The 72089-nt window shown below is 39.9% G+C and overlaps 3 protein-coding genes across 9 annotated transcripts in view; 1 reads left to right on the top strand and 2 right to left on the bottom strand.

Annotated features, from left to right (window-relative positions):
* Positions 1–14018: 14018 nt before the first annotated feature.
* On the bottom strand, positions 14019–47711 carry LOC123760263 (HUWE1-associated protein modifying stress responses). 2 transcript variants are annotated; one of them, XM_045745776.2, is made up of 5 exons: positions 47513–47711; positions 40397–40471; positions 37536–37704; positions 33129–33265; positions 14019–17274 (listed from the first exon to the last, which is right to left on the bottom strand). In XM_045745776.2, the coding sequence occupies exons 1-5, from the start codon at positions 47709–47711 to the stop codon at positions 17072–17074; spliced, it is 783 nt and encodes a 260-aa protein (XP_045601732.1). In that variant the 3' UTR covers positions 14019–17071. The 2 variants fall into 2 exon arrangements, with proteins under 2 accessions (XP_045601732.1, XP_045601733.1); XM_045745777.2 differs by lacking the exon at positions 14019–17274 and adding an exon at positions 17286–21811.
* MESR6 (misexpression suppressor of ras 6) lies at positions 47666–55743 on the top strand. 6 transcript variants are annotated; one of them, XM_045745775.2, is made up of 3 exons: positions 48050–48067; positions 51053–51155; positions 53969–55743. In XM_045745775.2, the coding sequence occupies exon 3, from the start codon at positions 54084–54086 to the stop codon at positions 55227–55229; it is 1146 nt and encodes a 381-aa protein (XP_045601731.2). In that variant the 5' UTR covers positions 48050–48067; positions 51053–51155; positions 53969–54083; the 3' UTR covers positions 55230–55743. The 6 variants fall into 6 exon arrangements, with proteins under 6 accessions (XP_069194505.1, XP_045601728.2, XP_045601731.2 ...); XM_069338404.1 differs by lacking the exons at positions 48050–48067; positions 51053–51155 and adding an exon at positions 47666–47805; XM_045745772.2 differs by lacking the exon at positions 51053–51155 and having other exon boundaries at positions 47935–48067.
* Positions 55744–71438: 15695 nt separating this feature from the next.
* Positions 71439–72089, bottom strand: part of LOC123760427 (zinc finger protein 70-like) — a 762-nt gene continuing 111 nt past the window's right edge. Inside the window, exon 1 of the mRNA XM_045746112.2 lies at positions 71439–72089. This exon is cut by the window's right edge and continues 111 nt beyond it. Within this exon, the coding sequence (XP_045602068.2) occupies positions 71439–72089 (651 nt within the window).

Consider the following 72089-nt stretch of genomic DNA (forward strand, 5'->3'; position numbering starts at 1 on the left):
ATTATATAGTAGTTAAGGCTTTATTTGGCATGAAAAATAAAATTCATCCTTTAGAAATCCTTTAATCACAGAATGAGAAAGATAAAAGATACAGGAGGGTCAGGAAAAAGCAAACTTATTTGACTACAAAACTACATTAGCAGAATATTGCCATAACTTTTAACAAGGACAAACATGCCACAAATAGAGGCTAATATTAAAATATAACATTGGAACAACAGCATAACAAATTGTATGGATAACCAAATAATTTAAATTTGTATGATGAACACATTGCAAAATATTTTGAGATTACAAAATAGTCTAGAATTCTAATTTGTTTCAAGAATATTAACCATTACATTACAAAAACTGTTAACTGTCTTTCTTTTTTTGTTTTTTGTTGTTGTTTTGTTTTACAAACTCCTGTACATTTTTAATACTGACAAGCATTTCAACAAAAATGATAACACAAAATTATCACTAACTGGATGACCTGCTTTTTGCGTTACAAAATTAGGACGAACATTCAAATTTAATAGCAGGCATCATGGCACAAGTTTATGCAGTGCTGAGGGGAAAAAATTAGAGTACATAAAAATAAAACCTATATACATATAAACTGAATATATTACAATATGATGCGCTTGCAAATAACTGTAAAAAGACTAAGTACTGTGATCATATTTGGTTGTATAAAAGTGATGCAGACACTGTTCTGTTCTGGGAGTGATGTTGGTTAATTTGTTGTTATATTGGGTGGTCAGAGACTGGGCCATGACAAGTGATGATCCCTGCAACCACTATTGTAAATTTGTAAATTATACTCGAATGAAATGTGTGGAAAATATAATACTGCTCATTGGAGAATATACAGATAATGACATGCACTGCCAACCACCATTTCAATGTTACTCATATGTACCAGTATTTACAATTATTTAATTGGGCTACACTTGTGATACAGCATTTTATGATTAAATTCAGTTCTAAGTAACAAATGCTGTTGGAATTATTTCCCTCTATATATATACAGTATGTAATTTTTAATTACCATTTCCTCTCGTGCCCCTCTTCTGATTCAACTTTGACTTGTGCTTGCCTACATATCCCTTTATATTTTATGTTTTAGCAGCAAACAAGTAAATTATGTGCTAGTTAACAATAACTTCCACGTGGAAAATTAGTGATAACATTTTAGTGAGTCTTGACCTATTCTCCAAATGTCTCGTCTTAATAATGGCCCAAGACAGACCAAACATCTCCGCAGGTGGGTTAGTGTGTATTTGTGTCAGTCAAGATATGGGTTACTTCTATTTGTGGAGAATTCATTACCAAATGTTCCAGGCTTTCCATAAAGGTTATGATACTTGTTATCAGGTTTCTAGCAGGAATTTACATGAAGTTATGCCATGGAGTAATGGAAGTTTTATGAGTTAGCAAGAAATCAAACTAATCTATTTATACCAGCATTAAGACAATTGCCAAACTAATATATTTTACATACATGCCAAATTTCCTTCACTACTGTATTTAATTTTAAAATTTTTTAACATGGACCGAGAAATGTTTAATCAACTTTATTTGCAAAATTTACACTTGAACCAAATGTGGCTATTATTCCTTAACTTATTCATATACAGTACAGTATATGTCAAATCTTAAACTTAAAGCAATCCAAGATTTCTTGTGTATTATGTTACCAGTAATTTGTTTCGTAAATCAAGAACCCTATTTTCAAGCCAATATTTATCCAAGACTTTTCTGATGTTCTATTTTGTGCATATGTTTAAGACTTTATTAATGTCCCTCTTTCCCTTTCATCCATCTGCATACTTAATCCCTTAACTGTGTAGATTATATTACTGCATCATCTGTCATGTGCAGTAAAAAATATTATGAAAAAATAATTCTTCTGACATTCTTAATTAGCATCCAGTAAGTATGAAAATCCATGTAAAAAGTCTCTGCCTATCATGGTTTAGCTGTAGTGGGCTACAAAAAGTGTGTGGATTGAGACGAGGTGCCACACCGAGAATAACTTGGTCCTTGGAACCAACACAAGGTAACATGTTGTATTGATGTGTCAGTAGTGGTATTTATTATGTATAACTTTGGAAATATATGTATGTACAAACATATATGTACACCATGTATTTATTCATACCAAATAAATATATATATATATATATATATATATATATATATATATATATGTCGTACCTAGTAGCCAGAATGCAGTTCTCAGCCTACTATGCAAGGCCCGATTTGCCTAATAAGCCAAGTTTTCATGAATAAATTGTTTTTCGACTACCTAACCTACCTAACCTAACCTAACTTTTTCGGCAACCTAACCTAACCTAACCTAACCTATAAAGATAGGTTAGGTTAGGTTAGGTAGGGTTGGTTAGGTTCGGTCATATATCTACGTTAATTTTAACTGCAATAAAAAAAAATTGACCTCATACATAATGAAATGGGTAGCTTTATCATTTCATAAGAAAAAAATTAGAGAAAATATAGTAATTCAGCAAAACTTGGCTTATTAGGCAAATTGGGCCTTGCATAGTAGGCTGAAAAGTGCGTTCTGGCTACTAGGTACGACATATACATACATACATACATACATACATACATACATACTATATATATATATATATATATATATATATATATATATATATATATATATATATATATATATATATATATATATTACAGTATGCATATAAGCCCATATCTTATAATTGCACACATTTTTCATGCAAATGTATACATGGATACCATCGATTTGCTTTTACATATTACTGAAATCCAAAAGTTCAATGAATCATAGCATGGCTATCCATGTGTTCAGTCAAAAGGTTCATACACGACTCGGAACTGATGACATTCGAACACTTCTCGAACAGTGCTTTGTTGATGACTTTTGTCTGAAGCCAAAAGCTGTAAATGCTTCACCCACGTACTACAAATACAAATAATCGCCAACAGAACCTTAACGCCTAACCTAACTTAACCAATGCCTAAATATGCACAGTATGGTAATATAACAATATTAATTTATATTTGAGAAAATTCTAATTTTGACCATCGTGTTAACATTTATGAATGCATCACTGGGGTCGACTGCTGGATGGAATGAACATAGACTGAGGATGGGTCGAGTCAGATATGGTGCACATCTTTCTACTAAAGCCTTGGAAGGAAACTATGGTTTGCTTTTTCAAGAATGGCAAATAATCATCAAGGTCTCTGGTGTCAAATGATGCATCTAGATTCAAAAGCCCCCTAGAATGTGCGGGGCTTTTGAATCAAATGGGGCACCCTAAATCATCTCGAGGCAATTGGAGCAGTATAAGGGTTAACTAATGTCACCCCTTATTCATCACCTTTCTAGAAAATGTAAATTAAGCTTACTTAATTTCTCTTCTCATGGAAGATTCCTAAGAATTATTATACCAAAGTCAATATGACCATTCTATAAGATAGTTCCTAAAAAATTAAATGGATAATAAAATGAGGCCTAATAAGATTAATATAAAGCTGAATAATAAATAACATTCATTAGATGTTTAGTTTGATGTTGGGCTAAAGACCTATCAAGGCCACCACCATAACTTGTGACCAACCAGCAAGTATATATTTAGCTCTAAAACCACAAAAAAAAAATCACAAAAAAAATCTAAAACCATAAAACTCTTAAAAATGACACGTCAATTCTCAGAGTATATACACAACAACATAGGACACACACACACCTCTGCATATATTCCTGATTAGATGTTTTATTGCTAATATTTCTAGAAACAATTGCAGTATCATATCTACCTGAACATCCCTACATTTTTACATTGATTTTGTTTGTTTTTGTGCTGGCATGCTTATACGAGGGTAGAAATAGCCTTAGCTACTCCATTCTTTTGAGATGTTTTATCATCTTGATAAACTTACTTGAACTTGGATCCCTAATAATCATGATAGATTTATTTTTTGCAACTTCTACATTCTCCATCTAATATCTGGTAACACATTATTACCTAGGCTTGGAACCCTACATTTTTTAGCAATAAATTGCATCTTCCAATCTTTTAATCTTTTGACCATTTTAGCTTATCTAGATCATTTTGAAACAATTGAGTTTATTTCTCATCTTATTTTGTGCAATATATAAAAATTTGCAAATAATGATGATTAATCATGTGTAAATTGGTTATACGGTATACATAGTATACAGAGCCTTGGGGCACTCCACTTAAAACTGTTTTCCACTTGGACATAACTCTATTTATAGTAAGTAATTAACAGTCTCCCTGGCTTGGTGCCTTATTATGTGGCACCATCAGGGTTGCAGGATATTCAAAAGGTGCTGAATATCAGAGGATGCCAATACATAAACAAAAGCACATAAGATGATTTCAAAGATATCAGATTCATTGAGGATTTTGAGGGACAAATAACCATGAGGGACATTTGGGAAGCAATACACACAAACGTCCTGAAAATTTGGACATTCTTCGAGGATGTGCATGACTGGAAGAGGGACAAGGTAGTTCAGACAAAGAGTATGGTGGTATTCCATTAAGTGCCCATGTGCTAAGTGTGTATGGCCACTATATAACCAAGCCAGAACCACTTCCCACCGCCAATTACGGTGGTAGGAAGGCCAAGGGGTACAAGAGTACACAGTTTGTTACCTTTAACACAAGACCAAAGACCCTGCCAACTATCTCGGATTGATGAATGACTGGGTAGAAACCTGAATAAGGAATACCTTGTTGGGAAATAAGCAAAGTGCTGGTACCCTCCTCCTTAGGGGCAGCATCCACACACACTAATTTAATGTAATACAAATATGGTAATAAATATTTGTATTAAGGTAATAAATAAGATTATTACCAGTAAAACTCAACTCTGTTAAATTTACTAGAAATAAGAAACAGCCAAATATTGGATTTTGGCTACCACAAGATGCATAGGATTAAATGACTCAAGCTATAAGAGCACTTTGAGAGTCGACCACAATGACAAAGGAGTGCCGACGTTGGAAAAGCAGTTGATGAAGAGTATACAAAATCGCATATAGTTCAGCCGTGAAGATGCTAGCTGGGTGTGGGCAGCACATATAGGTTTGCTCTGGAAGGACTATGAAGTAGCCAACACCACCAGCAAAATTAAACTCATGTGTGAATAGGGCAACAGAATGAAAGCAAAGAAAAATGTTCAAGAAAAAGAGATTTCATAGCAATAGTGGTCCACATGGTCTTGGCCATGTGGGTATCTTGAGATGATTTCGGGGCTTAAGTGTTTCCTCGACCAGGCCTCCACCCCCAGGAAGCAGCCCGTGACAGCTGACTAACTCCCGGGTACCTATTTACTGCTAGGTAACAAAGGCATCAGGGTGAAAGAAACTCTGCCTATTGTTTCTCGCCGGCGCCCAGGATCGAACCCGGGACCACAGGATCACATGTCCAGTGTTCTGTCCGCTCAGCCACCGACTCCAATGTGGATCAGTCTTGCAAAACTTTGCAAATAGGACCCTACAACGGCAAAGATTGAATGACACAAGTTGAGACTTGCTAACACAAACCAAAGGGAGGCATGAAAGTGAGACATCCATATAGAAAAAGAAAGGGGGTTGAAAGGGAACAGGGCCTACCGGAGAGCCAACAGCCAAAGCTTGGCAAAAGCAAGAATGAGATGTTGCAAAGATCGTGTGAGGTAGCAAAGGCAGTAACAGTCCTGACCTTCCTGTAGCGACAAGATGCCAGTTTCAACGTATAAACTCTGGGTAGGGGACAATCAAAAGGCACCAGAGCAGAGGCACAACACAGCATGATGCAGAGCATCAAGACGAAGAAGTGTCGGAGGAGTTGGCAGGGTAGCCATAATCCAGTTTAGACAGTACAACAGAAGAGTTCAGATAGATGAATGTGTGTATCAGCTCCCCAGAAATAAAGTGATAAGACTTAAATTATAGGAACATAAAAATAAAGGTAACTGCAGAAGGTCTATTGCCTCATACGAGGCGGCTCCTATTTATATCCACTCAATTTCAATCATATATACTGTATGTCCAACCTATGCTTGAAACAATCAAGAGTCCCCACTTCCATTATGTTATGCGGCAATTGGTTCCACAAATAAACAACCCTATTACTGAACCAGTATTTACCCAAGTCTTCCCTAAGTCTAAACTTATCCAATTTATGCCCATTGTTCCGTGTTCTGCTTTCTGTTGATACTCTTAATACCCTATTAATATCCCCTTTGTTATATGTACATTCATCCACATGTACACCTCTAACATGTGACCCCTAACTCTTCACATGTCCAACGAATGCAATTTAAGCTTTGTCAATCTTTCTTCATATGACATGTTTCTAATATGGGAACTTAACTTTGGTACCCTACACTGGACGCTTTCTAGTGAATTTATGTCCATTCTATAGTACTGCGATCAAAACTGAATTGCATAACCTAAATGGGGCTTAACCAGAGCAAGATATAACTGAAGAACACCACCAGGTGTCTTATTACTAACGCTTCGATAAATAAATCCCAGTGTTCTATTTGCCTTATAACCAACATCTATGCATTGATTTATTATATTTTAAATTCTTACTAAACATAACTCCTGGATCCCTTTCACAGTATCAACACTATCTAGCTCTTATCTTGTAACTATCATCATTACCTAGCCTCAAAACTATGTATTTGTCAGCATTAAACTGCATCTGCCAATCTTTTGACCATTTCAAAACCCTATTTAGATCATCTTGAAGTGATAGCGAGTCTGTTTCTGTGTATATTTCCCTCCCGATTTTTGTATCATTGGCAAATTTGCAAATAATGCTGCTCAAACACAGAGGTCCCAGGACAGAGCCTTAAGGCACTCCACTTACAACATTTTCCCACTCTGACTTAACCCCATTTATACCAACTCTCTGTTTCCTCTGGTATGGCCATGCCGTAGTCCAACTTAATATAGCACCCCCAATAATGTGAGTCTCTATCTTTTTAATCAGTCTTTCCTGTGGCACTATCAAAAGCTTTGCTAAAGTCAAAGTACACAACATCACAAACCTTACCACTATCAACTGCCTCAACTATGCTGGAATAAAATGATAGCAAGTTTGTTAAACATGAACGGCCATTTGTAAAGCCATGTTGTTAATCATTTATTAATTTGTTTTTCAAGATGACAATTGGTACTTGCAATTACAGATTCAAATAACTTTCCCACAACAGACGTTAAGCTAATTGGCCAATAGTTTGACACAAGTGATCTATTTCCTTTCTTGAAAATTGGTACCACATTAGCAACCTTCCATGACTGGCACTCTGCCTGACTAATGATTTATTAGAGTATTGTAAGGGTCTTAGAGCATTCGACTTGGAGGTAAAAGATATGGGGTAACCAAGACAAACTAGTGTCAAAGATCAACCCCAAAACTTTAGCAGAATCTTTATACAGAAATAGACTACCATATATCAACAAAGGGGGGTTATCTTGAGATGATTTCGGGGCTTTAGTGTCCCCGCGGCCCGGTCCTCGACCAGGCCTCCACCCCCAGAAAGCAGCCCGTGACAGCTGACTAACACCCAGGTACCTATTTACTGCTAGGTAACAGGGGCATTCAGGGTGAAAGAAACTTTGCCCATTTGTTTCTGCCTCGTGCGGGAATCGAACCCGCGGGTGGGTACAAAGAATGTCCTATTCTCAAGTAATAGTCATAGCACAAGTCTTCGATATAGAGAACTTGAAACCATGATTGGTAGGCCGGAATGACTCGGCATCGATTGCAAGTTGGAGCTGCTGGCATTGTCGAAAAGGGGAGTCGTCCTCACTACAGCAGAGTGAGATCAACAACATAAAGGGCAGAGAAAATGCCAGAGGGAAGGGAGACCTGTAAGACCATTAAGGGCAATGAAGAAAATTAGTAGTCCTCAGAACACTACCCCGGGAAACACCTTCGAATTGGTGGAAAGAGGTAGGTGGCACCAAGTCTCACTTTAAAGGAACAACGAGAGATTGCCATGAAGACCAAAATAATGAAGTTGAGACAAAATATTGTACCTCTAGGTGGTGTCATTAGCCATTTCCAAGTTAAAAAGAGCAGCAACTATGGAGGTCTATGCAGCAAAAGCAGAACAAATATAGACCTCAGGTCTACTAAAACATCAGTCATGCTGCAATACTTGCAAAAGCCAAACTGAGAGGGGTAGAGGTAGCAATAGTGCTCTAAGAACTATATAAGATGGACAATGACCATGCATGCACAATGCTTGCAAACAACTCGTCAGGGCAATGGGACAATAATCTTTGAGGAAGGTCTCTTAGAGTACCAGGTTTTCAAATAGGAACCACCACCACCACCTCAAGACAGTCAGGACTGACGCTGTCTCCCAAATATGATTATAAATGTTCAGTAAATACTGAAAGGCACCCTGAAGGAGATGGCAAAGCATCTCATAATGAATGCCAATTGAACCTTTCACTGTAGAACCACAAAGGGGCTGGGCAGACCAGAGTTTCATTAGAAGAGATCTTTATAGGGAAGATGGAGGCAAATACAAAAGATCAAGGGACACGACTCAAGGAGAGGCCACGACAGAACCATGGCGACGAATGACAGGCAATATGTCTAAAATCAATTTACCAGCAATCTTACAGATTTTTTCCAGATCTGATGGAGAGGGATATCAACCGTAATGATGGAGACATAAGATCTCCAACTCTCGCATTTAGCTGTATGGATGGACCCGTAACAAAACACTTGCTTTCTGAAACAAAATAAAAGATTCAATAGTCTGTCGGTGTCTTTTTCAAGGCTGCACACATACAGCATGAGCGCAGTCCGAATTCCACCAGAGAATGCACTTCCTGGCGCCAATGGGGCACAGCGAGGAATGGAGAGGGCAGCATCCAATAAGGTATCATGAAAAAATAGGAGGATTCGAGAGAGAGAAGCAGATTGGAAAGAGGAGCATAAACGGTGAAAAAGATTCCAGTGTGACTTTATCAGACCATTACTGAGGGAACAAGAGGGGAGGGTGGAAAACAAATGAGGGTTATGATGATGGGGAAATGGTCACTGTTTTGAAGGTCACTGAGGGCCTTCCATGACAGGCTATATAAATGGTGGACAAACAGAGGGAAAAATCAATTCAGGAAAAGGCTTGAGTGCATGATACAACATGAGTTCAGAACTCAGAAGACACAATGAAGAGAAGAGTTCCGAAAGGTTCCAGAAGATGGCCTCAGGTAGTCATCAAAACATAACCCCAGAGGGAATGCCAACTGTTAAAAATCACCCAATAGGAGCACAGGCTCTGGTAATGAGTCTATGGGGTAACTAAAATTGGGAAGAGAAAGAAGAATGTGCGGGGAAAGAAACGGAATGATAGGGTACCTTTACCTAAAAAGATACAAGTGACAGAGGAATGAACTTTTGACTGAAAAAAAGAGAGGGACAAAGGGATCATCATTTCAGATCAAGACAGCAGTAGAATTAGGAGTTCTAGCTGGAGGAGAGGAGAGGAGAGGAGAGGAGAGGAGAGGAAGGAAATGATCAAATCCACAAGGGCTGTGACGAGGATTCGAACCTGCGTCCGAGAGCATCCCAGATGCTGTCTTAATTGACTGAGCTACGACATCGTCCCTGGTGGATTTGTTCATTTGATGCATCATGCAATTGTAATTTCTGTGTGTAAGGAAATGATCAGAATGAGTGCCAAGCATCAGATCCTGGAGAATAGGCACAAAATTGTGAAAATTAACATCTATCAGAAGTTGAGGAAATTTCACAATGAAATTGTGAATATTCCACTGAAGAACAGAAATATAAAGAACAAAGGTCAAGAAAAATCAAAATCAAGGAGAAAACTGAGGCAAAGGACAGAGGAGACTAGGGAGAATCAGTAGAAGGTTACAGTAAAATTAAGTGAGGAATGGTTTGCAGAGGTAAATCCAGCAAAAATGGTGGAGTTGGAAGGAACAGAGGCAAACTGATGGGGTAAGGTGACAGAGCGAGGTGGTGCCGGAGAAGGACGGTCAAGGGAAGGTGGGCGAATAATCAAAGAAACGGCAGTGAGCACTTCATCTGCAAGTGGTACGAAAGGGTTGATGACAATGACCGTGAGGGGGTACTAGTGATGGCGTCAATCTGGAAGATAGAAAAGCCTTGGGCCTTATGTAATTTCTTATGTAATTAATCATCCTCATGGCAGTCTTTGAGGTCCTTTTCTCCAGTTGCAACATGGTGTAGAACAACAGCGCCAATGCCGGAATTCAACAGGGTATTTTTAGACACCTAAACTGGGGTCTCACTAGTGCAGGCAGCAATTTCTCAAGAATTGGCCACAATTATGTGTGTCCCAGTCCGAGTGGGGTTAAATGTAACCTGGAGATCTAGTCAACTAAGAGCTTATGGATATGCACATCATCAGGCAGCAGGGTACATTCACTAGGGCAAAGATGGGTTTGGCCATGTAGTGGTTATCTTGAGGTTATCTTGAGATGATTTCGGGGCTTTAGTGTCCCCGTGGCCCAGTCCTCGACCAGGCCTCCACCCCAGGAAGCAGCCCATGACAGCTGACTAACACCCAGGTTTTACTTTACTGCTAGGTAACAGGGGCATAGGGTGAAAGAAACTCTGCCCATTGTTTCTCCCCGGCACCTGGGACCACAGGATCACAAGTCCAGCGTGCTGTCCACTCGGCCGACCGGCTCCTGGGAGGGAGGGGGGGGGAGAGGCCAAGTGGGGGACAAACAAATCCTGGAACATAAGTGGTAGCGGGAAACAAACGCCTGCAAGTGCAGTGAGGGAGCCGTGAACCCCCATGAAGGAAGGGATAAACAACGCAGTTGTCACAATGGAAGATGAAGCCACACCTGGGGATGAGGTAATCACCACTAAAGCTTTGGGCTCAATCCAGTCATAGAAGCGAAAGAGAATGGAGAAAGTCAGTAGGGGCAGTCAAGAGACGGAGCCTGGTCTGGGCTCGATGTAGCCCATCCTTCCGTCATTATCCAACTCGCAGGGAGGGTATAAAATAGCCTGGTCATCCACCCCCACTAGTCTGAGGAGAAATAAGATCAAAAGTTAATAAAGTAACTTTGCTGTCCAGCTCCCCCCACCCACCACGGGGTCACAACTGCTAGGTAGACTCAACTCCCAGACGAAGGAACATATGGGCATTCATGGGACACCATACACAACCAACATACTTGCCTGTGCACCACCACAGCAAGCAGGAGAGTGGAGCAGGAGGTACCTCCCTCCTACCTGCGGGCAGTACACAAGCGCCTCCTCACTATGTCAAGGCACCATCCATTGATAAGAGAAGCCATTTAAGGGCATTTTCTCATGTACAGAAAAGCCCATAGACTTCTGTCTAGATTATACTGAAGTTTTCTTCCACAATCATGCTCAAATTATCCATGTATTTTATTATAAACAAAACAATTTATAAAAAAAGGAGGCATTACTTGTTTACATGCCAGTATTAATATTTATGCTGATACAGTTCATGTAAGCAATGTTGATTCACTCCAATTACTGAATTTACTCACATTTCCCACAGTGGCTATTTTACTTAATTACTATCAAATATACTTTAGATTACAATTCATGTGAAATACAAATATAAGAAAAACCATGATACTGTAAATGTAGTGTAAGATAAGGAAATATAATTAAGACAAATTACATTTAACCTAAATAAATATTCATATCTGGAATGTAATTAAATACACTACTATACCCAGCCAAACTTAAATATACGATAATTAAAAAAGTTGTGCACACGCGGTTTCATGTAATACTGCACATGGATAATGCATTAAGTAACTGGGATATATTGTATGTCATGTGTCATATTGTATTATTACAATCATGTGCATGATTGTAATAATACAATATTGTACTAAGGCATAAGTGTGATGAAGGATTACTATAATCAAGCTTAGTATATAGGAAGATAAATAGTATGACAAGATGCATATCAGTCCAAAAAAAAAAAAATGCAGTAAAATGAATGGATTAGAAATGAGTTAATTATCAAGGTAAACCGCTGTATCAATATGACTACATCATAGCACTTCAATGTTCAAATTGATCTAAGGATATGAAAGTATCCAAAGTGGCAACGAGACCACAAAATGACCCAACGTTAACTACACAAAAGTTGTAGTCACGGAGCTGCGTAAGTGACAACTGTTGTAATGGAATGATGCAGTTTGACAAGTGATGGCAACAAAATATATCAAGGTAAACAAAAATTTTTTTTAGAGTTCATGTAACACTTGGAAATTATGCTGTAAGTTATATATGTACTATGATGCAAACAAATTGTTGAAGTTTTAAAGCAATGCATCATAAAAACTAAATATGAACCATCTGGTGTGCTAAATTTTAATTTGTATCTATGTTGTTTGGTACTTCAAAACCACAAAATTATGAGAAAACTCTCTACATCTACTCCAACAACATACTGAATATGAAATGTATATACGTAATACAAAATAGAACATTTGACTTTTCACGACTGCATGACATTTACGAAGGTTTGAAGACAATTGTCATCTTAAAATTTGATTTGTTACTTTTGCTCCTTTTAGTATTCAGGCAGAGGTACGATCCATTAATTGTAGAAAAGTGCATTTTGATTAATAAGTGATGTGACTGGCACTCCTACACCAAACATCGAAATAGAGAAATTCCCTTACAAATGGTTGAATGACAACCCAACCACCTACATATTTCGGTTAATATCTCGGTAAATTTTGCATCTATGGACAAGATTCTGGTATCAGTTTCTAGATGAATATCTTTTTTTTTTTTTAATACTGCACATAACATTGGTATTTCTGCATATCTAATAGAAATTAGAAGGCAGGGAGGCTAGTGATACTGGTGGTGCATATCATTCATTAACACAAAAATGATGGTGAGCAACAACAAAATTGATGATGGCTAAGAAATGGAACTGTAATAGGAATGTAGGAAATAAAATACATAAATATTTGTAAAAGGTAATAATTAAGAATCTCTTAAAATCTGCACAATTGATAGAACATGCATAATAGTCTTGAATGGAATTCTGAAAAATAGGCAGTCATTACTTGGAGCAACGACAGAACTAGTTTGAATTATTGTAGAGGGATGGTTTGAATTAATGTAAGGAAAGCCTGTGGCTGAGTGGACAGAACACTGGACGCGTGATTCTGTGGTCCCGGGATCGATCCCGGGCGCCGGCGAGAAATAATGGGCAGTTTCTTTCACCCTGATGCCACTGTTACCTAGTAGTAAATAGGTACCTGGGAGTTAGTCAGCCGTCACGGGCTGCTTCCTGGGGGTGGAGGCCCAGTCAAGGACCGGGCCGCGGGAACACTAAAAGCCTTGAAATCATCTCAAGATAACCTCAAGATGAGAAGATGTGGCACTAAGCTATCACCTTGCTCAGGAGATGCAACAGTTATTCATAAGTATAATACCTTAAGTCAGTATGACTCAAAACCACTTACTAATCATGTGTTTACCAGTAGCTATATTACTTGCCAACTTACCTAAGTCAATAGTAAGAAAATATATTATAATGAAATCAAGTACTCTATATCTGTACATACACCAGTGAGCAGACTATTTCCCAGAAGAACCAAGATGGTCAAATTAGACTGGTAGTTTTAATACACATTTTCCATCCACAGAGATGAAAGGCATAACAAATAGCAGCTTTTTGTATTTTACTACAGAATACCTGAAGACGTGTTTATGGGAGAAGAGGAAACGTTCGAATGTCACCGACCTTAAAGAATTGGTTTTGGGAAATGATGTTATTTAGCATAATCAAAAGGTACTGCATGGCATTTAATTTTTATAAAAAAAAAAAAAAATTCCATTCGCCCCCATAGCATTGGGCTAAATCATATTCATACACAAAACATATTTTGCTTTCAAATCATGACAAAGCAATCACTTTTTTTGTTTGTTTTTTGAGATAATATAGCACAGGTAAATGAGCAATATTACAAAGATGGTTGGAAAGAGTGTGTTTAATAGGTCAGATCAGGGATATGAAAAGCATGTACAGGTTAAGCAAAACTCCTGTATGGGACTAGTTTTGCATACAAAGTGCATCACTGAAAAATCCTTAATTACTACTTGTTTACAGCTTTCATACATGCATCTAGAGAAAAATTATCATGTTGCTTCGATCCTCTTACCCTTAGAATTTAATGTCATTTAAAATTGTTCAATGTCCAGTTACACATCAGAGCTTAGCCTTTTTTTCTTATGTTGATTATACTTATAATCATCCAGTGATACCAATTATTCATTACATATAGTAGTTATGTATTCATCAGTTAAATGATTATCTACTATTAGTAATGGTAATGTCTTCTAAAAGACATAATAACACAGGATAAAAACCCATACACTTGTATATTTGTGAAATCGACATAAGGAATTTACATCAAGTCTTTCGGTTTCTCCTGAGTGCTTTATCAAGGTCTGAGTGTACGATTAGGACAAGACTTACATCTCAACATCTAATGAGGCTTCTATCCTGGGTCCAATCCTCTTATCCTTATTGACCGCCGGACCATTTCCCCTCTATTCCCGACTGGTGATGTAACTGCGGTGATGTCTTCTACGGAAATATGGTTGTATGTCCTTTCTGTTATCCTGCTATTCTGGGAACTGGAGTTGTTATTAATAGGCGTTTCATCTGGATGCTATCCCTCGTAACCCTCTCCATACCTGATGGAATGTGGCTCACGGGGCTGCTTTCATTCATGCATTTTAAATGTTAGTTAGATCTCAATGAATGGATGAATGAAAGCAGTCCTTCGGGCATGGAGAGGGTTACGAGGGATAGCATCCAGATGAACAAAATTAATAACTCCAGTTCCCAGAATAGCAAGATAACAGAAAGGACACACGACCATATTTTCATAGGAGACATCACCAGTCAGGAATAGAGGTGAAATGGTCCGGCGGTCAAGCAGGATAAGAGGATTGGACCTAGGATAGCAGCCTCCTGAGACATTAAGATGTAAGTCTTGTCCTAATCACACACTCAGACCTTGATAAAGCAGGAATGCAAAAGATTGTGTAAATTCCTGACATAACATAAAGTTCACAAATAAACAAGAGTGGGTTTTTATCTTATTATCAAATATAATAACAAGAGCTACTTGGATAACTTTTCCTTCAGGTCAAATTGTGCACAAAGAATAGTATTGTGCTGTATAACAAAATATATCCATATGTTTTGTAATGGACGCCACTGCACAATTTGGAAACCATTTAGTCACAGTTTGCTTACGTAGTGTATGTGCAACCCTCTGCAAGTGCTCTATCACATTTTCTAATAAAATCATAACAGTCGAACATTAGTTTGCCACAATGCAGTAAATTTGAGAAATTACTTTTTATATAGTTTTCCAATGCCCATACACACACACACACACACACACTGCTTGAATATTTTACACACAGGACTTTTTTCATATTCATTTATTTTAGTAAACAAGATCATAACCAACAAAGACAAACAAGCAGAATTCAGTAGACAACAGTTAGTCATCTCATGAAACAAGTCATTAACCAAAAACTGTATTATATGACTTTTCTTAATGCCATTTATGAACAAACATATATACAAGTAGTTTAAACTTAATTGTAATAGCATAACTAACAGCTGTATAAATTCTTCAGGCTGACTATACCAGCACAACACAAGATAAATCCCACTATATATATACGCTCAAGCAGCAACAAAATGGTCAAGAAAATCATTATACCACAGGTCCTTATGTTTACACACCACACGCTTAATCTGATATTTGACAATTAATGTTGTGTATATACTGCGCTCCAATCGTACGCACTAGGATAACTTTATAAAAAGTAGCAGCTCCTTTTACACATACTCAAACTTGATGCATATTTATCACAGTATTGGGTGTACACTACAAAAAACACTTGCAGCTATTATGGAATTGAATTGAATGGTACCATAGTACAAGGACATGACAGACTTGTTCATCAACTGTTATCCTCCCACATCAATAGGTCATCTCCCAATCAGTCATCAACTATTAATTAAGCTTAGTCTTGGAAAATAAAGCTCTTTAAAGGATCTTAGCTTGAGTTGCATATCATTAGCAGATTAATACTGCAGTTTTAATTTATATATGGATCGGTAACAGGCCCTTTGTCTAAGAATATGCAGTGTCACAGGAAGTTATAAGTAATGACCAAACACTGAAACAAAAACCTTTAAGCATCAAGGATGCAACAGGATGAGTGATGACATGAAATATGATTCAAGCTATTTAAATGTTCTGCATGTCGATGTATTTGCATCCTTGACCCTCTTAATTTCACAATACTGTATGCACAACTAAGCAGCTTTCCCTAAATTGGTCAAATAAATTGTTTGGATAATTCTTAGTCTGAACAAATTAGGCATTTACATTTCACCCCCGTAATATTTGTTTAGTAATTTTTCTGTTAACAACTATACAACGTGAAGTAAAATCATGCCATTAATTAGGCGCTTTGTGGGATTACTTGAAAATATTCAGTATTTTGTGCAGTTTGAAATTTGAGGTTCAGCTCAGCATCTCAAACATTAGCTTCAAAACTATATACAATAGGCACAAACTTTTTTTGGTCTATATTTAATACACACACTGTCTTGGGCATGAAGAACAAACTGGCTGTATCTTACATATAACTCCACCGGGAATACTAATGGCTGGATGATCACCTAACTTGAATGATGGTAATTTAATGTGTCAAAAAAATGATCAAATTTTCAGTCAAGTTGAGCTCACTTGACTAATGCATACAACATTTTGCATGTTGAACCAATACTTGTTTTACAATGACTCCCACAAATCACCTGAGATATACATTATTAGGCTCTTAACCTAATGATTCACAATCCAAACAGTAAATAGTCAGTTTTTTGTTGCACATTCTTTCCATAAAAAAAATTACCCGCTGAAATATTGATTCTTAGGCACACTGAAATAGGTTTTTAACGGAAAACTTATCTAGCTTACAATAGGTTCTTAGGTATAACGAGAACGTTTGTGCTGTGGTGAATCCATAGTCACATCGTGCGTTGGGGAAGAGGAGGGGGCTGGTCGCTTATTTCTTGCAATTTCGTCACAAATAAAAGCCTGCAACTCTGGCAAATGAGCAGAGTTTCGGCGTCGTGAGGAGAGAGTAGGTGACCCAACTGGGGGTGGGCGTACATTTAAACCAGGTTGACCTAAAACACAAGACATATCAATAAAAATGCTGGCATTAAATATATTCTAAACTGCAACTAGAAATGGAAAAGGAGCTTTCAGTTATTATAATGAACCTTACAGAATCAGAGGGTGCTAGACGGCAGGAGACAAAATGGAGACTGGAAAAAGGTTAAAAGTCTAGATAAAGTAGGGCACCTAAAAAAATTGAACATTTTTATACAAAAAGAGAGGTTTCAACATGAACAACAATGCCCAGTGAAGGTTACCTTCCAAAGAAGTCATCCACTGAAGTTCAGTACAACCTTGATTCAACTAACTATATGGGATCAACCATAATTCAATGCAGGGAGGAAGTCATTGCTACTATAGATGCCTCCAGGAGGCCCGTATTTTTGAACGAAATCTGAGAAATCTCAAGATGAAAATGAACCATAGAATTTGTGTTTAAGTGTGTTCAAAGGCTTTCCCAAAGCCCCAGCTTCTTCTTCTAATACTCCGTCCATCTACAAAAATCATTAAAAACATGATTGGAGCCATATTAACACTTTGCCCAGCCCAACGCACGACCTCCAACACACCCCAAGGTAGTTCGAGCGCTTCCCGTGAGCGAGCACCCACACTAAAATGTTTATACTCTTTTCACTTTTCCCACCTAAATTTTCGTGCTACGGCGTTAATTTTAGTTTCAAAATGTTCGCAATAGAATTCTCTACAGAGATATGTGCATATAAGGTTAAAAGCCCCAGCACTCCACCCACATCAAACCTGAAAATCGACCGAGTGTTACCCATGAGTCCACACCCACCCGCACTAAAATAGTTACACTCTTTTTCAGTGTTTATACCTCATTTTTTGTGCTATGTAATTCATTTTGGTATCAAACTGTTTGCAATAGAATGTTCTAAAGGGATATATGCATACAAGGTCAAATGGGCCAGCGTGCCCCCTGCAGCACACCCAAAGCAAGGCAGAGTTTTACCCTTTAGTGCACACCCACCCGTACTCAAATATTTATACTCTTTCCAATCTTCCAACCTCAATGTTCGGGCTACGGAGTTCATTTTGGTATCAAATTGTTCGCAATTAACTCTTAAACTGCGCACTGCATATATATATACGCCACGAGTAACATATCCCACATTGCGTATATATACGCCATAGGGTGCCATGCGCGATTCAAATGGTCCGCGGCTACACGCGGTTCACATAAGCTTCCTCAGGGCTCTTGTAAACAGATGCCAAGTTTAAAAAAAAATCGTGGGCAATATTCTCCGGTGTGAGAGCCACAGTACTGTTGGAGAAACCAAGGCTGGCGCACGCAGCATCGAACAGCATTGCTGTTTAGCTTGTGACCACAGCATCGCCGAAAAATGTCAAAATAAATATATAACTGCTATTATTTAGCGATGATAGTATTACAGATGACCCTTGACTGTGATAAAATTGACAAGGATTGTGATAATAGTAGGATTGTTGTGATAATTAGTGCTGTGGGAGGAGTGATGCTGAGGGAGGGAGGGAGATAGCATCATTTACTGACTGTGTGGCCACCTGTTATTGTCTGCATTCACCATACCAGCTCTGTGGTTCTCTATGGTGAACACAAATGTAGATACTTATATATAATGTGTGTATTGGTGTAATAACAGCAAAAGGATTATGTTGGGAGGAGCCATTTGGGTGACGGAGGTGGCGTCGTCTGCATAATTTGTCTGGCGGTGTGGAGGCCACTATTCTCTTTGGGAACCCTACGAGCCTACGAGTATAGTTACGGTGCATACAACATGTAGATATTTTTATATAATGTGTGTATATAGTGTAATAACACTGCAAACAGTATTGTTGGGGAAAAAATTTAGTATGTGTGACATTGAATGAGTGAAGGAGGCAGCTGCCAGCTGACTGTGTGTAGCGACGACTCTTAGTGCTTGAACTAACTAAATCAGCTTAGCTGTACAGTTGTAGTGAAGAAAACATACAGATACTTATATATAACATCTGTATATAGTGTAATAACACTACAAATGGTATTGTTGGGGAAGAAATTTTAGTGCGTGTGAACTTGAATGAGTGAGGGAGGCAGCCGCCAGCTGATTGTGTGTAGCGACATCTCTTAAGTGCCTGAACTAACTATATCAGCTTAGTTGTACAGTTGTGTTGAACAAAACATCTAGATACTTATATATAAACGTCTGTATATAGTGAATAAAATCAAAAGCAGGATGGTGGGAGGAGAAAGTGGACGAGTGAGGCGTTGTTGAGGGAGTGGCAACGAGTGGCTGGCTGGTGTTTGGCGGTCACTCCTCATTGCTTTTCGACTCTCAATACCAACTTAGTGGTTCGTTATGGTGAACAAAAACATGCAGATACTTATATATAACCTGTGTATAGAGTGTAATAATAGCAAAACTATTTGTTTATTGTTTTATGAACATCATAATTGAATCATTAATATGCACACCATACTTTTGAGTATAGCGATGATTCACCCCTTTTATTATATATCACAATACACACTACTGAATAATATTACTGCAAAAAACTAAGAAAAAATCAGAGACATTGAAATAATTAGGTAATAATATCTTTGTGGCAACTCCCTCCTGTCAGCTCGGATGACTCTGACTGGCTCTGACAACCGCTCTGTCAATGCCCATTTTTTGCCCGACTTCCTCGGCCTATTGCACCCAAAATATGTTACCTACGATTTTTTTATTATTTTTCCCGTGCTCAGGGAACACAAATTAACATTTTTAATAGACAAAATTTTTTATAATTTTTTTTTCTTGCACACAGGGGTGTAAATCTCCTCAGGACCCCTTAGCAGCTTTAGGATTAAATGGCGTATTTTAAACTAGTCCCATAATAATTGAACAGTAAATGGAATTTCAACAAATATTTAAATTTTGTATGCAGTGTGCATCCTCTTGCACACAAGCACAGTATATTCATATACAGACGCATTATGCGTTATCGGTGAGGCAAAGTGTTAACAGTTACATTCAAACCCTAATATTTCTCCCGCTCTATGGGCTGATTTCACTGAGCAATATTTTAATTTCAACCTGTCATATCAAGAGAGTCTATCTGTAAAGAGATTTAACCATATCTAACATATTTCCCATGCCCTTGCCTCAAAACCACCTTTTCAGAGGAAAACAGACAATGTTGTTGAACGAAAACCTGGAAATCTCAAAATGAAAATGAACCATAGAATTTTGTTTTAAATATGGTCAATGGCTTTCCCAAGGTCCCCCAGCTCTTTCTTCTAATCTTATGTCCATCTATGAACATCATTAAATAGGTAATTGCAGTTCTATTAAGTGTGTTACCATTTAATCCCTCTTGGTTCCTATGCTATAGGCTGATTAAGACTAATTTATGATATGACTGGCAACTTTTCCACCCATTCTGTGAACCTGTCCCAACATCCTAAGCAAATCAATAAGGCATTTGTCTCAGCAAACTCTTGTTCATTGAATCAGGTGAGTAAATCCAGCCTGGAAAGAGTGCAGTTCCTAGTAATGTAGTTGGCAGTACCTACTCCTCTAATGGAGCCAAATATGTGCTTATTCAGGGCTCCAGTCGTCCACGGGAGCATAATTAAGACCATCTGTTCTGCAGTCTTACTAATGCATGACCTCTGTTCTGCAGTCTTACTAATGCATGATGTTAATTTAAAACTTTGCCTGGCCCGATGCGCAAACCACAAGGTTGGCCGAGTTTCCCATGAGCACGCACCCGCACTAAAATGTTTATACTCTTCAGTTTTCTCACCTGAATTTTCATGCTACATCGTTCATTTCGGTATCAAATTGTTCACAATAGAATGCTCTAAAGGGATATATGCATATAAGGGCAAATGGAAGAACAGCATTAATACCATAAGAATAAAATACATCAAGTGAAAAAAACGGCTTTTCATTATTATTTACACTCGTTATTAGTTCCCGACATTATTTGTTACACTATTTCATTCGTTTTTGTCTTGCTTTCTTCGCATAAGTGTTTGTACCACAATATCTTATGTATAAAAAATTAATAAACATGTCTGTACTTACCACCCATTGATTTCTGTAGAGCATGAGTTGAGCATTAGGTTGAACCACTACACCCGCTCCAGGAAAATGTTTCCCGAAGTTTCTCAACCCATGTTGTATAGGTGGAGTGGATGGTGGGAAAGCATTACTGTTTATCATCCCAGTATGTCCTCTTGCGATGGTACAAGCTGGAGCATGGTGCAGCACACAGTGCCACACCACAGCACTTGCACTTATACCTGCTGTCCTTCCTTTTACCAGACATGACACTTCAAACCTTTCTCAATGCGAACTAGGGAATGGTTCAAGTTTCTGTTCAGAGGTTCAGGTTTATCCACAATACGAGGTCTTCTACTAGCAGCACCACAGGGAATAATCTGAACCTCGTCTTCTGAGTCGGATGATGATTCTTCACTTGAAGGTGATGACGGGAAGAGTGGTCACCTCACACACGATGGTCCAGGGGCTGCAACACTGTCGCCAGTACATCTGCTCTCATCGTCATGTTCATCACCTAGATGTATGTTGTTGTCATTTTGGAGATGCCAGTCTCATAGTCAAAGTTCAACAGTGACCAAATTATTACTTCTTGGAATTGGAGCAATGAGTTTCTTTGTATCAGTTGTGCATTACAGAAAAAGGGAAGACGTTTGTGCACATTTTAAAACAAGTCCCATAATGTTCGGAAAATAATAAAAAAAAAAAAGGATTTTTTTTTTATCTAATATTTTAATTTTGGACGCAGTGTGTCCTCGGCCAGACTGAGTATATTCGTGTACAGACAATATGCATTATGACCAGGCAAAATGTTAATGAAATGGGCCTGTAATTGCCAGATTCTTTCGGCTATGGAATCGGAATGATGTCTGGTTTCTTCCAAGAGGTCAGCAGTTTGCCTTGCTGCCAAGATGCACCGAGTTTGTTGAGTAGACATTGCACTGTATATACCAGTAGAGGAGAGAACACCCAGGGGTGTGCTTAAAATAAACAATTCTAACACACTGTCTTCCTTCTAATATTTTTAAGATGCATTCCTTGATCATGAGAAAGGGGGGGGGGGGGCATGTGTGACTTACCTAGGCCGTGGTGAAGCCTGGCATTCGCGCAATCAAGTCACAATTCATGTGTGTTCATTAAGCAATCACCCCGGAATGGTCACCAGGAGCCAGCCGAGAGTTGCCACAAATATATTTTTTACATTTATTCCAATGTCTCGGATACATGGATATGGATATATATATATACATATTATTATATATATATATATATATATATATATATATAAAAGTGCGTTCTGGCTACTAGGTACGACATATATATATATATATATATATATATATATATATATATAAATATATTCATAGAGTACCACCTCTGGCTGGAAGAAGGGGGACCCATAGCCTCGGAGGAAACCACACATAACGCATTGGAGGGAATGTGTATTCCCTCCAATACAGTTTCTGTGTGCTTTTCTCCTACCACCCCCTTCCCCTTTTTTTTTTTTCCTTTATTGTGTATTTAAAGGTTACAAAACATACAAGACAAATGCCTAAAGGTTATGGATCTCTTGAAGCTCCTCCGCTTCTGGACAGGAACCGAGGACGCAGCAAGCATTTCCCCTCTGGATCGCCACACTGCGACGCTGAAATAAAAAACTGGAAGCCCTTGGGTCTCTGGTGACGTCAATGAGCTTGGACCCCAATTCCTTGAGAAATCCCAAGGCACTCTTGCCCCAGGGGCCATGCGTCTCAGACGCTATGGGAACAAAGAGGTATTGACCTTCCAGTCGCCTGTACTTGAGTGATTTTGCTGTTTCCCTGTGGTTGGCCGCCCCACCTGCTTGATCAGCTCCGAAGTGTACATAGGTGTCAGCCAGGGTGGATACACATGTGTAGTCCCACACCAACTGTCTACCCTCCTTCCATGAGTATATGGTGATGCCATCAGGGCGAAGTGCTGGGAAATCCGGGTTTTGGACCCCTAGGATGCGAGGTTCTCTCTCCGCTGGGCACCCAGCTGAGACGAGGCTTCTCTTGATGATGTCATTGACCTCGTTGTGTCTTGCATGCCAGCCCTTTGTGCTTCCGCAATGCAACCCATGCAGTCCGTATTGGTCTGCTTCCACCCTGTTGCAAATACACTTGTATTCAGTGTGAATTGGGGCACCAAGGCGGAGGGCCACTGCTACACGAAGGGATTCTGGATCTAGGCGCGTGCCCATTGCAGACATGGGTACTGCCAGGAGGAAGTCTCCTGCATGGGGGGCACGAACTGCTCTGAGGCGGGCTTTCTCCTTGTCTGATGTTGCGACGCTTAGCATGGCATCAGCTACTTTTTCCACTAGAGGGTGGTCCCAGCCGGACTGTTTGTGTTGTTTTGTTGGCTCTATAATGGTTTCTGGGGCTGCAAGAACATTCCACTGATTTGAACATTCAGTGAAAGCAGGATCGTGTATTCCTGCTGAATCTCTCAGGGTTGCAGGTAAAATATCTCTGACGAGGTCGTGCGATGCATGAGAGGAGGAAAGGAAGGCTGGTAGAGCAATTTGGGAGGCTGTGCGGACACCAAGGCCGCCGAGTCTTACAGGAAGGGTTGCTTGCTCCCACTGAGTCGTCGTCCAATGGCAGGTTCAGGACTTTCACCAGCATGGACCTCAGAAGGGTGTCATACACATTTAACTTAGGGCTGCTGTAGGATGGAGAACATCTCAGAAAGTAGGTCAACTTAGGGAGAGACAGGCATCTTGTAAGGAGAAAGAGAGCATCATGGGCATCAATCTTGTCAATCCTGTCCTGCATTCTCTTTAGGTCAGTGATTTTTGCAGCCAGGACCTCCTCGATTGCTCGTGGGCCAATGGGGGCACCCAGGAGAGTGCAGTCCGGTGGCTCAACAACGAGAATGTCTGGAAGAGCACTTTGTATTTGCCCAGTGATGTCTGGGTTGCGGGAGATTATTTCACATTTGGATGCATTGAGAATGAGGCCTAAGGCTGCTCCCTGCTCCTGGATTTTCCTTATATCCCCCAAAATGGTTTCCGGAGTTCCAGCTAGAGTGCCATCATCCAGGTACCAGATGTTTAGCTCGCTTGTCAGACTATCAGTGACCTCTTTGATAGCTAGGCAGAAAAGGAGGGGGGCTAAGGGGTCACCTTGTTGGACACCTTCACAGGAGTTTATTTCATGCTCCCCAAAAAGAAGCTTAGAGTCCCCACTGTAGCACGATCGGATGAATGGGTAAAGGGGACGGAAATGGTTGTGTACAGCCCTGAGGACAGCGTCTCGTCTGACTTGATTGAAGGCATTTTTGAAGTCAAGCTTTACTAGTGCCTTCTGGTCCGGGAGATCAACAATGTAAGCCCGCGCTGCATGTGCTGCAGCTTCACAACCTAGGGGAATCCCAAACCCGAGCTGATGAGGTTTCAGCAAGGTGGCTGCTTCCTGGCTGATAGATCTCACTGCAGCCTTAGCTACAAGGCGTCGGAGGGTGTTGCCAACGGCAATGGGCCTGATACCCCTATCCTTCTTCTTTAGAGCACAGAGTGCTGCTCCATAAAAGACAGGCCTGATGTCCTCAGGGATGCCGCCAGCCAAACACATGTTGGAGAATCTGGTAAGTTCCACTAGAAGGTCCTTTGCAGCATCTCCAAGCACCGGGTTCAGCATTTGTTTGATGTGCTGGGGTCTTAGGCCTGTAAAGCCCCCTGCTGAACATATATTATATATATATATATATATATATATATATATATATATATATTTATTTTTGCAGTAATGTTATTCAATAGTGTGTTTTTGATACATTTATATAATGGAATGTGTGGAACATTGGAATGCTCAAATATATTTGTATTACTAAGATATGCACTATATTATTTGCTTAAACAATAAAACAGTTTTGGCTGTTATTACACTGTACACACACATTTATATACTGTCTAACTACACACATTTTCATGCATGATTATAAACCACAAAGCAGTTCTGGTGGGTTCAGTAACCTCAAACCATACATGTTATGACAGTTCAGCCTAGTTCCTCTTGTTTTTCACAACATTTTAACATTGAATACATAACATTTTCTTAGGATTTCTAACGTTTTACCATGGTTTTTTTTCAAGTGCAATGGGCTATCAATAATGTTATTTGTATCTCAGAACATGAAGATCACAGGTATGCGTGCACACACATATTCCTGTCGCTCAGGTGTGGATTATAGTATTTGCTTAGAACATAAAACATTTTTTTTATGTTGTTATATTGTACACACTTATGTGACTACAGTATATACGTTTTCTTGCATGATTATGAACTACAATTTTCTTGCATGAATACGAACTACAATCTTCTTGCATGATTACGAACTACTAAGCAGTTCTAGTGAGCGGTAATCTCAGTCCATACAAGCATGTTTTGAGCGAAATTGTAACTGCACACATTAAATATATAATATTTTCTTAGTATTTGAAATGTTTTACAATGTTTTTTTCAAGGGCAATGATACAATGGGGTGTCAATAATACTGTATCACAAAACATATAGATCACAGGTACAGTACACAGATTTTTGAGTCAATAATGTATGTGTGCCATATATCAAATACCTGATCAACAAGGCTGTGTGTCCAACAGCCTGGTTGACCAGACCACCAACCGGAAGGCCTGGTCGGAAACAAGTCCGCGGGGCTGTTGATACCCGGAAGCTACAATAGGTAGATCACATTATATTTCTGCTACACACTGCTATTATCATCCAATTCCTGATCACTAAATCATGAATATTAATATCTTTCCACAAGTTTATTTTCTAAAGGAGCATGAGGTCATAATAAATAAATAATAAATAAATGTTTATTTAGGTAAGGTACATACATAAAGAGATTTTACAAAGTTTGTTGGATTAATAGATAGAGCTAGTACATACAATGCCTAAAGCCACTATTACGTAAAGCGTTTCGGGCAGGAAAGGTCATGTTTCATGAGGTGTAAATGCACGAAACCACGGCTGTGTGCTGTGAATGTCTGCCTTGCACTGAGATCATAACCAGCATTATGTTTACTGTTATCTGAATCTTGTACAAAGTCTATCAGTCAAGATCGTCTATGGAATTATCTTTGCAAAATAACCATAATTATTTATTTCTTCATAACCAAGTGTTACTGTAATGCTGTGAGCAGCAACAGCATGTACTACATGCTGTTGATGGAATGTGTCATGTCATACATGTCATGCAAAAATGTGTCATTTTTCAACAAACAGTTGCTATATGTACTCTCATTTGTGGATGACAGATCATCCAAAGTACAGTGGAAACTTGTTATACACCTGAATACAAATTTTTCAGTGTACGGTGAAAATTTTGTCGGAAAATATGCCCTGCTGTACGAGGTTTGTTCCAGAGTATGACGCTCGTTCATACTCAAGTCAGTAAGATCCGTTTACGCCTGCATGCCACCTAGCAATAACCGCGCTTGAATTCTATGTGAACAATTTCATCATTTTTGTGATTTCTTTTTTTGGGGGCTTATAAAAGTTCTTATTATATATCACACCATGGGTCCCAAGAAAGTCAGTGGTAAAGTTAACCCTAAGAAAATAGTTGTGAGGATGACAATAGAAAATGAGAGAGATCATTTGCAAACATGAAGACAGTATGCACATGAGGGCTCTGGCTAGGAAAATATGTGCAGTATGTGAAGAACAGCAAAGTTTTCCTGAAAAGGCTCACCTAGATAGGCTACAGTAAGCCGTTCTGTTAACCTGTAGCCATAACTTGGTACTAGTGGTATGACTACAAAATGTGAGAGAGAGTACCCCAGAAATGTCATCACTGCATCTGTTATAATGAAAAGGGAATCCCCTTCCAAACACTATCGCCTCCCATCCTCACCACTTTCCATATGCCAGTAAAATATATGGTGTAGTATTCTGTATAAAATGTATTTTTAAACTAATATTTTGTATGAAGAACAGATTAATTCAATTTACATTATTTCTTATGGGAAAATTCTATTCGGTATGTGAATATTTGGATTACGATGCATTTCTTGGAACAGAATAAATTCGTAGAGTAAGATTCCACTGTATACACATTAAAACGTTCATTAGTATTTGTATTATTAATATATTTCTTATTTTCTCCACTGAATCAACTATTTTAAGCACACTAGTACACTTATATTTACAAGAGGAACTTCCAGTAGTTGGATGAGGGTAGAATACGGGAAGCACCTCTGCTTTGGCCACTGGCACACACTTCACACCCACTCATAATCTTGCTATAATTTCTAACAATGCTGCCCTATTCCAGTATTAGTGCATCTCTCTAAATGTTTGATTTTAACACTTATTTACTTCCTAAAAAGCATTTCACAAATTGGAATCATAATTCCTTGATGTGCATTAAATCCATCTGGCAGCCACAGTCTTGTTTTCTTCATCAAATTATTCGTCAGTCACTATGATGAACACGCAGGTTTCGCTTGCATAGTTCACAATTTCCAAAAGGCCGATTAATCTCTGGACAACAGATGATGTGTATTCTCATTAGCCCTTAAACTGGCTATGGGTGGTTTGTTCATTTGATGCATCACGCTATTGATATTTTTTCTATGTACTCACCTATTTATGCTTGTGGGGGTTGAGCTTTGGCTCTTTGGTCTCGCCTCTCAACTGTCAATCAACTGGTGTAGAGATTCCTGAACCTCCTGGGCTCTATCATATCTACATTTGAAACTGTGTATGAAGTCAGCCTCCACCACATCACTGCCTAATGCATTCCACCTGTTAACTACTCTGACACTGAAAAAGTTCTTTCTAACGTCCCTGTGGCTCATTTGGGTACTCGGTTCCATCTGTGTCCCCTTGTTTGCATACCACCAGTGTTAAATAGTTTATCCTTATCTACCCTGTCAATTCCCCTGAGGATTTTGTAGGTAGTGATCATGTCTCCCCTTACTCTTCTGTCTTCCAATGTCGTGAGGTGCATTTCCCGCAGCCTTTCCTCGTAACTCATGCCTCTTAGTTCTGGGACTAGTCTAGTGGCATACCTCTGAACTTTTTCCAGCTTCATGTGTGTGTATTGATGTGTTCATATCAATGTGTATTGATGTGAATGCATGGTTGCCCGGGGTGAGCTATGGTTGATCCAACTCATATCCAATATGGAAGCTGTTAGCTCCAATTACATTGTGTTCTATGTATTACTGAGAGAAGTTTTTTTTTTTTTTTTTAATAATTAAGGCTTATGGAGCCTATGCCTGTTTTTCCTTTATGTTGTTAAGTTTAACCCTTAAAGTGCGCATCACGTCATATGACGTGTTGGAAGTTGTTCCACTCAACTGCGCATCACATCATATGACGTGTTGGAAGTTGTTCCACTCAACTGCGCATCACATCATATGACGTGTTGGAAGTACTACGCAAGATTTAAACAGCCCGCGGATACACGGGGTTATCTTGAGGTTATCTTGAGATGATTTCGGGGCATTTTTAGTGTCCCCGCGGCCCGGTCCTCGACCAGGCCTCCACCCCCAGGAAGCAGCCCGTGACAGCTGACTAACTCCCAGGTACCTATTTACTGCTAGGTAACAGGGGCATTCAGGGCGAAAGAAACTTTGCCCATTTGTTTCTGCCTCGTGCGGGAATCGAACCCGCGCCACAGAATTACGAGTCCTGCGCGCTATCCACCAGGCTACGAGGCCCTGAATGATTCACCGCACCTTCATCAGGGCTCTTGTAAACAGACGCCATTTTTTTAAAAATCATGGGCCAAACTCCCGGGTGTTATTGGCCTCAGTATTGAGTGAGCCTGACGCACGCAGCATGAGCTAACAGCACTGCTGTTCAGCTTGTGACCACAGCATCGCCTAAAAAAGCCATAATATACTTAGTTCATACTATTATGTAGCGATGATATTACAGAAGACCCCTGACTGATAAAACTGACCAGGGTTCTGATAATAGCAGGATTGTGGTGATATTTAGCGCTGTGCTCCATGGAGGGAGGAGTAATGCTGTGGGAGGGAGGAGTAATGCTGTGGGAGGGAGGGTGGTGGCGATGTCTTCTGACTGTGTGTGGCCACCTTTTATTGACTGCACTTACCATACCAGCTTAGTGGTTCGCTATGGTGAACACAAATGTAGATACTTATATATAACGTGTGTACAGAGGGTATAAACAGCAAGAGGAGTAGGTTGGGAGCCGCCATTTTGGTGAGGGCGGTGGTGTCGTCTGTACGACGCCACCGTGCAGACGACGGTGTTGTTTACTGGTTACCACGATGGTCTTTGGGCACCATACCAGTTTACTTGTACAAGTATGGTGAATAAAACAGGTAGATATTTATATATAATGTGTGTGTATATAGTGAAATAACACCACAAACAGTATTGTTGTTGGAGAAATATTAGTGCATCTGGCCTTGAGGGCAGCAGCCATCAGGTGACTGTGTGAGGTCCTACGTCTTTGTACCTTTACTCACCATACAAGCTTAGATGTACAGTTATGGTGAACAAAACATGTAAATACTTATATATAACGTCTGTATATAAAAGCAAAAACAGTATGGTGGGTGGAGAATGGTGGCAAGTCAGTTGAGGTGAGGGAGGGAGGGAGGGAGGGAGTGGCTGCCAGTAGTGGGCTGCCACTGGCTGCCACTGCCACTCAGCATACCAACTTAGTGGCTCGTTATGGTGAACACGAATGTAGATACTTATATATAGCGTCCGTATATAGTGAATAAAAGCAGAAACAGTATTGTGGGAGGAGAATGTGGGTGAGTCAGATGACTTGAGGGAGGGCGTGAGTGGCTGGCTGGTACACGGCGGTCACTCCTCGTTACTTTTTGACTCATAATAGCTACTTAGTGGTTCGTTATGGTGAACAAAACATGCAGATACTTATATATAACCTGTGCTTATAGTGTAATAACCAACAAAGTATTTGTTCACTGATTGATGAATATAATTGAATCAATAATATGCACACCATATTTTTGAGTACAGCAATGATTCACTCATTTTATTATATAAATATATCAAACTACACACTATTGAATAATATTACAGCAAAAAAACTATGAAAAATCAATCAGAGACATTGAAATAATTAGGTAATTATCTCTTTGTGGCAACTCCGGCCTGACAGCTGGCGAGCAACAGACCGCCTGGGACGCACGCTGAGTCAGCGCCTATTTTTTGCCAGATTTCCCCACCCTATAGCGGACAATATATGCCACTTACGATTTTTTTTATTATTTTTCCCGTGATCAGTGAACTCAAATTAACAGGTTAGGAAGATTTTTTTTTTTTTTTCAAAATTACATGCGCCTGTGGGGAAGAAAGGATATTTTATTATACCCCTAGCATGTTAAGGGTTAAATTGAATGGATTCACTATGCATGTGGTTTTCTAATAATGCACCTCCACATTTTTCAAGGCATTACAACACTGCACTCTCAGAAACAGTGCAAACAGCGCATGTAATTATGTACTTTAAATGCTATGATATTCATGGGGTGCAAATTTTTTTCTAGGAAGTTCTAGGAACGAAGTTCCTTTTACAGACGAAGAAAACAAATAGCAGAACATCTCAAACGCTCCACTCTATTCCCATCAACGACAAGGAAGGCTATGTAGGGAAATAGAAATGATCACACTCAAGTTCCAAGAATCATATAATATCCTAGAGGGGCAATGAGAGCAGAAAGCCATAAGTGAAATAGAGTGGAATTCAAAATACTTTTCTCCTACACAAAAACTAGAACAAAATCTTCATCCAGCATTGGGCCCTTGCACAAGGATGATAGAACTTTCACAGATGACAACAAAGAAATGAGTGAAATGCCGAGATTTCAGTATGAATCTGTTTTCAGTGAACCCCTGTACACACTGAAGATCAATGATCTAAATGAATTTTTCATGCATGTGACACCAACATCAAACCATATATCAGATGTCACCCTAACCCAACTAGACTTTGAAGTAGCCATAGACAGCATGCCCATGCACTCTGCACCAGGCACAGATTCTTGGAATTCTGTATTCATTGAGAAGTGCAAAACACCACTATCACAGGCCCTAAACATCTTTTGGAGGCCCTGTTTATATATTGGTGTCATCCCTGACATACGTAAATCAGCTGAGATTGTTCCACTTCACAAAGGAGATAGTCAAGCAGATGCAAAATATTATAGACCAACATCACACATCATAAAAATCTTTGAAAGTGCTAAGAAGTTAAGATTATAAAACACGTGGAATCACAGCATCTACATAACCCCGGGCAACACAGGTTCAGAACAGGGCACTCCTGCCTCGCTCAGTTGCTAAATCACTATGACATGGCCTTAGAGGCCATGGAAGACAAGCAAAATGCAAATGTAATATACACAGACTTTGCAAAAGCTTTTGATAAATGTAACCATAATGTTATTGTGCACAAAAAATGCTCAAACAGAATTACTGGCAAAGTAGGATCTTTAACTTTCTAAAGAACAGAATGCAGAATGTAACATTCAACACAGTAAAATAAGAATCATCCATCATGAAAACCTCAGTCCCCCCCACAAGGTACCATACTTGCTCTGGTACATTTCTCATCCTCATATCGGTCATAGACAAGGATACAAACTAGAGTACTGTATCATCATTTGCAGATGACACTTGGATTTTCACTGGAGTAGACAATATAGAGGACACGGCAAACATCCAACCTGACGTAAATTGGGTCTGGCCCAAAGATGGCTGTAACATGATCTTTAAAGAAAATAAGTTTCAGCTCCTGCACTAGGGAAAAATATATATATATAAATGGAAACCACATATAAAACAAGAGTAAAATCATACTACTGAATGAAAAAGTAATGTAAAGGATTTAGGAGATATCATGTCGGAAGACCTTATCTTTTACAGAACACAATAAAGTAGTTGTCATGACTGAAAAAAAATGACAGGTTGGATAACAAGGACCTTCCAAACAAATGATGCCATACCAGTGTTGATACTTTTGAAAACACTTGTACTCTTTAGGGTGGAATATTGTAGCACACTAAAAGCCCCATTCACAGCCGGAGAAATTGCTGACCTAGAGTGTGCAAAGATCCTTTACCACTAGAATCCACTCTATAAGTCATCTAAATTATTGAGACCTGAATAAAAGTTCTAAATCTGTATTTGCAAGAGTGCAATCAAGAGATACATCATAAACTACACATGGAATTTTTTTTGAGGGACTAGTTCCAAATCTGAAAATGGAAATTACATCACATGAAACCAGTAGGCAAGACCACTAACTGTGTAATTTATGGGGACTTTAGCCTTGGTTGTCTCGCATTCTGGCTACTTTAGACTTAGTTGTCTCACATTCTGGCTACTTTAGACTTAGTTGTCTCACATTCTGGCTACTTTAGACTTGATTGTCTCACATTCTGGCTACTTTAGACTTGATTGTCTCACATTCTGGCTACTTTAGACTTGGTTGTCTCACATTCTGGCTACTTTAGTGGGGTTTCCTAGACAATTCATATCTCCTCCTTTGCTGACCTTAGCAAAGGAGTAATCATCTAAACTGTACACAATTTACTAAAGTTTGATTATTTTTCTAGTAAAGTACTAAATAACTAACTTACAAGTTCATTGCAAGTCTCTGGAAATGCTAGCTACATATGTTATGGCTCTAAAAATAGAGACAAACCTAATTGCTCAAATTTTAATAAACAAGTAACAGTGAGCCTAGTGTATATAAAATAAAGAGATATCAAGATTTCCAATGTTATGTACTCTTTATTAAATGTGCAGGTAAAATCAAACTTAAATAATAGTGCTTGTCCTTACCTGATATTCCAAGAGCTTCCCTGAAAGTATTGAGATCTGGATCTGGAGTGTGAGCATGAGAGTGCATGTGCGTGTGATGAGGACTTGGTAGACGAGGACTCATGCGCTCCAGGGAGATACGAGTACGAGGAGATCCTCTGTACAAAAGAAAACAACAAAATTTGAGGCACTTGTTTACCCCACAAGAGATATTAAAAGTTTATAATCATTTGTGATTATAAGTGTTGTGTTGTCCCGTCTTGAGTACTGCTCAGTACTCACTTCCCCCTTCAGAGCAGGAGAGATTGCTGAAATAGAGGGAATACAGAGAACATATACGGCACGCATAGACGCAATAAAGCACCTAAATTATTGGGATCGTCTCAAAGCCCTCCAAATGTACTCACTAGAAAGAAGACGAGAGATATCAAATAATATACACCTGGAAGATACTGGAGGGCCAAGTACCAAATCTACACAGTAAAATAACAATGTACTGGAGTGAACGACATGGAAGAAAATGTATAATAGAACCAGTGAAGAGCAGAGGTGCCATAGGCACAATCAGAGAACACTGTATAAACATCAGAGGTCCGCAGTTGTTCAACGTCCTCCCAGCGAGCATAAGAAATATTGCCGGAACAATCGTGGACATTTTCAAGAGGAAACTAGATTTATTCCTCAAAGGAGTGCCGGACCAACCGGGCTGTGGTGGGTATGTGGGCCTGCGGGCCGCTCCAAGCAACAGCCTGGTGGACCAAACTCTCACAAGTCGAGCCTGGCCTCGGGCCGGGCTTGGGGAGTAGAAGAACTCCCAGAACCCCATCAACCAGGTAACCAGGTATTTTATTATATGGGCTAAGCATCAATATAGTCAAGAGTGCCACATAAACATGAAGAATAATACTGTACAGGTGAATATAGAACCTATAAATTCATCATCATTACCCTACTTCTCAATCTCATACATGGGAGGCATTCATTTGCTTAATGAAAAAAATTAATACAGTAATAATGAATGAAGATTATACAGATACTGTATAAACAAATAAAAACATCCCTTCTCCATTTATTACATCAATTTCAAGTAAGTTTATTCAGATAATAAAATACTGTACATCTCAAAAGGATAGAGTAGCTTAGGCTATCTCTACCCTTGATTTTTTCCCCATTCACACTGAATTAACTATATAGCATCAGGGCTAAATATGCACGACCACACTCAAGCAGTCATCCACAACAAGTCACCAGTTGATTGACAGTTGAGACGCGGGACCAAAGAGCCAAAGCTCAACCCCCACAAGCACAACTAAGTACAACAGCACCCCCATTGCTGTACAGGACAGGGATGTACAGTGTTTAGGAACAGCCATTTACAGTGGCTCAATTATAGTATAACAATGAAATATTTGGAGGAATATTGCTATCAGAACAATTATTCAAGTACAAAAAGAAGACTCTAAAATCTTGATGAATTTTTTCAAAATATGACTGGGAAAATAATGTGAACCATTTTCGGCTCCCACTTGTGGGTTCCAGGTTAAATTCCCGGGCAGATGGAAACAGATGGACATGATTCCTTTTACCTGATGCCACTGTTTACTTAGCAGTAAATAGGTACCCAGGAGTTAGGCATCTGCTGTGGGGGTTGCATGCTAAGGGTTATTAGTTAGCATAGGGGAAACCTTGATAAGCCTAAATACAAGCTAGGAGAGAATGCCCTGGGTGACTTAGCAAGATCTTTAATGAATTTGATTGGAAAGACTTTTTGTCAGGCAAGGAAGTAAACAGGATGTCTGCCAAAATATGCTGAAGGCACAACAAAAAATTTATACAAAAACAGAGATGCAGAACTAGAAAACAAGAGTGGTTCAACAGAAATTACAAGAGGGCCAGAGACCAAAAGACATTAAAATGGGGTCAATATATGAAGAGACATAACCCTCAAACGTACCAGCAATACAAACAAGAAATAACTACACGGCAGTGAGAGGAGAGGCAGAAATTTCGATCCCAGAAAGTTGAAATACTCCCCACTTGGATTAACCCTCAAACCGCGCACATCATATATATAAATGATATCAGTGACAAAACCAAAACCGCGCACATCATTTATATACGATTTCGTGTCTAGCGCTATAATTTAAACGCCCCGCCTGGGATAGGGGCAGCTATAGTACAGCAACGACCGAGTTGCCAGATGCCACCTAGAAAAAAAATCCAGGCCAACATTCTTGGGTGTTAGAGCATCAGTATTGAGCAAGCCACCAAGGCTGGCGCACGCAGCACGAGTTCACAGCACCACTGTTCAGCTTGTGACCACAGCATCGCCTACAAATGCCATAATATATATGATACTGCTATTATTTAGCAGTGATATTATTACTGAAGCCCCCTGACTGTGATAAAACTGACCAGGATTCTGATAATAGCAGGATTGTGGTGATATTTAGCGCTGTGCTCCATGGAGGGAGGAGTAATGCTGTGGGAGGGAGGGTGGTGGCGTCGTCTCCTGACTGTGTGTGGCCACCATTTATTGACTGCACTCACCATACCAGCTTAGTGGTTCGTTATGGTGAACACAAATGTAGATACTTATATATAACGTGTGTATAGTGTGAGATAACAGCAAGAGGAGTAGGTTGGGAGCCGCCATTTTGGTGAGGGAGGAGCGTCGTCTGCACGACTTGGCATGTTGTTTACTGATGGCCACTATGGTCTTTGGGCACCATACCAGCTTATTTGTACAGGTATGGTGAATAAAACAGGTAGATACTTATATATAATGTGTTTATATAATGTAATAACACCACAAACAATATTGTTGGAGGAGAAATATTAGTGCGTCTCGCCTTGAGGGCGGCCGCCGATCAGCTGTGTGAGTAGCTACGTCTTTGTGCCTTTACTCACCATACAAGCTTAGATATACAGTTATGGTGAACAAAACATGTAAATACGTATATATAACGTCTGTGTATAGTGAATAAATACAAAAACAGTATTGTGGGAGGAGAATGAGGGTGAGTGAGGTTGTGTTGAGGGAGGGAGTGGCAGCGAGTGGCTGGCTGGTGTTTGGCGGTCACTCCTCGTTGTTTTTTGACTCACAAGACCAACTTAGTAGCTTGTTATGGTGAACAAAACATGCAGATACTTATATATAACCTGTGTATATAGTGTAACAACAGCAAAACTATTTGTTTATTGTTTTACGAACATCATAATTGAATCACTAATATGCACACCATAATTTTGAGTACAGCAATGGTTCACACATTTTATTATATAAATATACCACAATTCACTGTATGGAATATTACTGAAAAAAAAACTAAGAAAAAATCAGAGACATTGAAATAATTAGGTAATAATATATTTGTGGCAACTGCCGTCTGACAGCTCGGGCTGAGTAGACCTCGTATGGCGAAGGCTCTGTCAACGCCCCTTTTTTGCCACACTTCCCTACCCTATTGCGGCTAAAATATGCCACCTACGATTTTTGTGTTATTTTTTCCGTGATCAGGGTACGATTTTTTTGTTATTTTTTCCGTGATCAGGGAACAAAAATGAACACTTCTATAAGATGAAAGAATTTTTTGGAATTTTTTTTTGTTGCGCCTGTGGGTGTGAATTCCATTTGGGCCCCTAGCGGTTTGAGGGTTAATGTATCCAAGCTTGAAGGCCTCTTCTTTAGAAGGACATAGCTGCTTTAGAGAAAGTTTAACACTCAAAAACACACACTAAATTATAGTGCGACAAAAAAAAAATAATTCCAAAATTAAGTCAACTTTCATACCAAAAACAGGTGAGAGCCTCAGGGCTAACACCACTGCAAACTCATTGAAAACTTTTAAAATACTGAACAATTTGGAAGATGTTGATCTGGACAACTTCTTCAAGAGGTCAGATGTAACAAACAAGGAGCAACAGGTTTCAAGTGCAACAAGCCACAATATAGGACTGAGAACAGGAGATCCTTTTTTTACCCACACGGTTATAAACCCATGGAACTGCCTACCTGTTGAAGCCATAATTGCTAAAACTTATCAGGGCAAATGGGAGATCTGTGCTTCTACCTACTGGTTTCTGTCCTCCTCGAGGCCACTAGTGTTAGTGGCTCTCAGGTAAATTCAGGTAAATATGTGGCATTAAAGTGAATATAACAAGACATTCTAAAGGCAGTAAAAGTATACTTCAATTAAAATATTTACAAAAAAAAAAAAAAACTTCTATTGAAGATGTCTTAAAATATATACTGTATGTAATTATATACTAAATGTTAGAACATAATACAAATGCAAATCTTGAACTTCCAATACTAATATCCTTGGATACAGGTACTGTTCAGTGCTCTAAGATAATTTTATACTTGTAGTATCTTACTTGTGAACACCACTAATAACAGTAAAAGTAAAAATATCACCAACTGACCTCAAATGCGGGGCTCTGTGGGGAGGTGGTTTCCCCGCTAAGAATGCTATTAATTCTTCCCGACGAATGTGTCTTCTCCGCCGAGCCCAATTAAGTACTTCTCTATTGCGACGTTGATATCCAGCCTGGACGCCAATCTCACCACTTCGACGAACAGACTCTACTGCATCTGTAAAAGATTTACTAATAAAAAGAGCACATACAACAGTTATTATGAGCAGTACCCTCAACAACTAACTTCTGAATCCATTGCGTTTAGCAGGCTTTTAAAACAAGTTCAACATAGGTGTTTACACCTTTAGAACCATATATTTTTTAGGCTATATACAGGTATTGTTAGCCTCGATCACATTTCCTAGTCCATTCTATTTCTTTACATCCCTAAATTTCTTTCTGTATTACCAATTTCTACCAGTGTCTTCTGGTGTACAGTCTTGATTTGTAGTTAAGACACAAGAATGTCAAATATTGACACACATTTACTTTTCTGGGGTAATAAAACAAAATATGTTGTTTGTAAAATTAAAAAATTGCTGTGCATATAAATAATGTGAATGTGATTGGTCAACAAAAGAATACTTTCTAATGCCATGATTGAACTTGGGTATGCTCAAAGGCATGGAACAATTGTATTCAACTTGTGGTAGGATATTTATAGATATTTTTAGGCTGGTTGGTTATTCAGTGCATTTAATGTGTGTTTCATGTCTGACGAGTGCTCTAGACATACAGTTTGAAGGTATTCAGTTATAAATGTATCTTTGTGGGATTTGACAATCATAATTTACTTTATGGTCTGGTTAGTACAATCCTGTTTTTAGCTCTTATGAAACAAAGGAACATCTTCATGCAGGTGCAGTTACTGCACTGTGTCTGTGGCAGAAGTGACGGTTACCTGTACTCACCTAATTGTACTCACCTAATTGTGCTTGCAGGGGTTGAGCTTTGACAATTGAGAGGCGGGACCAAAGAGCCAATCAACTGGTGTACAGATTCCTGAGCCTACTGGGCTCTATCATATCTACATTTGAAACTGTGTATGGAGTCAGCCTCCACCACATCACTGCCTAATGCATTCCATTTATTAACTACTCTGACACTGAAAAAATTCTTTCTAACGTCTCTGTGGCTCATCTGGGTACTAAGTTTCCACCTGTGTCCCCTTGTTCGTGTCCCACCCGTGCTGAAGAGTTTGTCTTTGTCCACCCTTTGTCACAACTACACATAAGGGGCATAACTGGCCGACCCCTCACAGTGTTCAAGAGAGAACTGGATAAGCACCTCCAAAGGATACCTGATCAACCAGGCTGTGACTCATACGTCAGGCTGCGAGCAGCCGCGTCCAACAGCCTGGTTGATCAGTCCGGCAACCAGGAGGCCTGGTCGACGACCGGGCCGCGGGGACGCTAAGCCCCGGAAGCACCTCAAGGTAACCTCTAGGTAAGGTAACCCTGTCAATTCCCCCGAGAATTTTGTAGGTGGTTATCATGTCTCCCCTTACTCTTCTGTTTTCCACGGATGTGAGGTTCAGCTCCTTTAGCCTTTCCTCGTAGCTCATTCCTCTCAGTTCCGGGACGAGCCTGGTGGCATACCGCTGAATCTTCTCTAACTTTGTCTTGTGTTTAACTAGGTATGGACTCCAGGCTGGAGCTGCATACTCTAGGATTGGTCTTACATAAGTGGTATACAGGGTCCTGAACGATTCCTTACACAAGTTTCTAAAGGCAGTTCTTATGTTGGCCAGTCTAGCATATGCCACTGATGATATTCTTTTGATGTGGGCCTCTGGGGACAGGTTCGGTGTGATATCAACCCCCCAGATCTTTCTCTCTATTTGACTCTTGCAGGATTTCACCTCCCAGATGATACCTTGTGTTCAGCCTCCTGCTCCCTTCACCTAATTTCATTACCTTACACTTTCCTGAGTTGAACTTTAGCAGCCATTTTCTAGACCATTCCTCCAGTTTGTCCAGGTCATCCTGTAGTCTCTGTCTATCTTCATCCATCTTGATTCTTCTCATAATTTTTGCATCATCAGCAAACATTGAGAGGAAGGAGTCTATACCCTCTGGAAGATCGTTTACATATATTAGAAACAGGATGGGTATAAGTACTGAGCCCTGTGGGACTCCGCTAATGACATCTCGCCACTCTGATGTCTCCCCCCTCACCGTTACTCGCTGTTTCCTGTTGCTCAAGTATTCCCTAATCCACTGAAGCACCTTCCCTTTTACTCCTGCCTGTTGCTCCAACTTTTTTAATAGCCTTTTATAGGATACTGTATCAAAGGCTTTCTGGCAGTCCAGGAAAATGCAGTCGGCCCACCCTTCTCTTTCCTGCCTAATTTTTGTTGCCTGGTCATAGAAATCTATTAAACCTGTGAGGCACGATTTACCATCCCTGAACCCATGTTGGTGGTGCGTTACAGTTATTTCCCTCCAGGTGCTCTACGAGCCTTTTCCTCACGATCTTCTCCATCACCTTGCATGGTATACAAGTTGGGGAAACTGGCCTGTAGTTCAGTGCCTCTTGCCTGTCACCCTTCTTGTACATTGGGACTACGTTAGCTGTACACTGTAAGTGTACAACCACTGCTACTAAGGCATTTACAAGTAATACAGGGACTTTTGAAGAGGCTTCGTTTTAAGTAGTTTACAATTATACAGGAAAATATATAAGAACAGTTACCACTAATACATACAGTAAATGACAATGGAATATTAATGAAACCCTACCAGGAACCAAACTCAATTGCCAGTGATTCATTTCAGGTTCCTCAACAATATTTTCAAATTTGTTGCCCCAAACTATACAAAACCCTTAAATTATCAAAGTTTATCAATTCTCTTTAAAGAAAATACCTTTATAAAGAGCAGTGATGTGACCAGCAGCAGTCTGAAAGGGCACCCACATAGAGTGCTGGCTGTCTGCTGCACCTGCAAATTCAAACATAAATAAGGAACAGCATAGCTGGAGTATGAGGTAATCGGTAATGTTAAAATAATCACAAGAGAATAGAAAAAACCCTCAGGAACCATGGAGGGGCCTTTGATAAGCTGCCGGCTTCCTGTTCCCATCAAGGTCAACACAGATAGTGCCCCTCACATAAATGATAGACAGGAAATTAGAAGCTGATAGAGAGAATACTCTAAATGCTTAACATTCATACAGTGGTTATCGTCATAGGCTGATTCATGGAATAATGTGGTTAGCATCATATGACGATTTAACCCCTTAACTGCACAACGCGCCTGCAGGCCCAGGCTTCAGGTGCGCAACGCGCCACTGGGTATTTGTATTTTTCACATTCCATTCAAAACTCCCGCAGCTACATGGGGTTCACATCAGCTTCCTCAGGGCTCTTGTAAACAGACGCCATCTTAAAAAAAAATCTTGGTCCACATTCCCGGGTGTGGGAGCCTCAGTAGTGAGTGAGCAACCAAGGCTGGCATTCGCAGTATGAGCGCACAGCACTGCTGTTCAGCGTGTGACCACAGCATCGCCTAATATTGTCAAAATATATATATAACTTGTATTATTTAGCCATGATAGTATTATAGAAGAGCCCGAGTGTGATAATGACTGGGTACAATGTTCAAATATCAGTGATTCAATGCTGTTCACGATGTTCACAGCGCTAGCCACAGCACCACAGCATTATTTCGTCCATCTAGGAATCTTCAAATGACTTTTTAGGTTCCTTTTCAAAATAAACTTGTGGTCAATTATTCATTTACAGGAATTAGTGACCAGGATTGTGGTTATAATTAGCATTGAGTGTAGTACAGTTTTGTGGAAGGAGGAATTTTGGTGAGGGAGGGAGGGAGAGAATTGAGGTAGCTTTTGAAAACGCATGTGCTCTCTAGAGTGGAGTACTGCTGCACAATGACAGCCCCTTTCAAAGCTGGAGAAATTGCTGACCTGGAGAGCGTGCAGAGATCCTTTACTGCTAGAATCCACTCAGTAAAACACTTAAACTATTGGGACCGACTAAAGAGTCTAAATCTGTACTCCCTTGAGCGCAGGCGGGAGAGATACATAATAATTTACACGTGGAAAATATTAGAGGGGCTGGTCCCAAACCTGCACACAGAAATAACATCACATGAGACCAGAAGACATGGCAGGATGTGCAGAATACCCCCGTTGAAAAGCGGAGGTGCAACAGGTACTCTGAGAAAGAACTCTATCAACATCAGAGGCCCGAGACTGTTCAACACGCTCCCGCTACACATAAGGGGCATAACTGGCAATCCCCTCACAGTGTTCAAGAGAGAACTGGATAAGCACCTCCAAAGGATACCTGATCAACCAGGCTGTGACTCATACGTCAGGCTGCGAGCAGCCGCGTCCAACAGCCTGGTTGATCAGTCCAGCAACCAGGAGGTCTGGTCGACGACCGGGCCGCGGGGACGCTAAGCCCGGGAAGCACCTCAAGGTAACCTCAAGGTAGCCTCACTGTGTGGCAGCCACTCTTGTTTTGCTCACCATACTAGCTTCGTGGTTCGCTATGGGGAATACACATGTACATGGGTACATACAGTGTGTGTGTATAGTGTAATAACAGCATGAGGAGTATGTAGAGAGGAGCTATTTTGGTGAGGGAGGTGATGTCGTAATCGTAGCGTCGTCTGCTGTCTGCTGTGTGATTTCCCATGCAGTGTATGGTGGCCACTGTAATGTTTGGACACAATACCGGCTTACTTGCATAGGTCTGGTAAATAAAACGTATAGATAGGTATATATAACATGTGTAAATAGTGTAATAAAACCAATAACAGTATGGTGGGAGGAGGAATGTTGGTGAGTAAGATGTTGGGGTGAGGGAGGGCTGGCTGGGTGTGGCTGCTCACACTCGCGGTGTTCTGATTGTGTTGATGGTAAATGTATATAGTGTGTGACAGTGTATAATGTGTACATATGTTGTAAATATACATAAATGAACATGAAACATTGGTGTGAATAACTGTATGATGGGAGGAGCAATGTTCGCGAATACAATGTTGGAGGAGTGAGGGAGGGCTGGCTGAGTATGACAGCTCACACTCGCGGTGTTCTGATTGTGTTGATGGTGAATGTATATAGTGTGTGACAGTGTATAGTCTGTAAATAGATTGTATATATACATAAATTAGCATGATACATGGTAAATATGTGCAACATATGTGTACACAAGTGTCATGCATGTAACACAATGTCCTCGGACAGTACGGATGTTTTACTGCCATAATATAGTGTACGTGTTCATTATACATAGGATTAGCACGTAAAAACAAATAAAATGTATTTGGAACTGTGTGCAAAAAATGAACAAAAATATATTCGTGGCAACTCGGGCGCCCCACCGGCCCCGGGAGCTTACGTCACGGGCAAACGGGGAATGACGAATGATGACGTCACACGCCAACTGACGGACCCCATAGCAGCCAAAGTAAGTACAAGTTCAAAATTTTTTTGACATACCCATACTGAGCGAAGGGTTTTTGACACTTTAAAAAAAAACAAAAGAATTTTTTCAAGATAATTTATTTCCTGTGCACTGGGGGGGGGGGGTGTCATATTTATAGGCTGCGCAGTTAAAGGGTTAAACAATTATTGTCTGGGTTGTAGATATATGATGCAAATACAGTATGGACATAATTTGCAGGGTGCCTGACAGCTGGGTGGACAGCGCTTCGAATTCATAGTCCTGAGATTCCGGTTCGATCCCCGGTGGAGGCGGAGACAAATGAGCAAAGTGTTTCTTTCACGTTGATGCCCCTGTTACCTAGCAGTAAATAGGTATCTGGGAGTTAGACAGCTCCTGCGGGCTGTTTCCTGGGAGTGTGTAACAAAAAGGAGGCCTGGTCAAAGACCGGGCCACGGGGATGCTAAACCCCGAAATCATCACAAGATAACCTCAAGATAATTGAGAGAATAAACACTGTCTTTTATGGTTTGCTGGTGTGTACAGGGTTCAGTATATACATCGATGCCAGATACAATGGTCCCTCCGTTTATAAATTTAATCCATTCCCAGAGACGGTTTGCAAGTTAAAAGTTCGCAACTCGAAACAAATTTTCCCAAAAGAAATAATGTAAATTGAATTAATCCGTTCCACACTCCCTAAAATATTAACTTCAAAATAGATTTCATACCTAATTCACACAAATATTTAGTACTATAGTATGTACATGTTATAGCTTACCTTTATTGATGACTCTTGTTGGCATATGGAAGACAGTAAGGAGAGGGGATAGGGAGAGAGAGAGAGGTGTTTGTGTTTAGAAGGGAAATCCCCTTCCATTATAACATCAGACAGTGATGACTTCTCTGGGGTACACTCTCTCCTACGTTTTGCCTACATACCACTAGGCTGTGACTCACTGCTTCTTTTTCTGACTACAAACCTTTCCATAGACTTGTCTTTCCCTACATTGTAACACTTGTCTGTAGTGCGAGACATCACAGTGTCATTGAAAAGGTTAAGGCAACGGCCTACTACAGCTTGCTCTGGGCGAGTTGTTTCAACAAAAGTTTGCATTTCTTCCCATAGTCCACACCACTTCTTAACTGTCGAGGAAGGGACATTCTGTACTGCCTCCTCTTCCCCTGAAGTTCCTCAGCTGTTTCTTGTTGCTGCTCCTTGTGAAGAGTTCTTTGGCGGTCAGTTCTTCGGTGTGTTCCTTAACCAACTCACAACACTGAATGCCACTTCTTTTTCTAAATTTCTCAAACCATTCCCTGCTCACCTTAAACTCTTTCGTATCTGCATCACTTATTCCAGGGGTTTTCTTTATAAGGTCTTCATGCAAATGCCTTGCTTTTTTACAAATGATGGCCTCTGAAATGCTATCACCTGCTAACTCCTTGTTGTGTATGCAAATTAATAACACCTTTTCAACACCCTCAAGTGTGTGTGTTCTTTGTTTCGTGATTGTTGATATGCTTTTTGTCACTTTAGCACTAATAATGTCATTTTTTTAGCAGTTACAGTACATATAGTTGACATAGATTTGTTGTACTGTACTGCCGAGCGAGTTCAACAACTCGTGTACCATTTTCATGTTTACGAATGATCTCTTGTTTTTGCTCTATGGTCATCCTCACATGTGTTTTCTTAGGTTGAACCTTACCACTGACTTTCTTAGGACCCATGGTGTGATATACAGTATAATAATTACTTTCATGTTCAAAACCCAAAAAAAGCAGAAAAACAATGAAATTCTTTACAAAGAATTCAAGCGCGATTGTCACTAAGCGGGAGGCACTGATAAACTGAAGCGTGGGCGACCGTGCCACCAGGAACCTCACGCTAAGTAGCCCATACGCATATCAACAAACTACGTTACTCGAGGCAAATAAGCCGATTCACATTTTACGAAAAAATTGAGCTCATTACCCGAAAAGTTCGTAAATAGGGGCATTCGTAAGCCGAGGTGTCACTGTACACTGTTTGCCAAGAGCGTGATGCATGGGAGAGTACTCTAATGTTTAACTTCGATGGCTTCTGTTCGTTACTTCACTTATTAGTTTATACACTAGGGTTTGTGTTGAACTTTATACACTGTACATACATTTAAATGACAAAAGTGTGACTGAGTACAGTATATAATGTATAGGTGTACAATGTAATATGTATGCATACAATGCATGTTAATCTGTTTCTAGGACAGACTGCAATTATGTCTGGGAATGTAGTCTATGCATAGTGGTAAAGACCAAATCATTATTTGATGATAACCACAGGCCCCTAATACAGTACATGATACCCTCTTTGCATAGTAAGCAAATGTAAAACTATAGCAGAATTTGCTCATGAGTTTTGGCTACCTCTATATAAATGCATTATAACTATAGTTAAATCACCAATATTAAAACCAGGTAATAATGATAAAATCAGCAAGTAACAATAACTGCAGTGGCCCAGGAGTTGGACAAATGACGGTGACTGCATGCTTGGCGTTAAGGAAATTAGCCACCAGATAAAAATGGAAAAGATTGATTATGTGGGGTAAATATCCTAATAATAATGCACTCGACTGCCGCCAGATGATAGCTATTGTCACCCAAACTCTCAGCCAGCCTACCATCATCCACGAGCTCTTCATGCCAAACACCTTAACCCAATTTTTAAAAAATTTGCCCGAAACGCTTAGGTAAAAAAGTGGCTTCATCATTTTGTGTATCTCCTGTCCCCACAATTGTACATTACCATTCCATTCAAAGCTTGATTTCTGGTAGGATTTTATATAAATTTTACATCAATAAATAGGTTATCTTCTTCTTGAAGTTATCTTGAGATGATTTCGGGGCTTTTTAGCAGTCCCCGCGGCCCGGTCCTCGACCAGGCCTCCACCCCCAGGAAGCAGCCCGTGACAGCTGACTAACACCCAGGTACCTATTTTACTGCTAGGTAACAGGGGCATAGGGTGAAAGAAACGGCCCATTGTTTCTCGCCGGCGCCTGGGATCGAACCCAGGACCACAGGATCACAAGTCCCGCGTGCTGTCCGCTCGGCCGACTGGCTCCCTCTCGGCCGACCGGCTCCCTGCCCATATGAGGCGTGCCTCATATGGGCCAATAGGCCTTGTTTAGTTCCGTTATCATCATTATCATGTTCAAAATGATGAGTAGTTGCTCTGGTATACTTCATTAAAACCATATAGAGTTGAGAAAACAACATGAACAGCACCGATATACATATCTTGTTATTATGACTGCAAGTTACAGGGCCTGACGGCCGAGTGGACAACGCCCGGGATTCGCAGTCCTAAGGTTCCCGGTTCAATCCCCGGCGGAGGCAGAAACAAATGGGCAGTTTCTTTCACCCTGATGCCTCTTCACCTAGCAGTAAATAGGTACCTGGGAGTTAGACAGCTGCTACGGGCTGCTTCCTGGGGATGTGTAACAAAAAGGAGGCCTGGTCGAGGACCGGGCCGCGGGGACGCTAAGCCCCGAAATCATCTCAAGATAACCTCAAGATGATGGAATTTTATACGATTACCGCATTCACATAGTTAATACTTGATAATAATTCATTGTGTCAAGGAACAGGCAGCCAGTGTGTGTATATACAGATTAGGCTTATATTGCAGTCCACCGCCACCCCCCCCACAAGGTCAAAGTACTGACCTGCCCCAGGATGCAACCCCACAACACGTCGACTAACTCCTGGATACCTATTTACTGCTAGGTGAATAGGTGCATTGGGTGATAGGAAATGCACCCAACCATCTGTGTCCCGCACAAGATTCGAGCCAGAAATTCACACCCTTGAGTCAAGAACAAATCGAACTGTACTACCGGGAGGCTATAATCATGTAAATCAACATATGATGATAACCACCCTTAATAGGGTTATATGCAAGGAACAGTAGGCCTACTATGTTTATACCACTACTTTGGTACTGGTGAACACTCCAATATAAAAATAAAAGTGAAAATATAATTAATTTTAATTAAATAATTGGAATTTTTCTTTTTTATATATAAATACAAGAGTTGCTACATTCTTGTAAAGCCACTATAGCACACATAGCATTTCGGGCAGATCCTTAATCCTAATTTTTCTCCGGAATACGACCCGCCAAATTGTTTAAGAACCAGGTACACATTCATTGCTGGGTAAAAAGAGGCTACAGTTAAGGATTGGTGCCCAGTCAATCCTACCCAGTCAATTCCTATCCAGAACCGAAGCCAAAGCACTCAACGCAGCGCCAGGCAAGTGCTTTACCACTGCACCACGGGGACAGCATGACTGTTTAGCTCTAATTTGGGGAAATTTCCAATATGGTTATATCCCTTAAATACTCCACTATGAATCCAATCATTAAGGAAGCCCCACTGTGGTGACTATCCACATCTGACACGCGAGGCAGGACTGGCCCTCGAGGGGCACAAACTTCCCCCACAGTTCACCATATTTAACGAGTATTTCACCAAATTCCAACCGGGATCAAAAATAACTGTTGCTGAAGGTGGTGGCGAGGCAAACCTTTATACATGACAGCCACACACTGAGCAGCACTCTGAAAGAGGGCCCACATCTTCTCTGTGGCGGCATCGGCCTCTGCGTGAAGGTGCTGCTGGTGGTCTGCCTCGCTCTCCAGCTCCTGCACCGTCTGCTGCTCCCACGAGGTCACCCAGTAGTCCCCCAGCACGTCCTCGTCGGCGTCGCGTCCCTCGCTCATCATCAAGGTGCAGGAGGAGGCGGTGGGCTGGGCTGGACCAGGAGGAGAGAGGATAATGTGTGTGCGAGGAGCAGCAGCAGCAGCCTCCTCCCTCTTGGTCAGCTGTGATGTGTTTTGTCGATGTCGCAAACCTGTTCCAATATTCTCCCACCCACCCCCGCCTCTCCCCACATTATCTACCTCAACTCATAACTCTCAACACATCAATAACACCAAAACTAATTATTAAAAATATGATAACTCCTTTTTGGATGTGATTGAAAGGGTTTGTATGGAGTATTAGGTGTGTGAAGAGTTGTTAGAAGAGTGTGAGAGTGCGGGTGCGGGTGCGCGCCGAGCCCAGCGACCCTCAGCAGCAGGTAATTTGAACCAAGGCCGACCACCACCCATGGCTCCAGTTTTAAACGTCTTCTCTCGTGTAGAACGGTGTGGTGTGAGTGGGTGAAGACTGGTGGTGTGGCGGGCAGGTGGAGGACGAGGGCTGGCGGGGTGTGGCTGGGCCCACAGGCTGGCAGGGCCCCTGGCCTGGGGGCCAAGGCATTTGTTCAGTTTTCACTGTTTCTTATTAATTATTTTTTGTCAATTATTTTTTTTGAAGCCCCACATTTCGTATTTGTTTAACTCGACAGCCATTATTGATGGAACATGGGCAAAATTAACACAGACATGGTAGTACAGTCGGCTTCGTTCTCAATCGGGAATTCCGGGTTCAAATCCCTGCCGGGACAGACACGGTTGGGCTCATTTCTTTTCACCTAATGCACCTGTTCGCCCCTGCAGTAAATAGGTGCTTAGGAGTTAAGTCAGCTTGTTGTGGGGTCAGTAATTTGATCTTTGGGGGATCTTGATATAAGCCTAACCTGAATTTACCTGATCTGATCTTAAACATAAACTCTCTCACTCTCATATACACCAGTAACATATAATATTTCAAACTAATCATCAAATTTGCATATGACACTGAAGATTTATGGGAAATGAAAATTCTGCCTGAAACGCTGTGCATGTTAGTGGCTACTAGCCAGTTAACTTTTTTTTTTTTTTTTTTTATTTATTTTTTTTATACAATATATACTGTACAAGGGTTCTTACATTCTTGTACAGCCACTGGCACGCATAGCATTTTGGGCAGGTCCATAATCTTAATATTCCCCGGAATACGACCCGTCAAATCGTTTAACCAGGTATCCATTTTACTGTTGGGTGAACAAAGGCTACAGTTAAGGATTGACATCCAGTAAATCCTCCCCGGCCAGGATACTCACCCAGGACAAAGAGTTTGTGAAACGCCAGGCAGGTGTCAGTGTCTTACAATTTACTGAACTGAATTTACCTGCAGGCCACAATAAGGACAGGAAGCTGGCAGCTTATCAAAGTGCATTGATGATCTTTTCCACTTTAAATTTTAGCAGTTTTGACATTTACAACTTTGACGGATAGATGGTTCCATGGGTTAATAACCCTGTTAGTAAAAAAGCATCTCCTGTTCTCAGTCCAACATTGCGGCTTGTTGAGCTTGAAATCGTTGCTCCTTGTTTGTGTTGCATCCGACTCTGAAGAAATTGTCCGAATCAACATCCTCCAAATTGTTCGGTGTTTTAAAAGTTACAATGAGATCTGCCCTGTCATGTCTGGTTTGTAGTGTTATTAGCCCTGTGACCCTCAACCGTTCCTGATACGAGAGTTGACATGGCTCTGGAATTATTTTTGTTGCCTGGTGCTGCACATTTAGCAGAGCAGCTGTGTTCTTCTGAAGATGAAGTCTCTATGCTTTGATACAGTAATCCAAATTAGTTTAGTGTCCAGACCACTAGTTTAGTACCAGAGATTTATACAATTGAATCACTACCTTCTTTCCCTCGAGTCAAACGTGTGCTTCATTATTCCAATCGTTTGGTTAGCTTTTTTGACTGCTGTTCCCACCTGTTGTGCAACTCTTTAGTGAGTGGTGGATTTTGACTCCAAGGTCCATATCTTCATCAATCTGTTGTAATGTGAAGTTATTAACTTGGTAGTTGTGGCGTGGGTTGCTATGCCCCACATGCAAGGTCTTGTATTTATCAATATGTACAAGAATGTAACAACTCTTGTATATATCTCAAAAAAAAAAAAAATCTCAAAATATTAATAAACACTTGCCAGTTTTCTGATCATTTGTAAAGTTCATGTGGATCTCTTTGTAAGGCTTCAATATCAATATCATTTCCCACTTTATCATAAATCTTTGTGTCATCTGCAAATTTGATGATGTGGTATGTAATATTCTCATCTATGTCATTAATGTATATGACAAAAATAGGTCCCTGTGGTACCCCACTCACCACATTTCTCCAGACAGATTCATTCCCATTTAGCATGACTTTTTTTTAACCATTGTTTTATCCATTCTCATATTCTACCATTTATTCCATGTGCCTGTAATTTCCTTGCCAGTCTTTCGTGTGGTATCTTATCAAAGGCTTTAGCAAAATCCATGTACTGTATACTACATCCTCATTGTCCGAGTAGCTGGTTACCGTTTCCAAAAATGTGAGCAGGTTTGTAATGCAGAATCTATTTTTAACTTTTTTGGGGTTAATAATATTCATACCCGTATGGCTTATATCGAGATCCTCAGGTAAATGCAATGGGGCCTCGACTTACGATGTTAATCCGTTCCCAGAGACGGATCGTAAGTCGAAGCGATTTTTCCCATAAGAAATAAAGGGAATTGAATTAATCCGTTCCCCACCCTCCAAAATATTAACATACAAATACATTTTATACTGAATACAATGTTTTTTCTAACTACAATACAGTACCTAACTTTATCTTACCTTTATTGAGGATTCTTGATGGCGTATGGAAGATGGTGATGAGGGGGGAGGAGGAGAGTTGTTACTGTTTGGAAGGGGAGTCCCCGTCCATTATCACATCAGGCAGTGATGTTTTCTCTGGGGTACTCTCTCTCTCCTACGTTTTGCCTGAATACCACTAAGGACCTGGTTGTGGTTCAGTGCTTGTTTGTCTCGCTACAAATTTGTCAAGAGACATTTGTTTTTCCCTACGTTTTAACATTTGTCTGTAATGATGCATCACTTTAGCACCCATAATGACCTTTTTCTTAGCCAGTATGGTGGATATCGTTGACTGAGATTTGTTGTACTGCCTAGCCAGTCCAACAACCCGCACACCATCTTCATATTTACGAATGATCTCTTGTTTCTGCTCAATGGTCACCCTTACATGAGATCTCATATGTTGAGCCTTACCACTGACTTTCCTGGGGCTCATGGCATGATATATAATAATTATTTTAATGTTCAAAATGCAAAAAATCACCACAAAAGCGAAATTTCTTATAGGTGCGATCGTCACTAAGCGGGCAGCTGTAGTAAACTGAGGCAGGTCGGCCGCATGACCGGGAACCACGCGCTCAGTCGACCCGAACGTGTACTAACAGATATCGTAAGTTGACAACGCCATCGGATGTCGAGTCACATTTTTCGATGAAATTTACATAGTAACTCAAAATTATCGTAAGTAGGGGCAATCGTATGGCGAGGTGCCACTGTAGCTGATTTACCTAAGGGGCACTAACACACTGCTGGCCTCAACTAGAACAAGAAGCTGGCTGCTTTTGGCATTTTTGGGTAAGGTGATTGATATTGACACTGAGCTAAATTTTGTATTTAATTAATATACTGTATTAAGCAAATCTACTTAAATATAGTAAGTAAAAGTAAAATGATAAGTACAGTAAATTATAACAGGTATATAAAGTGACATAGTGAAATAACTTAACTAAATGATAATGAATAACTGTAATTAGGGTTTGCTGGGAACTAGCATAATTACAGTAAAGAGTGCAATAAGTAAAAATATGGTAGTCGAGAAAATCCGTAGGAGCCGTGAGGAGGGTTCCCGAGCACATGCTCTATACCAGGCATGTCATGATGGCCCCAAACTGAGGGACCTCCCCCCCCCCAAGGGCCATATGGGTCACATTTGTGTTACCATGAGGGCCAGACACAACAACTAATTGAAGTCATTTAATAAAAATTATTGCAGAATATTTTTTTCTATATTATTTACCAAATAACATTATCCTTTGTGCAGGCCACAGGCATGCTTGCAAAAGGCCGCATGCAGCCTTTTTCAGAATTGCTTTTAAATACATGGATAGTGAAATACTAAAGAAATAGTCACGACCTTTGTTAGATCAAGGCTGAAATATGCAGAGGTAGTATGGTGACCATATCTTAAGCACATCAACATACTAGAAAAGGTGCAAAGACATGCAACTAAATGGCTCCCGGAACTTAAGGACAAGAGCTATGAGGAAAGGTTAGAGGCATAAATATGCCAAAACTAGATGATAGAAGATATGATCACTGCGTACAAGAAAAATAATAACAGGAATCGATATAATTAATGGGGAAGAATTCCTGAGACCTAGAACTTCAAGAACAAGAGGTTATAGATTTAAACAAATAAGCAAAGCTGCCAAAGAAATACAGTACTGTACTGTATAAGAGAATTCGCTTTTGCAAACAGTGGTAGACGGTTGGAACAAATTAGGTGAGAAGGTAGTGGGGGCCACAAAATCAGTACAGGCATACCTCAGTTTAAGAGTTTAATTGGTTCCTGGAGACGCCTCGTATTCCGAAGCTAATTTCCCCATAAGAAACAAAGGGAAATGAATTAATCCGTTCCTGACTACCCCAAAAACCCCACATCAAACTAAATTTTTATACCTAATTCATCTAAATAAACCTACAAAACTATGTTCAAGTTATTACTTACCTTGCTGTTGAATGCTGTAGGCGTATGGAAGATGGTGAGGAGGAGAGGAGTTACTGTTTGGAAGGAGAGTCCCTTTCCATTATCACATCAGGCAGTGAGGACCTTTCTGGTGTGCTCTCCCTGGGACGTTTTATATGAGTGCCACTAGGTCCTGGTTGAGGCTCACTGCTTGATTTCCTCACCACAAATCTGTCCAAACCCTGGCTTTCTCACAAATAATGGCCTCCGAAACACTATCACCCCTTAACTCCTTGTCGTGTATCCAAATTAATAACAACTTTTCCACTTCTTCAAGTATTTGTGGTCTTTGTTTCGTTATTGTTCTGACTCCTTTTGCCACTTTAGCACTCATAATCTCATTTTTCTTCTTAAGTATAGTGCATATTGTTGATGTGGCTTTGTTGTTCTGCCTACAAAGTTCAACAACATGTGTACGTTCTCATGCTTCCGAATGATCTCGTTTCTCCTCTATTGTCATCCTCACATGGGCTTTCTGACCTTTATCCTTACCACTGGCTTTCTTGGGACCCATGGTGAGATATAATAACAAATTGTATAGTCAAATCACCAAAAATCCAACAAAACCCTGAAAATCTGCGAGAAGAATTGATGTGGGGTAATCACTGGGCGCGAGACAATGGTAAACTGAGGGGCGGAGGGGCGACGATCGCCGAACCACCACGCGCTGGGTCGGCCTGTACGTGTACAGTATCAACAAACTCGCGTTCCAAGACATATTTTCCGAGGAAATCCTGCTCGCATCCGAAAAACTCGCATACAGGGACACTCGCATTCCGAGGTACCACTGTACTGTAGTTTCAAAGCATTATATGACAGAGTTCTAGGAAGACAGGACACCATGAGCATACCTCTCATCATGTAACTACACTTAGGTAATTACAAGTAGCCTCTTGTAGTACTGTATATCAACTACATTCACATACATAAATTTTTGCAGACCGCTTTGAACTTGAAAAAATGTTTTGTGTTGAGTGATGGCCAATGACGATTTGTATGACGCACCGTCGTCTCTGCTTCAACAGCAAAATGCCAATATATACGTAACATTATAATACATATATCATTTACATGAAAGGTCAATAAGCTAATAAGCACACATGGGCCATCTCCCTTTGTCACAAATCTAAATACCTGTATTTATTTTTATTCATTGCCGTATTGTATTTTCATATACAGTAAATGGCAGAGAGAATTATGTAAACAAGTGAGTGGTGTTTTGATCAATGAGACTCATTGTTACAAAGCCCCTTTTTATTCATAATCTAACCCAATACTACTACTACAGCAACAAATACAGCATTGCCATTCTGCACTTTTCAGGAAGCTGGTGGGTAAAGGAATACTTTTACTCGACTGTACCTGCCCTACCCATAATTTGCACATTCTTCTTATGTCCTATGTATGTATGTACAGTACTTGATTAAAAATTATTATGTTTATTTTTTTTTTTCCAGGAGGATGAAGCAGAGGAAGTCTCATCTCATTCAGTTCCATGGATGCTGCTAAACAGCCTTCCCAGCTTGGTGCCTTCAGTTGATAAATTAATTTTATTCAACAATCTAAATAAGGATGAAGAAAATGGCTCTCCTCAAGAAGTACCCTAGCATCCCAGTTCATATTGTTGAAGATCACCACGATGCTTTATATCATATCTTGCGTGCTGTAGGCTCTAAACATCTCCCATTTACCAACAATTTACTTATCCATTTTGATTCCCACCCAGACTTACTTATTCCTGTTGAGCTCAAAGCTTCAGAGGTTTATGATGTTCCTCTTATGATTGAAAAATTGAGTATTGAAAATTGGATTCTTGTGGCTACATTTACGGGACAAATTTCCTCAATTTTTTGGATTAAACCACCATGGTCAAACCAGATAGAGAATGGTAGTTACAAGTTCCTCATTGGAAAGGAAAGGGGTACTGACAATATCAGGGTTTCTTGTCCTATTTTATATTTTGTTAGTGAATTGTTGTATTGTAAAGCAGATAACCTGGAGGATACTAAAGAAGTGAACCTCTATGTTGAGACATTGGGATTTGAACCGGATGTAAAGGTGGAGCATCTTGCTCTGAAACTGATACAAGAGCACGGGGAAAATTATATTTTAGATGTTGATTTGGATTTTTTTAGCACAATGAATCCTTTTGTTGCAATGCATGACAAAGTCAGTATGTATGGAAGGCTGAAAGAAATTTATAGTTTTAGCTTCATTGATTCTCAGGAAAGTGACATTGTAGATACTCAGATGAGAAAACGAAGTGAACAGATAAAATTGCTAAAAAATATATTTCTCAATCTTCAAGAACTGAAAGATATAAAGCTTAATCAGAGTAAGGTTGAAAATATATGCAAAAATATAGAGGATGTAGTGAAAAGAAAATCTGTAGTCCAATTAATTCAGGACCTGGCCGGTGAATATGGAGGTGACATTGACTGGGAGCTGGTACATGATGCAGGATGCACGTGTGATGATGATAACCATGAGCTTCCTCATCATGTTTCCTCTAAAGAAGAAATTGATATGCTGATGAAAGTGACATGCAAGCTTGTGGCATCACTTCCACCACCGGTGGTGATAACCGTTGCTCGGTCAAGCCTGGATGATTATTGTCCACCTGACCAAGTTGATATGGTGCAAGAATGTTTGTGTAAGTTATTAAGAAAAACCTACAATATAGATTGTAAATTACACTATGAAAATGAGTTAAGATAGAGCCCTTAGCAATTTTTTTTTTTTTTTTTTTTTTTTTTTTTTTTTTTTTTTTTTCTTCCAAATATTTTTTAGACTGTAGTAATGTTATAATATTGTACATCTTTTCTTGCTATTATTTATGAGAAAATATTATGGCAATGGCTGGGATTGAACTGAATCTGGACTATCCAGAAACACTACCCACTGTACCCTTCCTATAATATTTTCTCATTCGTCACCTTATTGTGACTTCATTGGGCATTACGTCTGGCACAAGATGTGAAAGGTCATTATCGATGCCTGGGTGTGGACGGGTATCTCGTAAATGGGGATACTTGATAGTGTCTTCCAAATACCAAGTACTGTAAGTCTAATAGAACTTCTGGTTGAGATTCTTTTAAACCTATAATAGTACAGTGTGTGTTTCTGGAGAGTTCAGTGATGCTAGTTCAGTCCCATTCATCATAATATATTCTTAGATACATCAGGTTCTGAGTTTATTGTGCCACTATATATAATAAAATCTTTAATCAAATTTAGTATTTAATAAATCTTTAATGAAATCAAAATCAAATTTTATGTTTACCATTGATTTTTACTCTTATATGTATCATGCTCCCCTCGGTGGATGGTGCCTTGTGTGGTGAGCGGCTCTTGTGCTCCACCTGCGGGTAGTAAGGGGTGGTTCTCTTGCCTGCTGTGGCGGTGCACAAGTTAAATACATCCCTGTCTGTTAGCCGTGTATGGAGACTTGTACAGTTCCTGATATTCTTTCAACTGGGAGTCGAGTCTCCCCAGCGACTGCGGTCTCTAAGGGAGTCAGGCTAGGGATAAAATGGGAAGTTCACTGCTGTGCACCTGAATCAATCTGCTCCTCTGGTTAGCCCGCCTAGACAGACATCAGGTCAAGTGGACATTGTAGAGGTGGTATCCCTAGTCGGTCCCTGGAATACTGTTCTGCTCTCTAATGGTGACCCATGTGTAGTGTTTCAGTTACCCCTAAGGTTGCTTGCCCATGTGCTTGTGCCTCCCCTTGGGATCCATGGTGGGTGAGGGTATTGAGCAGTGAAGTCTTTCATGGATTACTTATATGTATAATTCTGATCATATTTCCCCTTCTCAGACTCCTGGGTTGTTTGACCAGGCCCCCTAGTTGGACTGTGATGGAAGATCGGACTCCATATCTCTGGCTGTGGTAGGCCCAAACCAGGTTTTGTCTTTGACTACCTCAACCGACCCTCCACTTCTTTAACAGGGTTGAGCCCTAGCCTACAGTGGTGATTACAATACCTGAAGTGGCAACAATTTGTATTGTGACAACACAAATACAAATTAATGGGGGGATCATGGTGCCATCACCTCACTTGAACATGCATGATTCCTTCTAACATTGCTACATTCCAGAATATGTCGTATGAATCAATAAATAAATGTTTATCTTACCAGACATTGGAAAATGACCAGTTTGAAAAAGCTCTAACCAATCAACGTGAAGATGACATGAAGTTATTGGAAGCAAAAATAGATGCTGAATTGGACTGGCAGAAGTTGGAAGTTGAATACAAGTGTTTATAAACATTTACATTTTGTCTGGTAATTAGTAATATTGTTTGCACTAGTTTAAAACTTGAAACACTGTCTTAGTAAGAAAGTATCTAGCATAATTATATGGAAATGGTTTTCCTGAAGAAATTTAATTCTTTTTGATACATCTAGCAGTACGTAATTTTTTATATCAAGATATACTTTTGGCGAGTAACAAAGGTTCGTTCTGGCTGGTCCCGTGGTGTTGTTAGTCATTTTTAAAGCATAAAAGAACTAATACACCATATACCACTGCAACTACCCATGCTAGACAAAGCAAGTCTAAAACCACTGCACACTCAGGTATGAGATAGTGCTGTAAGAGACATGTTAACCCTCAAAGTGTGACTATTGTCAAAGTTTTTTAACTACATGTTATCTTGAGGTTATCTTGAGATGATTTCGGGGCTTTTAGTGTCCCCGCGGCCCGGTCCTCGACCAGGCCTCCACCCCCAGGAAGCAGCCCGTGACAGCTGACTAACACCCAGGTACCTATTTTACTGCTAGGTAACAGGGGCGTAGGGTGAAAGAAACTCTGCCCATTGTTTCTCGCCGGCGCCTGGGATCGAACCCAGGACCACAGGATCACAAGTCCCGCGTGCTGTCCGCTCGGCCGACCGGCTCCCTGTACATGTACCGCCTCATGTACAACAAAACAAAAAAACAAAAATCTTATGAAATGATAGATCTGAATTCAAAGTTGTAGAACAAATTAATCATGTATCTAACCTTATTTTGACCTAAATGGTGGTACGTATACATTACTTCTAGAATTTATCAGCTGCATGTTGTGATGGGAGCCAGACCAACTTATCCCAAAATACCAAAATAAATATATAATGAAGATCTTTGTTGACCCAGGTAAATGCAATATTCAGCATATTATGAGAGACCAGGAATTAAGAAACATTGACCTAAAGTTATTTTGTAACCTGATACTGGGATTTTTGTAGCCACCGGGGCCTGACAGTTGAGTGGACAGCACTCAAGGATTTGTATTCCTAAGGTTCCGGGTTCGATCCCCGGCGGAAACAAATGGGCAGGGTTTCATTCACCCTGATGTACCTGTTCACCTAGCAGTAAGTAGGTACCCGAGAGTTAGCTGCTACAGGCTGCTTCCTGGGGATGTGTAACAAAAAGGAGGCCTGGTCGAGGATGCTAAGCCCCGAAATCATCTCAAGATAACCTATGACTCTGGAGACACCACTGAGTTATTGGACTTATTTGGGCAACATTCAAATACTGTACAGTATTGACATAAAGCACAAATTGTCATACATTGATAAATACAGTGCACTAGATGATCAACAAATCATGATTGCATTGTGGAAATACTGTAACGCACAACAAAATATCTTTAGCTTTTCTAACATAAAAGGCCTAATAAAAATAAGAAAAGGCCTCTTTTTTTATAAATGGCCCTCCTCAGAATTTAATGCAATTGACTTGCATATACAGTACTTGTGTTGCTTCTGGAAATCAACGTTCCCATGGCAAAGTCTCTGACTAGGCCAAGTTTGTGGTCAAATGGAGTAGGTCTGTATATTAGAGGAACTGGTATGCACAGAGCTTTTAAACCTCTACCAATGAGATGGTAGAGGTACTTTGAATCAATGTAGGAAAAATAAACCTGTTTTTCTAATATACAAACCACCAGATGCAAAACTTGAAGAATTCACAGAGCAGATACACAAAATCAAGAACAGCCTTTATAACCTAGCAAACCTAGTACAGTATCTGATATTATCTTCCTTAGAGACTTCTATCTGCCCAATTGGGAACTCATTTTTGTCAAGGGCCATTTTTAAGTGATGCAAGTGTGTGTAATCATCCTTGGAGAGTTTTATGCGATTGTTTAGATTGTAGGATGTTAAAGATGGCTTTCCATATGCTTTTCATGTTACTTTTCATTGTTTTCTGAAATCTAGCTAGCAGGCTCACATTCCCGACCTTTCTTGTATTACTCTTTCACTCTGCTCCTCTAGAATTCTAATTATTGTATAGTATATAGACATGTGCAAGGTTTTTTATATACTTTTCCCCATCCTCATAACCTTCATTTCTTTCTGCCTTCCTCTTTCCCTCATTAGAGGTTTGGTTTGATAAGGTGAACTGGAATCTACTCGCCCTTCATGCTGCTCTTTTCACCCTATCTAATCTGCCTTCCCCTCGAACCCACCTCCCTTTTCATGATACCATATTAGATACTGCCCCGCTCTCTGTTCCTTGTTATACCTCCTTGGGCATGCATAAGTCTGCCAGAAAAAATGGCACAAAAGTCAACAAACAATGTTTCTTTTTACTTTATTTTGGAGGGTGGGTGCAGTGGTCTGTAGGGCTATCCATACAGCTAAGCATGAGAGTTGGAAATCTCATATCTCCACATTATGGTTGACATCTAACTCGCTCAGATCTGAAAGAAAATCTGGAAGATTTCCAGTAAATTTGTTGAGATATATTGTCTCCCTTTCTGTGGTTCTATAATGGCAGATCGTGTTTTTTGCATTTTTTAACTGTTAGCTCTGGTACTTGTCTTCCTCCTACTTTCCTCAATCACAAACCTCTTAATGAATCTTGTCCCTTTGACTTTTGCACTTAACTACAGCTTCCCTATAATGATCTCTTCAATCAGAACTCAAATCTGCTCAGTCCCTCTGCAATTCTACAGTGTCAAACTCAAATGGTATTCATTATGAGATGCTTTGTCATCTCCCTCAGTGGTGTTGGTTATGTAGTCATTCCTGACCAAACCTATAGGTGCCACCTACCTTTGGAGACTAGCATCTTCACGGCCGAATTGTATGCTCTTCGTCAACCGTTCTTCCGACGTCAACATTCCTTTGTCATTGTGGTCGACTTTCCCAGTGTTCTTATGGCTCGGGAGTCATTTAACCCCATGCATCCTGTGACTGTCGATATCCAATATTAGCTGATTTAAGCAGTAGATTTAAGATGGTTAAATTTTGCTGGCTTCCCATCCATGTTGGTATTACCTTCAATGAATATGTGGACACTGCTGGTAAGGAAGCTATCAGCAATTGTCTTATTCCCAAAAAGGCCTTCCTTATTCAGATTTCTACCCAGTCATTCATTCCTCAAACTGAGACCATTGGCAGGGTCATTGGTCTAGTATTACAGGTAACAAATTGCACACATTTAAAGGTTGCCCCTGCCTATTTCCTTGGCCTTCACTGTAATAAATGGTGGCAAACAATTCTGGGCAGGTTACATATTGGACATGCACACTTAACTCACAGGTACTTAATGGAACACTGCCCTGCTTCTTATTGTTCTTACTGATTTATCTCGCTTACTTAAAGTAAGATTGTATCTTACTTTCCAGCTGTCCCTGCAGGTCATTTGTTACTTGAATCCGACACCTCTACTATCACTCTCCTTGTGTTCTTTTGTTCTCATAATGGCATCTTAAGTGATATTTAGCCCCTTTGAATATCCAGGGACACTGATCGTGTTAGTCTCTCCCCAGTTTGATGTCTTTTTTAATAATTACTTAACACTGGAAGCAGTCTACAGAATACCAAAGATGTAACTGAATTCAACTAACCTTATATATTTAATATTAAATAACAAACTTAACAAAATTCATCAAATACTAACAGAAGATTTTAATATTGACCTTTGCCAGCCAGACAACCCACTAGTTGCTAGCTTCTCCCACTATGAACTCTCGTAATTACCCAAGTGTAGTTACAGGATGAGAGCTACGCTCGTGGTGTCCCGTCTCCCCAGCACTCTTTGTCATATAATGCTTTGAAATTACTGACGGTTTTGGCCTCCACTACCTTCTCACTTAACTTGTTCCAACCGTCTACCACTCTGTTTACAAAAGTGACTTTTCGTATATTTCTCCGGCAGCTTTGTTTCGTTAGTTTAAATCTATGACCTCTTGTTCTTGAAGTTCCGGGTCTCAGGAATTCTTCCCTATCAATTTTATTGATTCCTGTTACTATTTTGAACGTAGTGATCATATCGCCTCTTTTTCTTCTGTCTTCTAGTTTTTACATATTTAATGCCTCTAACCTCTCCTCGTAGCTCTTGTCCTTCAGTTCTGGGAGCCACTTAGTGGCATGTCGTTGCACCTTTTCCAGTTTGTTGATGTGCTTCTTAAGATATGGGCACCATACAACCGCTGCATATTCCAGCTTTGGTCTAATAAAAGTCGTAAACAATTTCTTTAGTATTTCTCCATCCATGTATTTAAAAGCAATTCTGAGGTTAGAAAGTGTAGCATAGGCTCCTCGCACAATGTTCTTAATGTGGTCCTCAGGTGAGTTTTTTATCTAGAACCACCCCTAGATCCCTTTCTTTGTCAGAATTCTTTAAAGATTTCTCACATAATTTATAGGTTGTGTGGGGTCTATGTTCTCCAATTCCACATTCCATAACATGGCATTTATTCACATTAAATTCCATTTGCCAAGTGTTGCTCCATATACTTATTTTGTCCAGGTCTTCTTGAAGGGCATGACAATCATCTAGGTTTCTTATCTTCCCTATTATCTTAGCATCATCAGCAAACATGTTCATGTAATTCTGTATTCCCACTGGTAGATCATTTATGTAGACAATGAACATTACCGGTGCAAGAACTGATCCCTGTGGTACTCCACTCGTGACATTCCTCCAATCCAATACCTTGCCTCTGATTACGGCCCTCATTTTTCTGTCAGTTAGGAAATTTTTCATCCATGTTAGTAGCTTACCTGTCACCCCTCCAATATGTTCCAGTTTCCAGAACAACCTCTTATGGGGATCTCTGTCAAAAGCCTTTTTTAGGTCCAGATAGATGCAGTCAACCCAACCATCTCTCTCCTGTAAAATTTCTGAGGCTCGATCATAAAAACTGAGTAAGTTCATTACACAGGATCTTCCAGATCGAAAACCATACTGTCTGTCTAATATTATATCGTTTTCCTCCAGGTGTTCTACCCATTTAGTTTTAATTATTTTTTCCAATATTTTGACTATTACACTTGTCAGTGATACAGGTCTATAATTAAGGGGGTCTTCCCTGCTTCCACTTTTGTAGATTGGAACTATGTTAACCTTTTTCCACACATCAGCTACAACTCCTGTAAACAGGGATGCCTGAAAAATCAGTTGAAGTGGAATGCTGAGCTCCATCTGGACCAACTGCTTTGTTCTTACTTGGCTCCTTGAGCATTTTTTCCACTTCGTCTCTAGACACACCTATGTGCTATATGTTGTTCTCTGGAATTCTTATTGTGTCTGGTTCCCTAAAGATTTCATTTTGTACAAACACACTTTGGAACTTTTCGTTTAGTGTTTCACACGTTTCCTTTTCATTTTCCGTGAATCTATTTCCCATTTTCAACCTCTGAATATTATCCTTTACCTGCAATTTGTTGTTTATGAATTTATAGAATAGACCTGGTTTTGTTTTACATTTGTCTGCAATCCCTTTTTCAAAATTTCTTTCTGCCTCTCTCCTCACTGCCATGTAGTTGTTTCTCGCATCTTTGTATCGCTGGTATGTTTGGGGGTTTGGCCTCTTCCTGTACTGATTCCATTTTTGTGTCTTTTGGTCTCTGGCCCTCTCGCAATTTCTATTAAACCAATCCTGTTTCCTAGTTCTGCATCTCTGTTTTGGTATAAATTTTTTTGTGCCTTTATCATATATTTCACAAAACTTGACATACATCTCATTCACTTCCTTGCCTAGAAACAAGTCTGTCCAATTATACTTACTAAAAAAAATTCTAAGGTCACCATAATGTCCTCTCCTGAAGTCAGATTTTTCAACTGCTTCAACCTCCTTATTTTCTTCCAGATTATAACGCATTGCATACTTTATTCCCAAAAGACATGGGCACTTTTACCCAAGGGAGGAAGGTACTGAATGTCAAATCTCTCTTCCTCCTTCCTGGTAAATATCAAATCTAGCATGGAGGGAACGTCCCCTCCCCTCATCTTCGTAGCTTATTTAACATGTTGATACAAGAATGTTTCCAGAATGAGGTCTACAAATCTACAGATCCAAAAATCTTCTTTTTTAGCTTCATATGCTTCCCAGTCTATGGATTTCAAGTTGAAGTCACTGACTATCAACAGTCATGAACTATCGTTATCCGCTCTCGCTATAATCTCTCATTATTGTTATAAGACCTTCTCATTTACTACCTAGCTCTTCCTTTGACCATGTGCTGCTTGGCGGTGGACTATATGCATTTATGACCATAAGTTTATCATCTTCATGGCAGATCTCTAGTGCTATTATGTCAACTTCTTGTGGATTGGCAGTCATTATTTCCTTCACCTTTAGGTGTTCTTTCACCAGCACAGCAACGCCACTGCCTTAACTAATTTTTCTGTTCCATTTCCAAATTGAGTAGCCCCTTGGGAATATGCCCTCATTTAAAATAACATCAAGTTTTGTCTCCGTGAGTGCAACAATGTCTGGTGTCTGCAGCTGTATTACATCACTTGACTCCAGTAACTTCGCTCTCATTCCATCTATGTTGGTGTATGCAATCTTCAGGAACTTGTTCCCCCTCTCCTTATTCTTCACTCCCCTCTCCCTATTGATTTTGTTGGTTTACCTTTATGTACCACTTTACTGGTCTGCCTACCCCTAACACTTTGTAGAAAAAAGAATTGATTTCTTCTTCATTCCTGCTCTCATTTACACGTTTTGCCTCAGTGAGGTTGTTTCAGCTTCTCTGTCTTTTTTTGAAAGATCTCGTCTTAACGACCACACTTTCCCATCCTCATCACTTTGTAATTTTCTAGCATTCCTGAGTACTTCTTCCATCTGTTTGGCACCGTTTAGGGTGATCCTCATAGGTCGATCTTTCCCTTTTACGTATCTGCCTATTCTCCTATAGTCGCACACATTCTCTATGGTAGTAAGACCTTCTACGAGTAAGATACTTCTACTTCGTATGCTATTACCCAAGATCCTAAAACAACCTGAAACAGCACCTGCCCCCTCGATCACATCTCGACTAACCCAACCTCTCTATAAACCCCTGAAATAATCACTGATGGTTCAACTGACCACTACCCTTCATTTCTTCTAACCACCACTACAAACAATGAGGATTAGCTTTAGACTGCACGATGAAGCTTCCATAAGCAACTTTGTCGCTGCTGGTGGTAACAAACCGGGAGACTGAACTTGGTAATTTGGAAGAATCATCATAGGCTTACAAACATTTCTTCACAAAACTAAGCCTCTACAGTATAATATTTACTGTCCCATGCTAACTAAACAAGTCACAACAACAACAATACCCTAGAACCCTTTGCTCACTAAAGGGTTACTCAAATCAATAAATAAGAACCATGAATGTGACAATATGGGACATAGGTCATTTCCAGACATTTCTCTTAAGAGGTACTCCTCAATGTTTCTGTGGTCAAAAGTAGAGCCTGTCATTGTTCAGTAATTCTGGTAGGTTTAGTGATCATGGGAATAAGCATTCAGGAGTTCATACACTTGAGGAAACTAGCTACTTAAGGGTAATCAGGCTGGCAAAGGTCAATATTAATATCACCTGATAGTATTAGTTGATTTGTGTTAAGTTTGTTGCTTAATATTAAATTTCTGAGGTTAGATTTATATTCAGATGTGTGTGTTAGGAATTCTGTATACTGCTCCCAGTTAAATAGGCCTCAGCACCCTTGACTGTGAACTTGGCAAAGATATACTCACCACAGATGTGTCTAGTCCTAATTACATTTGAGCATGACAGTTCTTGGTGGTAGTAAATTGAAGTACCACCATCTCTTTGGATTCCTGAGTAGTTTGCTATTTTAATGAGTTGTGTCCTCTTTTTAACCATGTTTCTTCAAGTAAACTATGGAGAATTTGTTGTTTACTGATTGCATTAAAGCACTATCATCATCAAAGTGTTTAACTTAAATGTAAGATCTCTAAGCAATTAGTGATACATTGTACAGTAGTAATTTTTAGAAATGGTAACCAACTATTCAAAGGCCTTCCAGTAGATGTAGTATACATGAACTTCGTTAAAGCTTTTGATAAGGTACCACATGAAAGACTAGCAAGAAAATCACAGGCACATGGAATAAATGGTGTAATAATAGAATGATTAAAGAGAGCAAAGGGTTCTCCTAAACAGAAATGAATCTGACCGGAGAAATGTGGCGAGTGGGATACTGCAAGGGTCTATTTTGGGGCCAACCCTTTTTATCATGTACAACGAAATCACATTAACATGAGCCACCAATGATAAAATTAGGAGCTACGAGGAGGATTCGAACCTATCTTGGTACTGTACTCCCAAGCAAGCATGATAGGCCATTACATGCTTTTGACCAAGTTGTGGTGTAGTGGTCTAGGGCATTTGCTTGGGAGTACCCAAAGCATAGGTTTAAATCCTCCTCATGGCTCCTACTAATTTTCTCATTGATGCATCATGTTAATGTGATTTTGTTACGCCTTTGAAGAAAAGTGTAGAGGTAGAATTCCTAGACTACAAGCTAGAGTGCATAGGGGGGAGGGGGCATTGTGTGAAACCCTGATCAGTCTTCAGTGGAAGCCCTAGAAATCCCTAGAGGATTCCAGTGAATCCCAGGTTGCAATGCTGTAATGGTCTAAGGTGTTTGCTTGGGAATACCCAGACCATAGGTTCGAATTCTCTTCGCAGCTGATACTGATTTTTTTCATTTTTTATTTTTTAAACTAACTAAACCCTAAGAATAATCAAGCAAACATTTGACTTCAAGGAAACAGGGTAGTTATGCAACTATAAATCTTTGGTGCACTCACACTTGGATTATTGTATTCAAGCATGGAGACCTTACCTTCAGAAAGACGAATCTGCTTTGGAGAAAATTCAACACCGGGCAACAAAAATCATTCCAGAATAAAGTCTACTTTCTTACCAGGAACGGTTGAGGGCCACAGGGCTAATACTGCAAACCAAACCCAACAGGGATGGTTGACCCACACCACTTTTTCAAAAAGTAAGATGTAACACAAACAAAGAGCAACAGTTTCAAGCTCAATAAGCCACAATATGACAGAAAATGGAAGATGCTTTTCACCCATGGAACTGCCTACCCTGTGAAGCCGTAAATCCCAAAACACAGCTGAATTTTAAAATCCAGTACAGTAAAATCACCAGGACAAATCAGGGGATCTTTGACAAGCCGCCAGTTTCCTGTCCTCATTGAGGCCGCAAGAGCACCTTCGGGTAAATTCAGTGATGTTCAACTGAATAAAGAAACGCCATTCCATATCAAGAGATTATTAGAGTTAGGAGTCCTAGGAAAAGCTAGAGGGAATGAAAGGAATAATTATGGAGTGATCAGGACGAGTGCCAAGACCTGGCTCTTCGAGATGGACATAAAGCAGTAAAAACTGAGATAAAAAAATTAAAGTAATTAAAATTGGTATAAAACCACATTGATTTGAAACTTTTGCTTCAAAGATGTATTTAATGTCTTCATTGCCATATTTAAGTTTCCTGCCCCCAATCAGAACATGGGGAAGAATGACGAGTGTTGATGCTGGCATTTAATTGGATCATTTTGGAGATCCAAAATCACCAATGTCACCAATGCGAGACACAGCAGCTAGGTAATTGGTTGTTGCTTTAGAAGGGGTTTCAGTGACATGTGCCAGACCAGATGGGATTAAAGGTAACATGTGAATCTACAGAGTCAACAAGATATTTATGCATATATAAATCATCTGGGCAAGTAAGGTTATCAAGATAGACATCAAAATATTTGGTCTATGTAGTGGGGCCAAATAGATAATGGTACATAGCAATGGTTGACAAGGAAATTGCCAATGGGGACATTGGAATCATCCCTGCCAAAAGAAAAAGTTGGTGTATGGAGAGCATTAGTAGGGTGGTTACCTTGAGGTTACCTTGAGGTGCTTCCGGGGCTTAGCGTCCCCGCGGCCCGGTCGTCGACCAGGCCTCCTGGTTGCCGGACTGATCAACCAGGCTGTTGGACGCGGCTGCTCGCAGCCTGACGTATGAGTCACAGCCTGGTTGATCAGGTATCCTTTGGAGGTGCTTATCCAGTTCTCTCTTGAACACTGGGAGGGGTCGGCCAGTTATGCCCCTTATGTGTAGTGGAAGCGTGTTGAACAGTCTCGGACCTCTGATGTTCATAGAGTTCTCTCTCAGAGTACCAGTTGCACCTCTGTTTTTCAACGGGGGTATTCTGCACATCCTGCCATGTCTTCTGGTCTCATGTGATGTTATTTCTGTGTGCAGGTTTGGGACCAGCCCCTCTAATATTTTCCACGTGTAAATTATTATGTACCTCTCCCGCCTGCGCTCAAGGGAGTACTGTTTTAGGCTCTTTAGTCGGTCCCAATAGTTTAGATGTTTTACTGAGTGGATTCTAGCAGTAAAGGATCTCTGCACGCTCTCCAGGTCAGCAATTTCTCCAGCTTTGAAAGGTGCTGTCATTGTGCAGCAGTACTCCACTCTAGAGAGCACAAGCGTTTTGAAAAGTATCATCATCGGTATAGCATCTCTAGTGTGAAAAGTTCTTGTTATCCAACCTGTCATTTTTCTTGCAGTTGTGACGGCTACTTTATTGTGTTCTTTAAAGGTAAGGTCTTCCGACATGAGTACACCCAGATCCTTTTCGTTTTATGTCATGATTTGCCTGAGTTTTGTACGTGGTTTCCGTTTTTATATTTTAATTTTTCCATAGCGCATGAGCTGAAACTCTTCGTTAAACACCATATTATTTTCTGTAGCCCATAGAAAGACCTGATCTACATCTGACTGGAGGTTCGCCATGTCCTCTATGTTGCCTACTCTCATGAAGATCCTAGTGTCATCTGCAAAGGATGATACAGTGCTATAGGTTGTGTTTTTGTCTATGTCCAATATGAGGATGAGAAAAAGTACTGGAGCAAGCACAGTACCCTGGGGGACTGAGCTCTTCACGGTTGATGGGCTGGATTTTATTTTGTTGACTATTACACATTGGGTTCTGTTTCCGTCAACCGTCGTTCTGGTCGACGACTCTTTTATCTTTGGGTGAACCAAAGATAAAGCAGTCTGGGTCCAATGCAGCTGGAGCTATGGAACCTGATTTTCTATCACAATCTGACCCTGGGGCTTGGTCACCCACTCCAAGAGCCCAAGTTTGATTAGTCAGTTTATACGTTTGGGCTCCAGAGCCAAGGAATACAACTTATCAGGGCAGTGAGGGACCAAGCACTATCTGGTGAAGGAATGAATGTGTCGTCCCAAGTACTGCATCCCGTTTTCAACAATCCTATTGTATTGAATATTCTCCAGCATCAGTAAAAAGACGTCTTTCTCCTTTGTGCCACAGCATGGACACCCAAATCTATATTTAAGAGCGATTCCTCTGAAAGGTAGTTTGATGACCCAAATAGGAACCCTACATGGTTTTCTTTACATGTACAATGCCTGAAGAGGGGTCGAAGCAACCTTCATTGGTGTGAGGGCATTGTTCACTTGCTCCATCACCATGGCAAGGCAAAACCCTTCAGGGTTTAATTCCCCAAATATCTTGAAAGATTTAAAAATGCCTGTGATATACTGAAGAATTCCCAAAGGACAAAAAGAATGTTCAATGAAGTGCATACATGTGCTAATTAAAATATATTTGTTTACATTTCTACCTTTATTTTAGACAGCATTATCGAATGAGGTCTATTTATTAATTAACAGGCTACAGGCAAGTGCCATGAATTAATTTCACTATACTAATTATAAATAATACAATCTATAATAACATATTATTCACATCCATTAAAACCAGAAATTAACAAAGCCAAAACAAGTAATTAACTAACCAAAATAAAATCATATATGTCTAATCTAGCAACAATACTATATGGATTATTTATACAATATTAAATAAGCAATATTTAATTAAGCTTAAACAATACAGTACATTAAATTTATGAATGCTCTAATTTAAAGCAGACATCCTAATAAATTATGAATTATATTACATAAAGACAATAAATAAGTAGGACTAGGATAACAACCATCAATGAAATGAAATTCCCTGGGAAATACAAACTTCCAAGTTTGGCTCAGGACATGCTGGATTCAGGGTAAAATAAATGTCGGATGCAGGCCAATGCAATTGCAAAATTGAGACTAATAAAATCAATGGTGGCAAACAAATTTAACTGCTATGGTAACGTCACTCGCTCTTTGAATGGTCACTGATCTTCAGACATCGGCACCCAAAATCAAGCATTGCACATAATGAAATGCACTTTTATGACAGGCCCCCCCCCCATTTGCTTCCTAAAATTAATTTTGCAACTGCCAAGCCTTAACTTAGCACACCAGGTCTCTAGTACCAATCCATCACCTACCACAAGCTAGGTGATGAAGCTAGGACCAAATTATGGGTTACTGTACACGATGATGAGCCCTTCAGTATCAGAGATCAGTGCAAAACTGAGAAAGAAAAAAATCAACCTATGCACAACAAAAAAGGATTACTTTAAAAAAATTGGCTCCCCCAAGATAACACAAATAATTGTTACTGTAGGGGGGAAAAAAGCTCTAACCATGATGTGCCTGACCTCCATCAGGTGACAGGCCACCCAAAGCATGATTCAATTCATGGGTTCACAAAAATAAAACATTTTGTTGCTGCCATATTTAAAATGTATTATTTATTTTCTTTTGTTTTCAAGCTGATGTACAGTATGTCCTCAAACTGCAGGATGACACCAAGTTGCAAAATAGGTAATAAAAGTTGTCTGAAAACAATACGTCCTCAGGCCAAGTCCATTCCATCCAGCGGTCAACCCCAAAGACGTATTCATCAATTTTAACATGTTGTTCATTCAAAATAGGAATTTTCTCAAATATAAATTAGTATTGTTATACATTAGCATGCTGTGCATATTTAGGCACCGGTTGGGTTAGGTGTTTAGATTCTGTTGGCGATTATTTGTAGTACGTAGGTGAGGTATTTACAGCGTTTTGGTTCAAACAAAAATTGTCAGTGAAGCACTTGTTCCAGAAGTGTTCGAATGTCATCAGTTGCGAGTTGTGTGTAAACCGGTTTTCATTCATAAACAGGGGGTTTGGCTGGTGCATGGAATGGACTTTGGCCTTTGTTTATGAGGACAGGCTGCTGAAAACCAATTCTGTAATCTGTCACCATTTCTGGAATCTTGACACCTGAATCAAGTACAATACAGTATCTCCAAATCAATTGTAAATGCTAGACACACATACTTAACATACCAGGCTACTTAACATATTTCATATCAGACTTTAATAGTGGTTCAAAAAAAAAAAAAAAGACACTGATCATGTAAAAAAATGAAGCCATAAAAGAATATGATAACACCACTACAGAGTACTGTCATACCCTACGACCATTTCCTGTAATATCAAAACTTAATGCTCAGCACTTGGAAGAAACGAGTCAAAAAATGTTGATTTAAAATGTTATCTCCTGTTATGTAGCTGTTGTCAACATAATTATATTTTAGCCAACTAAGAATGTCAATAACTTCATTAAGTGTCTGGATATGGGTGACTTTATCCCAGCCTAATGTAAATAATAAATTGTAGCCAAGACAAATGCTTGTCAGGGGTAATATGAATTTTGGAACCAAATGTAAATTGTCAACAAAATTATTCACACACCCTGATACGAAAAGATCATCCGTCTTACATGAGAAGATCAAATTCACGAAAAGATATGTGAATTTAGAGAACTCTAAAACAAATGTTTATGAAATGTGTAAATATTTAATTCAAAATAATCTACTATCAAAATTTTTAGCCAAATATCCTCAGTTTACTAACTGTAGGTAGTTAATAATAATTCATTGTGTCGGGGGACAGGAAGCCAGAGTGTATTCATACACGTTAGACTTATATCGAGGTCCAGCAACCAGGAGGCCTGGTCAGCGACCGGGCCGCGGGGACGCTAAGCCCCGGAAACACCTCAAGATAACGTCAAGGTAGTTCCCCCTCAAGGTCAAATTACTGACCCCACTCAGAATACAACCCCACAAGCTGACTAACTCCCGAGTGCCTACTTACTGTTAGGTGAACAGGGCCTTAGGTGATAGGAAATGTGCCCAACCATTTGTCCCGCCTGGTATTCGAACCTGGAGTTCTCAACTGCGCATCGAGAACGAACCCTACTACTATTGGGACCCTTCCTGGTAGTATGATGATATGGGTGACTATAACCTTTCCACTGCTGCCCACAGGTTGGGGGAGGGGGTGTGTACAAGATAAACATATCAACTATGACACTAGATCTTTACATATTCAAATTGCTTAATTTAGAGACTGTATTTGTAGTTGATCTCGAACCCATTGTTGATATAACAATACAGTATACTGTACATTAAATTTGTAACCAGCTCATCAGGACTGTAACTTGCTTAGCTAAATGAATTTTGGACATATAATGGGCTCAGGGACTGAGCCCATTATATGCCTCCATAACCCTTTCAACTACTGTCCATAGAATGGGTATGGGGTGCATAATAAATGAAATAAATTAAACTGATATACATCTCGCAATACATTACTGTACTACCAAATTAAACGATGTAAAATTTATCCAACATATACACTATATGGTGCCTTGTAAAATTAATATCAAGATTATTCCCCTCAAAACAAGACACTAGGCCTAGTGAGGTTCATCACCTGAATGCATTAATACATGCTTTCTCATACTAGTACGATGCTTAAATCTTTTCCCACACTTCGGACATTCATGAGGTTTATTATCCGTGTGCACTAACATGTGACTTATTTTACCGTAACGGTGTCTAAATGTTTTCCCACATTCTGGACACTCATAAGGTTTATCATCCGAATGCACAACCCTGTGTGCCTTCATATTATTAAGTAGACTGAACCCTCTCCCACAATCAGGACATTCATGAGGTCTATCACCTGTATGCACTAACATGTGTTTTTTCACATTATGATGATATCTAAATCTTTTTCCACACTTTGGACATTCATGAGGTTTAGCATCCACATGTACTAACATGTGTCTCATCATATTGCGTCGATCTTTAAATCCCTTCCCACATTCTGGACACTCGTGAGGTTTATCATCCGTATGCACCATCGTATGTTGTTTCATATTTTCTAGACGACTGAATGTTTTTCCACACTCGGGACATTCGTGAAGTTTATCCTCCGCATGCGTTATCATGTGACTTAATACACCGCCACGATCTTTGAATCTTCTCCCACACTCCGCACACTCAAAACGTTTAACATCAGTATGCACAATCCTGTGTCTTTTCATACCTTCGAGACGACTAAA

The sequence above is a fragment of the Procambarus clarkii genome, chromosome 39 (genome assembly GCF_040958095.1).
Source record: "Procambarus clarkii isolate CNS0578487 chromosome 39, FALCON_Pclarkii_2.0, whole genome shotgun sequence".
Lineage (NCBI taxonomy): Eukaryota > Metazoa > Arthropoda > Malacostraca > Decapoda > Cambaridae > Procambarus > Procambarus clarkii.

Coding starts and splice junctions, on each gene's coding strand:
- MESR6 (XM_069338404.1), top strand. CDS start 54,084: ATGAAGAAAATGGCTCTCCTCAAGAAGTACCCTAGCATCCCAGTTCAT.
- LOC123760263 (XM_045745776.2), bottom strand. CDS start 47,711: ATGATGAGCGAGGGACGCGACGCCGACGAGGACGTGCTGGGGGACTAC. Junction 37,705..40,396: donor CATCACTGCTCTTTATAAAG/GTATTTTCTTTA, acceptor AATCTTTTACAG/ATGCAGTAGAGTCTGTTCGT. Junction 17,275..33,128: donor GGAAGCTCTTGGAATATCAG/GTAAGGACAAGC, acceptor CTTGTGTTTTAG/GTCAACCTGGTTTAAATGTA.